General features: G+C 35.3%; 3 protein-coding genes across 4 annotated transcripts; 1 reads left to right on the top strand and 2 right to left on the bottom strand.

Annotated features, from left to right (window-relative positions):
* Positions 1 to 4,897: 4,897 nt before the first annotated feature.
* Positions 4,898 to 6,205, bottom strand: LOC126690294 (U4/U6 small nuclear ribonucleoprotein Prp31 homolog). Its single transcript, XM_050385408.1, has one exon. The coding sequence runs from the start codon at positions 6,203 to 6,205 to the stop codon at positions 4,994 to 4,996; it is 1,212 nt and encodes a 403-aa protein (XP_050241365.1). The 3' UTR covers positions 4,898 to 4,993.
* A 15,503-nt stretch (positions 6,206 to 21,708) lies between these two features.
* Positions 21,709 to 30,944, top strand: LOC126689148 (ISWI chromatin-remodeling complex ATPase CHR11). Its single transcript, XM_050384200.1, has 25 exons — positions 21,709 to 22,078; positions 22,602 to 22,733; positions 22,822 to 22,928; positions 23,897 to 24,009; positions 24,538 to 24,635; positions 24,836 to 25,015; positions 25,104 to 25,325; positions 26,013 to 26,147; positions 26,297 to 26,579; positions 26,671 to 26,744; positions 26,931 to 27,151; positions 27,267 to 27,354; positions 27,446 to 27,539; positions 27,642 to 27,830; positions 27,947 to 27,978; positions 28,106 to 28,182; positions 28,271 to 28,360; positions 28,462 to 28,531; positions 28,648 to 28,702; positions 28,803 to 28,861; positions 28,941 to 29,106; positions 29,720 to 29,898; positions 30,014 to 30,229; positions 30,432 to 30,530; positions 30,643 to 30,944. The coding sequence occupies exons 1-25, from the start codon at positions 21,854 to 21,856 to the stop codon at positions 30,658 to 30,660; spliced, it is 3,222 nt and encodes a 1,073-aa protein (XP_050240157.1). The 5' UTR covers positions 21,709 to 21,853; the 3' UTR covers positions 30,661 to 30,944.
* A 2,246-nt stretch (positions 30,945 to 33,190) lies between these two features.
* LOC126689149 (serine/threonine-protein kinase PBL27) lies at positions 33,191 to 42,271 on the bottom strand. Of its 2 annotated transcripts, none has more exons than XM_050384201.1 (5): positions 41,795 to 42,271; positions 40,636 to 40,835; positions 40,178 to 40,367; positions 34,483 to 34,874; positions 33,191 to 34,327 (listed from the first exon to the last, which is right to left on the bottom strand). In XM_050384201.1, exons 1-5 carry the CDS (start codon positions 41,919 to 41,921, stop codon positions 33,710 to 33,712), a joined length of 1,527 nt encoding a protein of 508 aa, XP_050240158.1. In that variant the 5' UTR covers positions 41,922 to 42,271; the 3' UTR covers positions 33,191 to 33,709. The 2 variants fall into 2 exon arrangements, with proteins under 2 accessions (XP_050240158.1, XP_050240159.1); XM_050384202.1 differs by lacking the exon at positions 41,795 to 42,271 and adding an exon at positions 40,926 to 41,697.
* Between the last annotated feature and the right edge of the window lie 18,937 nt (positions 42,272 to 61,208).

The raw sequence follows: 61,208 nt of genomic DNA, 5'->3' as shown, positions 1-61,208 counted from the left end.
CGGGGTGTTGTGTTACTTGTTGATACTTGATACTACTACGAAGAAGGTACACGTTGTAAATGTTGGTGGCTGTTGATATAATAGTCGTGGCGTGCTTAGAAGTTTAGATAGAAGAATGGAAGAAGAACAGTTGAGTTTGCGAATTTTATGAGCAATGCTTGTAAGTTGTAACATAAACAATCACCGAGCTTTTGCCACAATGAAATATGGCGAGTTGGAAGAGGTGAATAAAAATTTGTAAGTTTACATGGGTCTACACCTCAATTACTCATAACTCATTACGTGATGAATTGTAATAAAAATTGTGTGATTGTTTGTGTTCTCAGTTGAGTTTGTGTTATTTTATGAGCAATGCTTGTAACATAAACAATCACTAGCTTTTGCCACGATGATATACGGTGAGTTGTAAGAGTTGAATAAAAATTTGTAAGTTTATATGGGTCTACACTTCAATTACTCATAACTCATTACGTGATGAATTGTGATAAAAATTGTGTGATTGTTTGTGTTCTTAGCATATTTCTTATTTTATTACCGGATAGGAATGGTTTTAGTTGGGTTTGAGTTTGAGTTTGAGTTTGAGTTTGAATTAAAGTTGAATTACGTTTACAGTGCTTAATTCTATACTCTCTCTCTGCTCCATTTGTTTGGGAAGTCCGTGTTTTATTTTATTTTTATTTTTGGATGAGAGGACGTCGGTGTTTTTTGTTAATAAGTGAAATAAAAAGTACCTTACACAAGCTTGATTTGCTGTCAAATGCCAACTTTTAAGCCACTATTTTTTTATTATATCTTTAAAAAAAAAAAACTATATAAATAAGTTTTAAGAATAAAAACAATAGGACCTCTTAAGGAAAAGAGGGGCCATTTAATTTATATATATATATATATATTATAATATAATATAATATAATATTATAAGCAGGGACGAAGCCAAAACTTTAAGGCCTCGTTTGGGAGAAGGGAATGGAATGAAATGGAAAGGAATAAAAAGAATAATTTTATAATATTCTTCCCTTCCCCTTGTTTGAAAGTTTTAATGGAGGGAATGGAAAGTTCATTCCCTTGTTTGGAAGTTTAAGTAGAAGGGAATGGAATGAGTAGGAGGAAACACTCATTTCTCTCTATTCCCTTAAAACCTCAAATTTTCATTCCCCCCGAAATTGGGAGGAATGGGAGGGAATGAAATTAGATTTAATGATTTTTTTACTAAAACTCCCAAAATACCCCTGTATATTCAATTATTTATTTTAAAATAAGGGTCTAATAGTAATATTGTTATAAAATGAATCCATTCCATTCCCTCCATGTTGCTCCCAAACAAAATTACTTACATTCCATTCCTTTCCATTCTTTCATTTTAAAACATCCAATCAAGGTTACTTAATTTCATTCCATTCCATTCTTTTCCATTCCTTTCTCTTGCTTAAATACATTCCATTTCATTTCGTTCTTTTCCATTCCCTTATGATCATTTACTAGTGGCTGTATACAGCGGTTTCAACCTTGATTCTGCTACTTAGCTGCTGATATTTTTTTATTTTTTATTTTTTTGTGGATAAGAACAAAATTATTTTTGTTTAGAATTTTTTAAAAGGCAGGGTTATTTATTTTGGATAAAATTAGTTAATTTTTAGTTTTATTGGTAATATTTGTTGTTAAGCTATTTTTTTTTAGGCTTGTATATTTTGTTTTAGATTTTAGATCTATAATTTTTTTTTTTTTTATGGTCATTAAAATGAGGAAAATGCTAGAGTTACAAGATCTTTATAAATTACTGATGTGATAAGTAATTACTGGTAAGTAAAAAAATAATATGAGTGGTGTGCCTATATGCAAACCAATAAGAATTTACTACCATAACAGTTTGTAAAAATGTTATAAAAAAATTTGTGAGTATAATATTACTCTTAAAAGAATCAATGGTATTGCTAAAAGAAAACAAAATATAATTTTATAGAACAAAATTGCTAAAATTAGTACACACATATATATAATAATATTTTTTTAAAAAAATTTTGGGGGGCATTGCCCCCTGGTCCAAGTGTGGTTCCATCCCTGATTACAAGGTCTTAGAGTTTGGGTAAAAAAAAAATTTGAAATTTGGTCTTAACAACTTTAAATAAAATTGCTACTTGACCAGTTGCTATGATTCGTCCGTCATCCTCCCCCTTTTACCTTTTTTTTATTATATTTTTATGCTGAATATATGCCTCCCCCTTTTACCTAGCAAATTCTTAAAATGTTATGCATATTAATTTGTTTGGCTTTTATATTTTCATTTTTTAAAATATTAGAAAGACTATTTTTTTTAATCTTTTTAAAAATTTCAAATGACTGTTTATTTGACACTTTTGTTTTTTGTTGTTTAGTACCTCAAGTTTCTCAAAAAAGTTTGGAGTTATGAGATTTGGGTGTTGTCATGGTTTTGAAACCCAGAACTGTAAAATTTTGGTTCAAGATTTTTAATGTTAGATTATGAATCTCATTTGGAATCATCTTCAAAGATTCTTCTGCATATAACCTTGGTTAGCTCTTATGGGTGAAAAAAAATCACATGATTATCACTTGACTACATTAAGAAAATTCACCAACTGATTCGTGTTATTGGTCTCACAAGAATCACATGATTTTTATGTTCATAAGAACTAATGAAAGTTAATCATGTGATCCAATTAGTGGATATGAAACCTTAGTAATTTATTAGAAAGAACTGAAATCTGAGGAGATGTTTTTTACAATTGACCTAAATATCAAGGGTATAATTACAATTATAGAAAAGCTAACGGATGACTTAAGAATATTGGTTTAGAAACTATTTTTAGAAAATTTTTATGGAAAAATGATAAAGCAATTAAAAGTGAAATCTGACTAGATGTTTGCCTTAGTGCTATCTGCTATCCTTGTCCCTCTGGGGTGCTGATTTGGAAAAAATAATACCATTCAAGAGGCCATTAGATGCATTTCCCTTGAGGCTAGATAGAACTTCATCAATCCTAAAAAAGCATCATCATCTGCTTTCATGGTATATTTGGCAGGGCGCATTTTGGTCTGCATAGTTAGATTGCAAGATGTTTCTAAAAGCAAATACAGCCACATCTAATAATAAACTCTAAAGAGCACATTTCAAAATCAAAACAAAATGCCATGTTTTGGTTCTATTAAGCACTGTAACCAGGAAAATACTTGTGGATAGAAAACTATAATGTTACTAACATATAAATAATATGAGATGAGTTAAGGCAGCTAACGAACGATATTGGTAAAAGCCTTAAAGTAGAACTGTAAATAAGTTGAACCATAAAGAGATGGCAGCAATTCTATGATTTTACCCTTAGATGCAAATTGCATATGTTTTCAAAGCAATCCAAATGTAATCGGCATCAATTGGATATCCACATATGCTTGACTTGGTTGTTCTTGTGCTGCAAGTACCAAGATATCAAAGTCACCACACCACTTCTTGATCAAGTGAAAACATTGACAGATAGAACTACCATGCTCATCTTTGAGTTCAAAGAGCATATTAGTATAGCAGTTTTTTTTAATTCCTTTTCAAATTCAAAAAAAAACTAATAGTTGGAACAATTGTTTCGTTCTTTTTCAGATATGCAGTTGCTTAGCAAAAACATGCAGAGTTCAACATCTTAGGTGATAGCAAGAACTGACAATACATTACACAGTTTAACAAGACTTATCTCAACAACAATAAACAATAACTTATCATTATTGTTAGAATAATGGTTATGTGCTTAAATTCACCAGGTTTTTTTAATAGATTAAGCTTTTGGAACAAGTGGTAAATTATCAATTTTTATACCTAAACCCTCTTAACAGACTAGCAGGACAACTAGGAAAACAAGATTACAGCCTAAGATTTCCTTTAGGGAAAGGACAGAGTAAATGGAATACTATGAAGAGTAAGAGTATCTTGATATGAACAAAGTTCTCCACTCAGTTAGCATTTTTATCGCTTATAAGGCCAATGAAAAATAAGACAGCTACAACCACATAACATACAGCCTGATATTACATCCAAGACCACCTTAGTTCCATGCAACGCTCAAAATTATTTCCCGAAGAGAAAACCCCAACCAAAACATTACATCATCAACTAGTGTTTAAGTAAAAATTTGCAACAATTTATCAGTTAAAATCACCAAAACATGATGTCTTCATGATCATGGGAAACAAGTCTAAATTTATAAGTGAAGGCAATACACATCTTAAAAGATCATTAAAATTTTTTCATAATCATGTTATTAAGGAACTTTTGGTTCAGGAATTGGCTCCACATGAGCTTATGCATAAGAAGGAGACTACCAGGCTTATGGCATGAGTGTGGAAGTTCTCCATTATTTTTATAACTTGATAATCTCTCTATCTAGCACTAAATTATTGGAAACCAGTTCCAAAGTTCATAAATTGGAATTCACAAACATTATCAAAAGCATAAAATCAACTCACATGTCATCATCAAGATCAAGATGTAATATTTATCAAAGTTAACTAGCTGCAAATGGATTTGACTCTAATGAAGAAAATTGTCTTTCTTAAACGAAACCAAATCAAACACAACATTTATAACTAACTAACGAGGAGTACCATCTCTGCAAAATCCCAATGACACAACTATAAAAACATTAAAATTTACTCAAATCCAATATAGAAAAGTAGGTACTTCCAGTTCCAAAGCTCATAAGTTAGATTCACAAACATTATCAAAAACATTACATCAACTCACACATCATCATCATCAAGATCAATATGTAATATCAAACTTTACTAGCTTCAATGGATTTGATTCTAATATGAAGAAAATTGCCTTTCATTAAACAAAACCATCTCAAACACAATCCTTATAACTAATTAATTACAATCTCTGCCAAAATCCCAATGACACAAATATAAAAGAACTAAAATTTACTCAAATCCTATCTAAGAAAAGGTACTTCCAATTCCAACGCCAAGACGACTTGCATGAACCTATAAATTAACAAACCCAATTCCTTGCTGGAAGCTTTCTCTGAACCTTCAAACCAACCTGGCCAAGAATCCCATATCCCTTGCCATATCCAGCACCTAAATAACTCTCCTCAGGTACTCCAAACTGCACCCTATTAGCCAACTTTCTAGTCTCGGTTATCCCATAACGTTTCTTTGAATTTCTTTGTCGTTGGCCACCCCTTTTCTTCTTTTTAGAACTATAATCAAGAACAGGAACTGGGAGTGGTTTGGCTAGTCTTGCAGCAGGAGGAGGCTCTTGCAACTTCTCAATCGTCTCACGTATCGTATCCAACGTGTCCCTTCCCCACTTCCCCGTTGGATCTCCTTTAGTTAAATCCATACGAGCTGCTAATACAGCTTTATTAGGTAAAATTCCACCAATGCACCTCTTCAATGAAGGCCGCAAGCTCCTATAAATCTCAGTTTCCTCAAGATAACCTAACAGACATGTTTTCACATTTGAGAATCCTATGTTTGCTTTTTTAACAGCACCAACAAGCTTAACATTACAAGAAGGTGTAAATGCCAGTGATGAAAGACCACCAACAGCAACTATAAGCTTCGCCGCAACAGTGACACCAACAATGGCTGAAAGATTCGGTGCAATATATCTCATTCTAGCCTCTAACAAGTCCAACACTCTTTTTTTCGACGAATCAAGAGCAAGAACGTAATCACATGCATGTATTGTGTCTGCTAAATCTTGTTCCGAAAGTGGTTTTCCACTAGTTGTTGATGCTGTTATAGAAACTACCATTAGAATAGCTGGGGCTAAGTTTAAGCCATCGATTACAGTGATATCTATTTCGTTACCAATCTTTTTAACAACTTGAGCGTATTCGATAGGTTCTTGAATTACAGATTCGAGTTCTGGGAATTTCTTGCAATACTTGTCGCGAATAAGATTGTAGAGGTTAAAGACTTGGCTATCAATCTCGAGCAACAAGTTGTTAGAGGCCACTGTAAATCGGTATTGAGCATCTGGGTCATTATCCATTGTCAATTCTAATCCAAGAGAGAAGAGGTTTTCGACTTTGGATGTAATATCTTTGAACCCTTTTACGTAGAAATTGGAAAGAGTTAGAGATTCATCGACGTTATAGACGCAATTGTTGTTTGAGTTTTGTTGTTGTTGTTCATCATCATCAAGTTCATTGATATCTTCCAAATAAGCATCGCAGTCCTCAAGAATTACCATGACGAATCAGAATCAGGGTTTTCAAGGAAGCGACAGTGTTAGATAAGAAAAAGAAGGAAAACGAGAATTATTATAATAAGTTTGTGTTCGTCGACTCTTATTTTATAGTGTAAGCCTTACCGAATCCGTGTAGGACTAGGAAACCAAAACAAAATAAGAAAACGTTGGCGGTTACTTCGGGGTTAAGTCATACGCTTGTGTCAAACACAAGTGTTCGTAGAAGACTAGAAGTGTCATACGCTAATCAATCGATTCAATCCTATACTTCAGGTCGATGAGTTCAAATATTGATCAAATTATGAATGAAATGCGAATATACTTGAATAATTTAAAAGATTAAAGAAATTTGACAACTAATAATACATCATATTATTAAACGTAAAACTTATCTTCTAATTGGGATGAGTACATAATTTTTTTTTTAAATTTTTTAACAAGATAACACACGAAACCTTTGATATCTTTCGCTCCCCTGTTTTCTCATGGCTCAAACGCAGAGTCAGTGGTGGCTCCACTTGTATGTGAGGGTGGTCACAGGACCATCCTCACTTGCCAAAAAAAAAAGTTATACTTAGAAAAAAATATATATAAATAATTAGTTTAAATTAATCTGTTCAATGACCACCATGACTTGAAAAAAAATGTATATTTATACTTACAAAAAAAAATTATATATTAGATTAACTTATTTTGACCACCATAATAAAAATGTTAAACAATATGACCTGAGGATCACAAGAATTTGAATTCAACAAAAATAATAGTAATGTTATACATAAATCTTATGTGGTAAGCAGTTATTAATTATAATTTGGGCTCAATATTTACATGTTTTATCCACCAATAACAACTTGTTGCATAAAATTTGTTATGAAATTATTGTGATCACTTTATTATTCTCATATCAGTATTTTCAATTTCCACTTTATCTCTTATTAGTATTTTTTTTTTTTCCTCTTTGCTAGTACAAAAAATTGTAATATTTCATGTATTTGTGTGTGTGTGTGTGTGTGTGTTTTTTTTTTTTTTTTGGTGAACTTGATATATTCAAGTTGTCTCTTTATTAATTTTTTTATAATTTAAATTTCTTAGTGAACACCCTAAAAAAAACTCTTAGAGCCGTCACAGCAAAGCCTTCTTTATGAAACACAAAGATGTGAAAGCTATATACTTCACAAGTACAAAAACTACCATGAAATACATATGGATTTTTTTATCCAAAAATTTTATTGCTCCCACTCTTAGAGATATATTAGCCCATTAGCATATAGGTCCAAGCTTAATACTACTTTGTGTGCAAGCCAAGTCTCTTATTTGTACTAAAAATCTATTAATTTAGGGTTTAGTCTACTATATATACTCATGTTATGGTTCATTGTAACGCATGTTTTGTACTACATGCTTATATAATAAAGATGTATCCTTTAAAGGTTTTCTCCATGAACGTAGGCCATAAGGTTGAACCACGTAACTCTCATGTTCTTGTGTTCCTATTTTATGCTTTACTCTTCCACATCTATTCAAGCATATTCAACATGGAATATATATCATAACTAATATTTAACACACACAAACCCTAAATCTAAAATCGTTGTAACAACTTATTTCTCAAAACCTAGATGTATTCCTTCGCAACTTAAAAATAGACACACAATCACCACGTAGCTTTTCGATTTAGGAGTCCTTAATTTTTGATTTGAAACATTGTAGTTTTAGTATAAAACTAACTGTGTAATTCTTTTCGTGATTATCAAAGACTTTAGTCAAAACTCATCTTGGGAGGTTGGGGCTATCTCCAAAAAAAACACCCAATAAAAGACCCAATGATGGATGTAGGCAAGATCACCATTAAGCAATTGCTGCTGAAAAGCTGCCAGACTTTAATTGCTTTAATTGCACAAGTGTAGAATCAGCAATGAGAGTAAAAGCAAGAACAACATGAATAAAACTAGATTCTAGGTCTCTTTAATTTTTTAGTTGTTTTTAAAAAATTTACCAAAGTAGTCATTAGTGATATGATTGTGTATTTAGCATGATTGTTATTTTATAGTTATTATACTTAAATAATAGGTAATAGGTAATACTTTTAAAGTCTTCTTGTAATTGAATCAAAAGATTACTTGTTTACAATTGTCGGGGTAATTTTTGCGACAAAGGCCGAGATTGCAGAAATGAGCCCAAAAACTCCCCTTGGGTTCGTTATATTCGTCTGTTATTTGGAGAGCCAAACCCAAAATTCACAATGTGAGGTACACAAAGGCTAATGGTGCTTTATAGAAAAAGAAACCAACACAAAATGAAACACAAGAAAGCACAAAAACTATATATTCATAAGTCAGAAATTTTAGCCCGCAATCAACGAGAGGGAGAAATTAAGGGAGGTGCCGAGCAAGAGAGGGAGGATTCCCCTGTATCAATATTTTCACCTACAGACCTTCAAATCGTCCATACACTAGGTAGTTGATTGGGCTTTTATGTCAAAGTTTTGGGTTTTTTTTTAGGGAAACGTTGTTCCCCTCTTATGGGCTGATGATGAATATTTATATCAAGCTTTAGAAGATGCATGTGACAGTTTTTTAGTTGGGAGGAAAGCCTTGGACCTTTCAGATGCTATTTCTATGACTTGGTGTATTATGTTTTATGTTTAGGGAAATGTTTGATTGCTTTTTACATGATTTTGGAAATAAAGTTGTTTCCTCTTCATGGCTACTGTCTCTAGCCTTTGCAAGCCTTGGCAAACTACATTTGGGTAGCTGATTGGGCTAGGCTGTTCAGCCTTTTTCTTAGAGTCAGTTGTGCTTTGGTGTGGAAAATTAAGTTGGGCTGAAAAATTAGGGGTACAATCACCCAGAGCATGGAGCCAAATCTAGGGTAGAAATTTCTGACACTAGATCTCCTTCAAGGGCCCTAAGTGCCCCCAGTGTCCCTAGCTTACTTTGTGGCACATACAAACTAGGCCCATGTAAAGGGTCTAATAGGAACTAACCCTAACCCAAACCCACCAAATCATTCCTATTTAATTCCCCAACAGTTTGCATGGGCTTGGGCTATGCAACAAAGCAAAATATACTGATAAGATACATTAATCAGATCTGCTAAGCAATTGAGCTTAGCTATTCTATCAAACCATAAAAATTGTCGCGAAAATGACTATTAACATTAGTCCCCCTTGCACGAGTGGCGCTTGTGGCATGCGTGTGAGCTTCACAGAATTTTCGTAAGCTTCGAATACTTGATGAATCATAGTATAGGCCCACACCTGATGATATCATGGCCCATTAAATCTTCATACGTTGCACGGACTAGTACATTGCCTACGCATTTTTTTTCTTCTAAAATCCCTCTTCCTCATCTCATGTTGTTGCTGCCATCATTGTTATTGTCCTATACACATACATATATTTGTCTCACTCTCCTTTCCCTTTTTTTTTTCTTCCTTTTTTTTTTTTCGGTCCATGCCTTTTCTTTTGTTTCCTTGGTCTTCATTTTTTTTCTTTACTTCAAGTAATAGGTGTGTCAAAGTCGGACTCCTTTATGACTTTTGTCTTATATATGTGTGTATGTAATATTTGTCTAGCCGTTTCTTCTCTTCTTTTGTTTTTGGTCCACACCTTTACCTTGGGTAAAAGGCGTGTCAAGGTTAGGCCCACATAAAAGAGTGGCCTCCCACACCACTTGTTTGCACCCACCAACATTAGGTTCAACTTAGAAAGAGGGATACAAATTTCTCAATTTTTTCCACCGAATGGGTCTCCACTTTGCTGTGTTGGGCACTTTGTCACTCCATTCTACTATCACCGTGACTAACCAGTGAGGCAAGAAGAAGGTCAAGAAAGAAAGAGTACAAGGGTGAGAGTGAAGAGATCAGCTCTTCCCATGGTTTGATTTTTATCTTCCTAGTCTTGCCTTATCATCCTATCATATGATCAAAGCCGAATTGTTTCAAAACAGTCGCGCTCCAAGGGTGGTAGCAAGAATTCGAAGAGGTCATAGACCAAAGATAGTTGTGGTTCTTCGCCATCGTCTGGTGGGTCAGTGGTTAATGACTCGCCGCTAAGACCGCTTTACAATCCATGGGTCACGACAACTTCATCTTTCCCCTTTCCTTTGCCGCTCGATCCCATGACTCCAAATGAGGAAAAAATGGAGATTAGGTCTAACATTGTGGATTCTAATGAGTTTAATCTTCCATCACCAAATGGCATAACATAACTCTGACTTTGTCGCCAAAAGGTACTTCCTTCCTATCATTTTTAGTATGGAATGTGGCCACTTTGTTGATTTTGACCATTAGGTTGATAGGGAATTGCAAGATATTGAGTTTGTGAATTTATTGAAGCGGTCTCAAATCTATGGTAGTGTATTGGTGTCCCATGATCTGAACATGAAAAAAGACATTGCCGAGTTGCGACGTTTGGTTCGTAGGTGGAACTCAGCAACCCACATGTTCTTTTTTGCTTGGGGTGAGGCTACTGTAACTTTAGAGGATGTAGAGAAAATTTTATTGTTGTCGTTGGTGGGTTGTAAGCAGCCTTGGCCGATTGTGTTAGTCGAAGGGAGTAAGGGTATCATTGAACAATTGTACACAGGTTATGGTGGTCGTGATGCTCCACCATGTAATAAGCACTCTCGATTTGCTACATGAGTTCAGTGTTTTGAAAAGTTTGAGGGAACCCTTATTTGTCATGCTGCTTTCGTGGTTTATTGGCTGAGTCACTTTGTGTTAACCGAGTCCCCCTTTGATTACATAAAAGCATACTTGTTTCCTCTGGCTTATTGCTGGTTCATGGCAAATCTCTCGCTGTGAGCGCCATGTGCTTAAGTAACTTGTATAATCATTTGGATACTCTTCACACTTCCGAAATGGAGGTATCACTGTATTATGCTATGGTAACTCATTTGATCTTGGCATTACTGCAAGTTTGGGCGTGGGAACGTGCTCTTTCTCTCGTAGCATACGCTCATTCCATCACAGCTGTTCGCAAGCGCTATCCACCAAGTCTTAAGAACAACCAACTTAATTTTTTATAAAAATTCTACGAATCTCCTCCCATACTTCTTAAGTGGATAGGAATTAAGTCTCTCTCACTATCTTGGGTCGAGTTGATAGATAGGGAGGCTGACTTTATCTGGCGTCCATATGTTAGCATTGCTGATGGTTTTTTGTCAATGTTATTGGATGAAGATGTTGAATCTGATATGAGTGCATATAGTTCTTTGTTAGCTTGTACTCCGCTTTGATTATTTCCTTATGGGCCTTCGGGTTCTTGGGTACGATACAACCCACACAGAGCTAGGCATCAGTTTGGGTATGATCAGGGTGTGCCGAGTGAGAACCCAGTGGTCCTTGACCATAAGCATTATGTGGCTCCATTCGTTCTGCAAACCAGGTGTTCTCGTTTGAATAAGGCACCTCTGCTAGCATTGCTTCCTGAAAATCCGAGAGTTGGGGTTCTTACTCGGAGGGCTTGTTGATATTGGAATGAGATAGCTGTTAGATTCAATGATTACACAACGGCTGGTAGGAATAAATGCACTTTTCATCCCCCTCCTTTGGCACCAATTAATAGGTCGCACCACATAAAATTTAGTCATGGGTTGATCACATGTTTTACAAAAGAGAAAATAGGTTTTGTTGCTTAACATGATGAGGTAAAGGCTTAGGTGGCATACGCAGGCGAAGTTCCTAAACCTTGGAAAAAATATGAATCCATGGCTAAAGCTCGCGTATCTGTTCCTTTGGCGCGTGGTGAGGCCTTGAATGCCAAGCCCCCAACCAAGAGGGAAAGACCAGAAACTTATGTCGACACCTTTGCCCTTCCTCCTCTCCTACCTAAAAAGTCCGCTCCTCAGTAGCTATGGGCTCAAGGGTTTTACCCTGCACAGTGTTGATGCTTCGTGCCATGAAAGATAATGCTCTTGCACCCTTGAATTGCACTGTCACAATGCGTCCTCTACTTGGGCCTGAGGTTTCTGACAACTTTTTTTTTTTTAGAGTCAGGTTTCTGACAACCTGGTACGTCCACTTCCTTCCCTTTTCCTCATTATTTCATTTATTTATATATTTTATTATTATTATTATTTTGGTTATTTTATCATTCATATATATATTATCTATCACTCTACAGGACTACCATCACTCCCCCCTTTTTTCTCTCTCACTTTTTTTTCTTTTTTTAGGTTCCTTCTTCTCCTGTGGTCTCTAAAGGAAAAGTGGACATCCTAGATTCATTTAAAGATGACTTGTTGGGTGATTGTGAGAATGTTGTAGTACCTATTACTGCTGCCTCCCCCTTTATCGCCGTAGAACAAAGGTCTTCAATGGGCGCCGGTAATGAGATGACCTTGGTAAGTCAATTCCTCTAGTTTTTTCTAATCCACCCCTTGTTCCTCCTTCTCTCTCACTCTATCTCTCTATCTCTCTCTCTTGTTTTTTACTAAAGGGGATCACCACCATCTCATTCAGGATATTCCACTTACTGAAGAAAGCTATGATGGGACAAGTGAAAGTTTAACTAGAACCACAGTAAGCCTTATGACAAAACTTTCTTTCTCGCCCCTTCCTTTCTTTTTTCTTTTTTTTTCTTTTTTTTTAAAAAATAACTTTATGCCTCTACTCATACCATGTGACTTTCTGTGCGTAGGGGACTTTGGATGTGAGCAAGGGAGTCGATGCTATTGAGGAGGCGACCAACATGAAGCTTGTGATCGCGAAAGCCTCAGTGAGTATTTTAAAGCTTCCTGGGGTGCGCACGTTCCTATATATGTGTGTGTATATATGTATATATGTATATGCATATAGGTCTTTCACTTTTTTCTTTTTCTTTTTTTAGTTCACACATACATTTTGACTGGTCTTTATGCCACTTACCTACAGGTTCAGGTTACCCTCGGGATGGGCGTTGAGGCACCCGTCGATTCCACCATCGTACCAGATTCTCAAATTGAACCCATGTCCATATGTCTTGATTCCCTAACTCTCATTTCTAATGGGGAGCACATCGAAGCATTCTTGGGTAGGTTCAAACAAGACAAAAATAATGAGCATGAGGCTTCCCATTTCTACAACTTCGTAGGCCCAAGCACACCTATCCATCGATTCTCAGTCCCTTTAAAGAGTGTTCCATTGTTGGAACATCTACGAACCAAGCACAATGATTTCATCGAGTAGTTAACAGTCGGTTTAGTTGTCATGAATCCTTTATTGAGGATCTTGGCTGCGTCTCTTGGTTCCATTTTAATTTTATTGTAGCCGCTAAAGCCATCCATAAAGGAGAACATCTCATGACCTGCGGCTAGGTCAAAAAGCAGGTCCATATTAAGGAGAGGAAACTCGTCCTTTTTGCAGACTTTCTTCAGGTCTCAAAAGTCAACACAACATCTTATCTTTCCGTTCTTTTTCTTCATGGGAACTATGTTTGAGAGCCACTGTAGGTGTTCAATAAGCTTGATAAATCTTGCTGCTAACAACTTCTTAACCTCTTGAACAATTTGAGCTTCAATGTCGAGATGGAAAATCCTCCTTGGCTGCACCACTAGTTTAGCCCCCAGTTCAATATTAAGAGTATGAGCCACCATTTCGGGATCTAGACCCAGCATTTCTTCGTACTGCCATGCGAACACATCGCAATACTCTTTAAGCAAAGACACTAATTCCTTTTTCTCTGGTGGCGTGAGTAAGGGATTGATGGAGATAGGAAGCTCCATATTATGATCATCGCCCAAATTGACTATTTCGAGTTCCTCATTGATTGACGACAGCTTAGGCAGGGTCAACACTTATTGCGATACCGCTTCTTTTTTAGTTGGATCAAATGTTTCTTCTAACAGACAACAGGAGGAAGGACAACCCCCTATGTCAGTTCGGGGCCTTCTTGCTTGGCACATTCAGGCCCTGCATGCCTTCACAAGCAATAACTAGTGCGCCCATCAGGCAGTTGAATCTTCTCACATCTTGGGGCATCATGGGTCGTCTCCCTTCACTCTTTGCATTTCTTCCTCCTTTTAAGGAGATCTTGCAAGTCCACTTCAGACCCTCCTTTAATATCCTCCCAACTAGGCAAAGGGGTGCTTAAGGGCTTCGCAATTGCGTCCTCTTCACTTATGGTCAATTGATTATAAAAGGCCGCTTCTAGATAATGAGCCTCTGATTGGTCAAAAAGAGTAAAACTGGCTGGGATATGAATCGATTTTCCGTTTAAGCGTCCCTTTACTCATTGATGATAGGTAGACGATATAAGCTCGTGCTTGTGCAGCCATGACCTTCCTAATGACACATGGTAGGACACAGAAGAACAAGAGCATGGAACCTGGTGAGCCCCATGAGTGGTTCGACCTTTAGTACTAACTGAATGTGTCCAATGGTATGTTCGCATCCTCTTCCGAATCCAATAATCTCCATTGGCAATCCTTGTATTTTTCTCCGGGAAATGACTGCTGCAACAAGAGTACTTAATGGAGTAACATTGAGGGATGAGTCGATGTTCACGAGGGCTCTCCTCACATGAACTTCATTTATCATTGCTGAGACATATAATGGCCTCTTGTGATCGATGTATTGGACTTCCATGTCTTCATCAGTAAAGGTGATCGCGTTGGTCATCTCTAGAAAGGCTTGAATCGCGTAAACTTCTGCTGTAAAACAATGGGATTCAGATGAGGATGCAATGCCAACTATGGCTTCTGTCGCTACTGTTCTATCCTCGGGGGTTAATCCCAATTGGTTGAACAATGAATGAAACGCGGGACTTCTTTGCAATGTCTTATTAGCGACTGGAGTAAGTGTGGCAGATATCATGGGATTCTCTTCTTCGTCGCCAGCATGTCTGACCACAACGATCATCCCCTTTCCCCTATCTTGCTGAGGCAAAGGATTTCTTTGTACACCTTGAGTGCTACGGCCTACTTCGAGAGTGCCGTCTGCCAATTTCTCATGAAACAACCTTCGTATGTAGTGACATTCCATAGTTGGGTGATGAACATATCTATGGTAGGGACAAAACGTGAATGTTTCTTGTCTTCCTTGGTTGGCTCTTTATCAATCTTGTACAGTTTTATCACTTTGTCCATGATCCACCGATCAAGGATGACACTCAACTCCTTTGACATGCAAGATATGGGCAGATATTCTTCAATTGCCTTGCCTTTCTCGCGCTTCTTCTTGCTAGCGGGCTCATTGGTAGCCACCAAAAGCGCTTGGGGAGCATTCCCCTTATCAGTCTTTGACCACTCACTTGTTTTCCATGCTCTCTCGTTTGTCTTCCAAGATGTTATGGTTTTGCAGGCCTTTCGGAGTAGCGAAGCAAATTGCTTGATCTTAAAATTCTCAAGGTGAATTTTGTACTCAGAAAACATATTATCAATGCAAATTTCAACCAATTCATGCTCCTCGTACTTCACATGGCATTTGAGGGCTATATCTCGGAATTGCCGTATGTAATCAAGTAAATCTTCGTCGGTCCTTTGCTTAGTGTTGTGCAACCCAATCAATGTAACATCCTCTTGCTCTTGGTAATACTTCCCACAGAAGCATTCCACCATGTCCTCCCACAACTTGATCGATCCGGTTGGGATCGTGATGTACCATAAATAAGCCTTGTCAGAAAGCGACTTGAAAAATTCGCAAAGGCATAACTCTGAATCACTAGTGTATGGGCCCATAGTATCTATGAACTTGCTTACATGCTCAAGAGCATTTCCTCGTCGTCCATCATAGAGTGAGAATGTGGGAACGTCATAATTTTGAGGATATGGTTTGCGCAATAGCTCAGACGGGTAAGGAGGTTGGCGAACAAATTGCTTTGACACTTTGGAGATTTTCGCTTGTTCCCTCTCAATGAGCTTTGCTATGTTGGCAAGTGTGACATATTGAGAATCATTATTAGCACCAAGAGCATCATTGGCTTTGTCCTACCTAGTTTTTTTTGCTATTATTCGCCACCTTTTCATTTTGACCTTTTTCGAGTGTGAGCTCCTCTCGCCGTGGATTTTCCTTATCGCGAGCCTTGTTTGATTCTTCAATGCACTAGATAGCCTGAGTAAGGTTGTCCTGGTTCCATTACATGCCTTGCATCATTTCAAATAATTCCTTCATTTGCCGAGGGGCTTGTTCAACCTCCTCATCAAGACGTACTTCCCTCAAAGAGGAAGCATCAGCGGCTGCCCTTTAAGATGGAGCGATGGTGTGGGACATATGTTGGTTTTTTGACTTGGGAGGCATGGTTTCTCCTTCCTTAGCTGCTTGACTCCCCAGCAGAGGCACCAAAATGTCTAGGTAATTTTCACGACAAAGGCCGAGATTGCAGAAATGAGCCCAAAAACTCCCCTTGGGTTCGTTAAATTCATCTGTTATTTGGAAAGCCAAGGAAAGGTTTGGTTGCTTTTTGCATGATTTTGGAAATAAAGTTGTTTCCTCTTCATGGCTACTGTCTCTGGTCTTTGTAGGCCTTGGAAAACTACATTTGGGTGGTTGAGTGGGTTAGGCTGCTCAGCCTTTTTCTTAGAGTTAGCTGTGCTTTGGTGTGGAAAATGGAGCTGGGCTGAAAATTAGGGGCATAGTCACCTAGAGCATGGAGCCAAATCTGGGGTAGAAATTTTTGACACTGGACCTCCTTCATGGGCCCTAAGTCCCTCCAGCGTCCCTAGCCCACTTTGTGACACATATGGACTGGGCCCATGTAAAAGGTCTAATAGGAACTAACCCAAACCCACCAAATCATTCCTACTTAATTCCCCAACCATTTGCATGGGCTTAGGCCATGCAACAAAGCAAAATACACTGATAAGATACATTAGTCAGATCTGCTAAGCAATTAAGCTTAGTCGTTCTATCAAACCATAAAAATTGTCGCGAAAATGACTATTAACAACAATCAATATGGTTTTGAACATAGACAAAATTTTTGCAACTGATTTCTATTATATATATATATATATTTTTTTTAATATTTTTTTTTATAAATATAAATGTGATGTTAATGGTGGACTCATATTAGAACTAATAAGAATTTGTCACATCAGTAGTTTGTAAAAATGTTGTCAAATAGTTTGTACTTGTAGCATTACTTTTTTTTATAAGAGTTTTAACTTATGGTGTTCGCTCTTGATAATAGTTTTAACTCTTTATCATCAAACTAAGACACTAATCGATTTTTAATATAGGTAAGGATTGAACTCCATATCTCTTATTCAACTATCAGAAATTTTACCAGTTAAGCTAACTAAAATTTACTTTTTTTTAAATTTTTTTTATATAAGATTTGACAATGTACTATTGTGTTTATTGTCCGTGTAATTTTTTTAGCTAAACGTGTTAGCTGAGTTATATACTCTTGATCCAAAAAAAAATATTATATACTCTTTTTGTCACAAGACTAATACATACTATTAACTGTTGTGTTTATGGTTCCTCCAAAAAAAAAATTATTGTGTTTATGATCCATGTTTTTAACTGAATTTTTAAAAATTTATTTACCTCAACATGTAACTGATTTTTATAATAACTAAAGGATTTTTTTTTTTGAGAAACAACTAAAGGAATTAGAAGAATGGTAAAGGAAAAGTCATTTTAAATTTAAAAATCACTTGAGATATCATATTTTTGTTGATTAGAATTAATGGCCTACAGCTTACCAACATTTTGAACAACACAAACAAAACCGTGGAAAGGAGTATACTGTCATATTGAGTGTAATTATTTCATATTATATATTTGAAGTGGTTTCCTGACATTAGAGATGAGGAAAAATGTATAAGAGCCTCCCTTTTATCGCTTCATAATATAGAATGTAGGAGAAACCTTATCAGGGCTCTTATAAAATAGCAAATATTTTTATTTCGTTGTTGTTTCACTCAGAACAAAGATAATCCTTTTAGTTCTTATCATTGAAAAGTAAAATTGTCTTGTGACTTTGTCTTATGCCCCATCCCCACTCCACTACTTTGCGGGGCGAGGAAAACCAGCGCAGGGTAGAGCGAGATGGCGCAGGTTAAGGAGTGACTGGAAAAGGTTGTCGTCCCTAGCTGGTACTGGCCGAAATTTTGATTCAGATAGAATATATGATTTAGTGCACAAATTTATGTACCAAAACGGAATGGAATTCAAAATATAGGATATATCCTATACAATTACAAAACCGAATCTACCGATGCTTAGTAAGTGATGACTGTGACCTTTTTGTATAAGTGAGAGTTATGAAGCTTACCTTACAATCGCGGGAAAACGAAATGAGGATTTTTCAACTTGGTGACTATGATTGGTAGCTGAATTCAATGTTCATGACCCTATGAATAAAAAAATATTTGGAATGCTTTAGGTAAGTACATTTGTGGGAGCATGAGGCAACAATTCATGGTATTGATTAACAAAAAACATCTTCACTGCGCCCTACTAAACCCACCAAAAATTTAGAAATAGCTCCATTGGAGACATCTTTATTTGACGAGGATGCTTTATTGTTCTACTCTTCATAAAATGACATTGGGATTGTTCGACTTGCCAAACAGTTTTGTTGCTGTTGTTGATCGTTTAATTAATTAGACTAAAAGGAATATGAGAATTAGCACTAAGAGCAACCGCATCGGTAAGTGTAAAAATTTCCTTCTATTCTACACTAAAAGTCTAATTTTTCTATTTTACATACTCATTTTTACAAAACACCCACATTAGTTTGTCTATTTTACCATCTATTTTATTTAAATAATTATTTTTCTCACTTTTTTATATATATATATATATATTTATCTCAAACTCTCTCTCTCCACTCACGAGACTCTCTCTATTCCCATCTGAAACTCAAATCCAAGCATGGCGAGAAACTCTTCTCTCTGAAACTCCAATCCAAGCACTGATACTTGCTAATCCAAGCACCGATATTCGCCAATCATAAGCGCCGATACTCGCCGATCCACAAGCGTTGATCCACTCTCTCTGTCTCTGTTGGTTTGTTCATGTGTGGGTGTGTTTGGTTTTGTAGTGTCTGTGGTTGATTTTTGATTTTTGTGGTTGGTTTTGTGGTTGATTTTTGATTTTGTGTTTGTGGGAGTGTGTTTATTAGAGGAAGAAGAAGATGATGAGGGAGAGAAGATGCGTTGGTTTTGCAAATGGAGAGGAGAGAGAAAAAAAAAGGGAGCGAAATTAGAAATTATTAAAATAATGTATAGAAGAGTTACAATAATTGTACATATATGCACGGTTATTGTAGCACTTTTTGCATTTATGCGCAATTTTACACCCACTGATGTGGGTGTTTTTTTGGTCAAAATGTGTAAAATGTGCTATTTTTTATATTTTGCAAGATTTTTCATTGACTGATGCGGTTGCTCTAAGTATCTTTGTTTCAAAGAGAGAACTATATGATTATTATTAATTTTTTTAAAGGTTATATAATTTCTAATCAATATTACTTAGCAACACAATTATGATGCATATTAAGACCCCAATTATTAATATATTTTAAAAGTTCACTAAAACAAGCATTAATGATATACACACAAGGAGTTTTAATTAATGATTTAATAACTTTAATCTCCTTTTACAACAAGATCAGACAGTGACGGTGGTTTTGATTATATTATATAATATAAGGCTTATTTTGTCTCTTACAGTTTATTGCTTGGCTGGGTTTTTTTTTTTTTTTTTTTTTTTAGAGGTTCTGTTGTTTAGTGTTCCATCCAAAAAAAAAAAAAGATTCTGTTGTTTAGTCTTTAGTGTGTTCGCATTGTGCCTACTCTGTTTCTGCAGTTAGCTTGACTTTCTATTTTACACTGTAACGTTTGAACGCAGTGTCGGTTCCATATATAAAGCAACTAATGCGGTTACCTAAGGTTCCAAATTAAAAAAAGCTCTTAAATTTTAATTTATAGGGTTTTTAAAAAATATTAAAATAGTACTAATTAAGTCTAAATATTAGCCAATGAATAAAATAATATTTTTTTATCAAATGAAAAACAAAAAAAAATTTATATCCATAAAATTTTTCATAACACTTTCAAAATAAATTCTAAGAGATAGATTGTTATAGGGTATTATTGATGATAAAAAATTAATTTCAATGATGAGTTCAAATTAGAACCAGTAACAAATTAACATCTAAGGTTTGTTATGAAAAATATTATGAATATAACACTTCTAAAAAAAAGAGCAATACAAAAAAAAAAAAATCACAACATTTTTCACAAGTTGAGTTGACAAACTTTTATTAGTTTTTATTTAAGTCCACCACTAACATCACTTTTTTACTTACTACTATCAAATTATCAATCTACCACGTCAATAGCTTAAAGACCTCGTCATTGCCCGCAACAGTCTCTCTCTCTCTCTCTCTTTTCTCTTTTTCGTCCAATCAGGTTCGTCCACGTCTTCATCCATGGATGATGTTGATGTTGTTGTTTGCAAATTGCAGTGTACCCGGCGACAAGCATAACGGATTTGTCAGCGGTGGACGCAGCATTGAAGGGGATGGAGCTTCAGCTTCACTCTATCAAGGACTGCTTGCGCGACGAAACCCTCGCCATTCCTAAAGCCAAAGTACCTCTCTCTCTCTCTCTCTCTCTCTTTCTCTCTTTGCGTTTCAATTTTTCTATGGCCGGTTGCCGAATTAGGGTTTTGCTCATAAAATTGGGGATTTTTCTCTTAAAAAAGTATCAAAATTTTGAAATGGTCAATTAGGGTTTGTTTGGTAGCTGAAAAAAAAAATTGGAGGAAAATGGTTTTTTAAAAATTTCAATTTATTCTTATATTTTGAAGAAAAAGGGTACAGATGCTTTTAAGTTTTTAAGGGAGTTAATTTAAAAAAAAAAATATTTATTTTGCTCTGAAATTAAATTTAATATATGTATAGTTTTAGATTTGCTCTCTGTTTTTTATTTAGGTTTAATATATGTTCCTCCTTAAGTATTGGTAATGAGCACATTATCTCCTGCATTTAGAATTTCCATCAAATTTGAAGAAAAAGTCAAATTTTATTTCGAGAAAACGTCTTTAATAGCAATTTGAATTTTCGGTTAAATGTGATGGAAATCTCAACAACAAGGGATAAAGTGTTCATTACTAAATAGTTAAGAAGATTAGTGAAATATTGCAACTGTACTATTTTGTTACACACTTCCATGCACTATTTTGAAAACACAATTTAACAATTTTAATTGAAATCATATTTTTCAATTGACATGGTATTGTGTATCTATCACTACTTAATAATAATAATAAATAAATAAATAAATAAATAGAACCAGCCAAGCAAGCGTCGCACTCGCACCACAACATTTGGGTTCGAGCCCACTTGGTTAGGTTTTTTTTGAGAAGAAGCCCACATGGTTAGTGGTCACACAAACTCGGCGGGAAATCACATTGCACCCCAACGTTGGCGGGAAATTCTCAATTCTATTTTGCCCCAAAGCCCAAACCTGCTTCGCTAAATTCGAACCGCACATCTCACTTTCTCAAATCAAACGGCTATAAATACCCCCTCACTTATCCCACCCATTTCTCAAATTTTATTTCAAAATATTAAAAAAAAAAAATCGGTCTCTCTTTAGCCCTCCTGCTCTCTCTCTCTCTCACACGCACATACACCAAATAGTCTCACACACACGCACTTATACGAAACCCTCGATCTGAGAAACCGAGGGAGAGAGAGAAAAAAAGCCATGGCGAAGCTCTCGAAGCCACAGGCCTCGTCCGATGAAGCCCTGTCCAACGCCTCGAATTCAACGTCGGAGTCGGAGGAAGAGGAGCAGCAGCAGCAAGTCAACGAGCAGATCAACGACGAAGAAGACGAGGAGGAGATCGAAGCCGTGGCTCGCTCCGCCGCCTCCGACGAAGATAACTCTCCAAACTCCGACGACGAAGCCGCCGGCGACGACGAGGACGAGGTAAAAATTTTACGATTGTGTCCTCGGTGGCGAACTGTGTGTGTGTGTGTGTTTGATTGGTTGGATCTGAAAGCTGTGTGGTTAGGGTTTCTAGTGGAATTTGTTGCTCTAGGGTTTGATTGTTCTGGGGCTAACTTAACCTAATGTTTAGGAAAAAAAGGAAACGAAAAATTAGGGTTGAGTCTATTGTTTCATTCCGCGTTTTTTGCGTTTTGATTACTTAGATTAAGCTGAAACTGGAGTATTGTGCTAACTTGAGCTTACGTGCTTATCGGTTTTCAAATTGTTTCATTGTGATTTTTTTTTTTGCAATTTTATGAATTATACTGAGCGAAAAGTAGTGTATCATGTTAATTTGAGTTTAGGCAATGTTGCATTGGGTTGTAACTGATGAAAAAAGTTAAAAACCTAAGAGTTTAGGCATTGTTTTGATTAGTTGTTCTCAATTGGACATTTTCAGTTGTTGTATAATGTTTGGTGTGTAACTTTATCTTCGTGGTGTATTTGTGGCATTACTTTACAGGATGGAAATGATGTGTCCAATGCTGAAATTAGCAGGCGTGAAAAGGCTAGGCTTAAAGAGATGCAGAAAGTTAAGAGGCAAAAGGTTCAGGAAATATTGGATGCGCAAAATGCTTCGATTGAGGCTGATATGGTGCGTTGCAGGACTTGTAGCTGTTTTGGTTATTCATAGCCTATTGGGTATGATGGGCAGGTTTTATTGATGTTTGTTTTATTTGTAGAACAATAAGGGGAAGGGACGGTTGAAGTATCTCCTGCAGCAAACGGAGTTGTTTGCTCATTTTGCCAAAGGTGATCAATCTGCAGCTCAAAAGAAGGCAAAGGGAAGGTATAATCCATGGTCTCCTTAGAAGCAGAATGTATACTGCTTTGTCCGAATGTTCTTAGAGAAGTCTTTTACTTCTCTCACTTAATTACTTCTAATTTGTGATTCCCATCTCTATTGTTTGAGAATAAGCTCTTTTTGCCATGCAAGTCTTCTCATATTTAGTGTTGTTTTAGCTCTGTATGTTGGCTATATGGCCTTTTGGATGATAAAGTTAAATTTTGATTTTGGACGTCTAAAAACTTTCTCTAAGCACAACCATGTGTGGATACAACCCAACTTTTGTTATAATATTGTATTTCAAGTAGAATTAATCTTGCGCAAGTTTTGAGTTTACTAAAATGGTTTTTTTGGGGGGTTTGTGTTGGGGGGGGGGGGGATAGTTTTTGGTGAGAATATGGCACGGACACCAAATTAGACCAATTAATTCTAATTGACTTTGTTGAACATGATTGATTGTGATTGATGCTATTAGGCGATGATTTCTAGGTTTTTGTTTATTTATTTTATTTTCATTGCTATGTGGTGATCCTAGCAAACTGTAGGTGGTGATTCTTAAGTCTCATCTGTTGGTTCTTTTTTTGTTTTCATGAACACCAAGTCTCCTTTTGAGAGTTCATTGTCTGTCTTATCAAGAAGAAAAGAAAATAAAGAGTTCATTGTCTTGCATTGCATCAGATTATAGCATTCTACTCGAGTGTGTTATTTCTATATGAATTTATATTAAGATACTTGTTATTCCAATATCTTGATTTCTTTAAGCTGTTGTAGCCTGTTGTTTTACAAAAAATATGACCTAAAATTTTGGGGAAGAGTATCCCTCTCAAGTGTAGGAGACAGGTTGCCATCAATATGGAAACAAAAGGGATCTTGCTTGTTACTTGAGATGAAACTAATACTTTTGAGTTTGGAGGAATAATTTAATTTAGTAGACATGCACAATAAGATGAACTCATATATTTATACTGTAGGGGTCGCCATGCGTCAAAGATAACTGAAGAGGAAGAGGATGAAGAATGTCTCAAGGAGGAAGAGGATGGCTTATCTGGGACAGGAACCACACGGCTGGTGACTCAACCCTCTTGTATGCGTTCTCTCTTGTGCTTTCTGTTTATCTTTGTGCTAGAATTATCCTTGTTACGGTTGTCTTTAAGTTGTGATTGTACATTGTATTCTTCTTTTTTTGTTTTTGTGTGCATATTTTATAAAATTTTGTTACTAATGTGTGAATTAACTATTCTTAATGCAAAACATTTTTCTTTTGCTTTTTCCCAATCCATTTCTTTACCTAAATTTCTGCTTTTGGCAGATTGTTTTCTTTTGTTCTTGTCCAATTCCTTCATTTTAAACAAGTACTAGATATAAATGATCTGGTGCTTTTGACAAAAGTGAGTTCTTGCTGACGAATTCTATCTTTTTTGTATCCTTTTTTTCTCCTGTGCTACCACCATGTGCTGGTTGGAGAGGTTTTTTCCCCCCTCTTGATTTTGTTTTTTTTAGATATATTCATCTGTTGTAAGGACTTCTACTGCCTATGATTATTATTTTTCAAGTGCCAGTGTAGTTCAAATTTAGTGCTAATTTTTCTTTATCTACTTATTCTTTTCTTCAGGTATTCAAGGGAAGATGAGGGACTACCAACTTGCTGGGTTAAACTGGCTTATACGACTGTATGAGAATGGTATAAATGGAATCCTTGCGGATGAAATGGTATGCATTTAATTGTATATTTTAGAATCTATCCTTATTTGACATGATGCCATTATTGGCTAATATCCTTTTTGAGTCTTGGTCTTCCAAGCTGTGTTATCACAAATGATCTTGTATGACCATGTTCTGGTGTATAATTGACCCAAAGGATGGCTTTTTTATGATATACATAGTGATTAGTTGTTGATTTTTCCGTCTAGGGGCTCGGTAAAACATTGCAAACCATCTCCTTATTGGGCTATTTGCACGAGTTCAGGGGAATTACTGGCCCTCATATGGTAGTTGCTCCAAAATCTACTCTTGGAAACTGGATGAATGAGATTCGACGTTTCTGCCCAACTTTGCGGGCTGTAAAATTTCTTGGAAATCCTGATGAAAGGGTGAGTCATTTTATCCCTACTTGAACGAGTGAACTGTAGTTACCGGATCATCTTTTTGCTTAGTAATTTGTCTTTATTTTTTTGGCAGAAACACATACGAGAAGATTTACTGGTTGCTGGCAAGTTTGATGTCTGTGTCACAAGTTTTGAAATGGCAATCAAAGAGAAGTCCTCCTTACGTCGCTTTAGCTGGCGCTATATCATCATTGATGAAGCCCATCGGATCAAGAATGAGAATTCCCTCCTTTCAAAAACAATGAGGCTTTATAATACCAACTATCGCCTTCTCATCACGGGCACACCGCTTCAGGTAAAAATTGTAATTTCATTGGCATGTTGTGGATTGTTGAAAACTTGACATGTTAGAAATTGCGGATCCATGCATGTTGAACTTGTGGGTAAATCTTGAAAATAGGCAGGGTTGTGTTGTTGGTGATGATGCAGATTTAAGGCAAATTGTCACTCTATAAATGTATGCGATATCTTCTATGGGAAACTATGCTGAAGGTTAACATTACATTTAGTATATAATTAACATGGAAGTGTTCAGGTTCTGCAACCATGGCATTTCATAGTCTTTAACTTTCACAATTACAAAATTTTAGGTTATAGAGAATATTAATACAAATTTTCCATGAGAATTTTTGGAGGTCAATGTGATGGAAGGAAAAGATCCAATGAACGTTGCTCTATTTTGTCATGAGTATCTTTTGTGATTGTCTCTTAAGTCTAGATTCTTATTGATTGTGATTATGGATTTTTTTATTGTAAAATGTATCTTTTGTGTTGGGCTTTATTTTTGTTAATTCATCCTGCTCCATATATGCCTTAACTTGGTCCTGTGAGTGTCATGGTTATTTTATGCACCGAATTTTAGTTGCTTTCAATATCTTTTGGGAGTTAGTGTTCTGTTTCTTTTCTGAGTGATCATTTGTTGTTATCTGCTGGGACACTAATTTCTCTAATCTAAATGCAATGTTGTTTTCTTGTTGTGTAGAACAACCTCCATGAACTCTGGTCCCTTCTCAACTTTCTTCTGCCTGAGATATTTAGTTCTGCTGAAACTTTTGACGAATGGTTCCAAATTTCTGGTGAAAATGATCAGCAAGAAGTTGTCCAGCAGCTTCATAAGGTAGGTTAAAAACTTCTGATTAGGGAGTGTGTTTTATGTTATCTTTTCTATCCCCCCCCTCTCTCTCTCTCTCTCTCTCTCTCTCTCTCTGCCCCTCAAGCATGTCTTTCAAGCTGATGACATAGCCTTTTGTTTTCTTCATTTAAAAGGTCCTCCGCCCTTTTCTCCTCCGAAGGTTGAAGTCAGATGTGGAGAAAGGTTTACCTCCAAAGAAGGAAACAATTCTCAAAGTCGGCATGTCACAAATGCAGAAACACTTTTATAGGGCTTTACTGCAGAAAGATCTCGAAGTTGTTAATGCTGGTGGAGAACGTAAGCGTCTTCTGAATATAGCAATGCAGCTGCGTAAATGCTGTAATCATCCATATCTTTTTCAAGGTGCTGAACCTGGCCCTCCATACTCTACCGGAGATCATCTTATTACAAATGCTGGTATGCTATATGTTCCACTTGATTTTGGGTTTCTAGGGTTTTTACATTGACAAATGATCAAACCTAATGGACAATCAATTTTCATTTTCAGGTAAAATGGTTCTATTGGATAAGTTGCTTCCAAAGCTGAAAGAGCGTGATTCTAGGGTCCTGATATTTTCACAGGTAATTTTTCTTTAAAATTATTCTAATAATTATGTCGTTGGTGACTATGGTTGGCTTAATGATTTTATTTGCAACAGATTCCTGTTTGGTAATGGATACATGCTGATATGCAGTGTTATTTTTATGTATTGTATTTTTTATTCTTCCTGTCTGATTTTGTGGTTGGTATTTGTTTTTATAATTCAGATGACGAGGCTGCTGGACATTCTTGAAGATTATTTAATGTTTCGTGGATACCTATATTGCCGGATTGATGGGAATACTGGTGGAGAAGATCGTGATGCTTCCATTGATTCTTTTAATAAGCCAGGGAGTGAGAAATTTGTTTTCTTATTATCAACTAGAGCTGGAGGCCTTGGTATTAATCTTGCTACAGCAGATGTTGTCATTCTTTATGATAGTGACTGGTGAGCATCTATCTTTATTTTTTTGCAGAAGTTACTGTGGTGTGTATGCGCATTCTTTCTCTCTCTCTTGTTTTGCTGTTTTTGGTAGTTTTGTTGATGTTTGTGGTTTTCTCAGGAATCCCCAAGTTGATCTGCAAGCACAGGACCGTGCTCATAGGATTGGTCAAAAGAAAGAAGTTCAAGTTTTCCGGTTCTGCACAGAGGTTTGGATTTGTGTTTTTCTAATTAACATATTAGAAGCTAGATGTAATAATTCTCAATCATCTTTGTGATTGTAAATGATTTATGGAACAGTATACTATTGAGGAAAAAGTTATTGAGAGGGCTTATAAAAAGCTAGCACTAGATGCTTTGGTGATCCAGCAAGGACGATTAGCAGAGCAGAAGAGTAAGCATTTTTCACGTTAAAAGATTTTCCTTCATGTCCTTTTTTTTGGGGATAAATTTTTGTATTAAAAATTATACACTCATGCATTTATATTCCTTGCAGCTGTTAATAAAGATGAACTACTACAGATGGTGAGGTTTGGTGCTGAAATGGTTTTCAGTTCCAAGGATAGTACAATTACAGATGAGGACATTGATAGAATAATTGCAAAAGGAGAAGAGGCGACTGCTGAGCTTGATGCCAAGATGAAGAAATTTACAGAAGATGCAATCAAATTTAAAATGGATGACAGTATGTATATTTGTTTTCAAGAGTTTTTGCCTATAAATATATACTTGTATATTTTTTGCTTTGCAATGATATAATTTTAAAATATCTAGTGCTGATATTGGTGTGGTTTTGTGCAGCTGCTGAATTGTATGACTTTGATGATGAGAAGGTAAAGGCAATTCTGTCATGTTTTGTTCATCAACCAATATAGGTTCTTCAATTTGTACTTTGCTTGGTGTTGCTTTAAGGCTCACTTTCATAACTTACTGCTGTCCATGCCTTTTGTTGTGGTGAAGGACGAGAACAAGGTCGATTTCAAGAAACTTGTTAGTGATAACTGGATTGAACCGCCAAAGAGAGAGCGGAAACGAAAGTAATAGCATTTTTTTGTTTTTTATCTTTGTTTTTAATGCATTTTAATGATTTTCAATCATTATATGAAATGATTTTCCCCCTTGTAGTTACTCAGAATCTGAATACTTTAAGCAAACAATGCGCCAAGGTGGCCCGGCAAAACCAAAAGAGCCTCGGATTCCTCGGATGCCTCAATTGTAAGCACCTATTGAAACTCGTGTCAAAACTGCTGCTGTGTTCTCACCTGCTAGGAAACCTATTTATTTGTTTATTTATCCTTTTCTTCTGTTGCTGGCAGGCATGATTTCCAGTTCTTTAACACTCAAAGGCTGAGTGAGCTGTATGAAAAGGAAGTGCGCTATCTGATGGTGGGTATCATTGGGCTCCAGCATATATGTTTTCTGCTTTGATAAAAGCCTAGTACATAATTGTTTGAAAGTTTAGTGTTTACGCATGATTTATTTACTATTTGACAATATTTCAGCAAACACATCAAAAGAATCAGCTGAAAGACACAATAGATGTAGATGAACCTGAAGGTATTTGGGTATCTTCCATATGAATTGCATCTACCTGACTCTTTATAATCTTATTCCTTTTGCATTAAATCCTTCTCTAACTGGGTGTTAAAACATTTAGATGTAGGAGACCCATTGACTGCTGAAGAGCTCGAAGAAAAGGAGCGGCTATTAGAAGATGTGAGCGAGTGGATTATATTTTACAGAAAAGATTTATGTTGGCCACCTTTTTCTAAGCTTGGCTATTGGTGCATTTCAGGGATTTTCTTCATGGAGTAGAAGAGATTTCAATACTTTCATCAGGGCTTGTGAGAAGTATGGCCGAAATGACATAAAAAGTATTGCTTCTGAAATGGAAGGGAAAACGGAGGAGGAAGTTGAAAGATACGCAAAGGTCTTTAAAGAAAGATACAAAGAGTTAAATGGTGAGTAATATTCAATTTTACACCATTGTTACTTTAAGTTAAAATAAATTCTAATGGGAAGCAAATGTAAACTTCAATTATTGAGATATGTACATAAAGTTCTCGTATTGGGTTTTGGTAACATCTGTTGGCATGAACTTCAACCTCTTTGACCTTCGATCCCATGGCATTAGTTGCTGTTCTCCAGTCCCCTAGTACATGCAAAAATAACCCATAAATGTGTGTTTTTGTTTGGTTTTGTATTTTGTTTTTGTTTTCTTCTGTTTGGCTAAGGGGAAGAGATTGTCTTAACTGGTTTAACTGGGTTGTTGAGCCATCTGTTATTGAAAGAGATGAGCCACATTAGTGCCTGGTTTTGAGCTAAACTGCAGGACTGCTTGGTTGGTTCAGCTTCTTGAGTTGGTCTTCATTGGTTTTTTTTTTTTTTTTTTTGGTTATAGGAAAACATAATATTTGTGGTTGAACCTGATACAGATTGCAGTTGTTTCTGTACTTTGGTTAAGCTCTGTGAAAAGTGGTTGATATGGTAGAACTATTTACTGTCGATTTCATGATCTCATTAAAACTTTGGTAGCATTGGATCTAATTGTTGTCTCTAAAATGATTCCTCCAGATTATGATAGGATCATTAAGAATATCGAAAGGGGGGAGGCTAGAATTTCGCGAAAGGACGAGATCATGAAAGCTATTGGGAAGAAATTGGACCGGTACAAGAATCCATGGCTGGAACTCAAGATTCAGTATGGTCAGAATAAAGGGAAGTTGTACAATGAAGAATGTGATCGTTTCATGGTGTGCTTTCTTTGCAGAGTCTCTTCTTCCTCCACTCCCTTCCCTGTGTGAACTTTGGTGTATAGGTTCGATGTTCAATTATTTAAACACATTTTTTGCCTGCCACAATATGCAGATATGCATGGTTCACAAACTTGGGTATGGGAACTGGGATGAGTTAAAGGCTGCATTTCGCACATCACCCTTGTTTCGTTTTGATTGGTTTGTGAAGTCTCGCACAACTCAAGAACTTGCAAGGAGGTGTGATACACTAATTCGGTTGGTGGAGAAGGAAAACCAAGAGTACGACGAGAGGGAGAGACAAGCTCGTAAAGAGAAGAAGCTTGCCAAGGTTCGATTTGTTCCTGCCCAAACTTCTTAGAACACCATTATGCACATTCTTCTTAACTGGTTTCTGTCACACATTGGCTTCACCCACCTCACTGACATGCATCCCTTCATATAAATCTTCCATTTATTTGATCAAGCCAATCTTCATCCATCCCAATTTTTACATTTCACTACATCTCATACTTTAATAATGTATGTTTCAGAATTTGACACCATCAAAGCGAGCCCTGGCTAGGCAGACTGAGAGTCCCTCTTCCTTAAAGAAGCGGAAGCAATTGACCATGGATGACTATGTTACTTCAGTATGTTACTGTCTTTGCATGATTACTAAATATGTCATGATTTTGCTTTCTATTCATGTGGTAGTTACCAGCCATGGATTTACTGAAGCTAATTTTGTTCTTTTTGTTGCAGGGAAAGCGTAGGAAATGATATTGAAATATAAAATTAAGAAATTTTTTTGGGGGATGAACCCCCCTTTAAATTACGGTGTAGCAGTAGTGTGGGCAAGTAGTGGCTCTAGTTTGCGCACTAGTTTGTTATATCCCCTTGTTTTTGGATCAGGGTTCAGAATTCATCGTTTCACTGATGGAATTGGTAATATATTAGATCTGAAGAGTTTTGGAATTTGTATAAATGAAACTACTCCAGTATTTTGTACCTTGTAGTTGATTTTAGCTGGTCATCTAATGAAATATACTGTATTAGCTGCTTAAGGCTATCCCCCCAATTTTTCTATTTGAATGTAAATATTTCTTTTTGTTTGTTTCTATTCGGTTGGTCGAGGGTCCCAAATTGCAGCCCTTGTCTCCTGAAAAGTTTACAAGCACCCAAAGTCAAATCCAACTCCTGGAACCAACCAGCAATAAAGTGCCTACTCTCAACTGCTTTCCAGGAATTTGACCAATCTATCAAATTAGAAAAGTTTCAATCAGAGGAGAAAAAACACTGCTGCAAGTTCCAGGCACAGTCGCCATGTCTAAACTAGGAATACCACCAATGGCACATGCAACCGCATCTAAATTTTTGATTAAAATGGTTTTTAAAATAAAATTATTGAAGTACGTCATCTATATTCTCATCATCAGGGAGCTCATTATTTCACGTTAGTAACAGGATCTCTTCTTACACACTGTTTGTTTAGTTGGAAAATTTTATGTAAAGATAGTTTTCTACATTTTCCAATGTTTGGTAGTATAAAAAAAAATTGGTCAATGGAAAACTATCTTTAGTCAACGAAAAATCCTGATAAAAATAAGGTTTATTTTTTATAGGTTGTTTTTCCAAAAAAGTATTTGGAAAACAATCTCTCTTTCACGCATTTGCATCTATTATAAATATTATCTTCGTCTGTAGCCATAGAAAACATATTTTTTTGGTGTCTTCTCTCATGGTAAGCTTTTTCACTTATTCTCTCTTCCCTTTACTTTTTCTCTCTTCACACTCTCATTGTTATTAACTTTGATCTCTCCTCTTCTCATAGATCTCTCTCTCTAACTGTCTCTCTTCTCTTTTTTCTTCATGTTTCTCTTCTCCTTTGTAACACAATTCTCTGATTAGATTTTTTTTTCTTTCACTGATTGGTTAATAGCTCCGGCTTGCAAAGGAGAACAAATTTACAGCGGTAATTATTTCATTCCTCTTTACCAAAATCTCAATTCTTTACTTTGAATTTTAAGCTTGATTTTCTTTTTTTCTCTAAGAAATTTTCGGTTTGATGGATTCCAAGCAAAAGTTACTTCTTTTTCGTACATAAAGTGCAAAAAAATAAAATAAAAGAAGAAGAAGAAAGAATGAATCAAGTAAAAGATGAAAATTTTAAATATAGTACCTATATTGCTCTAAATTGCTTTTTCATGGGACAATCTCTACCGTGGACTGATAATATTGTTATATAATGAATGATAATTATTAAGGGGAATAGCATTTGCTGGCATATACTTTATGCAGTGATCATATATTATGCAGATACATTATGTAAATACATAATTTAGAGTAATATTGAAGACTTGTGGTTGACCATAGTAGACAATTAGTATACCAACAAAAAGAGTAGACAATTAAAGGTTATTGTTATTTATATTTATTGAAAATGTATTTTCCTATCAAATATATATATATATATATATATAGTCAAATGGTTGATATATATATGTGTGTGTGTACACATACGTACATACATTACTGTCCATATATATGAACAAGATGAGTGGTAGAGATCATGAAAATTTGACAACTAATTAATTTTGATTGTATTTATTGTCAAAATTTTAGTATGAAAACCAAATTTATTCTTGGTTTTTTATTTATAATGATTACATTAGTTGGTTTACATAATACACATGTTTTAAATTATACAAGAAATATTTTTTAAAAATTACATACCAAACACCAAAAAACATTCTCAAGCTCATTTTTAAGGTTATTAAACATTGGAAAATAAGATAGTTTTCTAGAAAATACTTTTTGAAAAATAAACTATTTTCCAGAAAGCGTTAATGCTGAAACAAACAGAGCGTTAAGCTATTCCTATCCGTGTGGTACAACAAAATCTTATCATTTCATATGATCTACCATATTTTGAGATCTACCATAGTTCAGAACAAAGGTAACGTTATGAGATTTTGTTGTGAGCCTTTCAGTCTATAGGTTGCATCACTCCTACGATACGAGGTTGCTGCATTCTATTTTCCAGGTTTCAGTATTGGGCCGGATAAGTAAGGTGATCTAAAGACGACCTCTTCAGTTCTAATTGTCAAAAGAGGATTCCAATTGAATTCCATGACATTCCTTAATATAACATGGCAGCTCGACTGGTTCTCTGAAATGTTTGGTATTCAACAAAGTCGACAGGTTACAGAACCGCGTATCAGCTTTGAACTGCGTTCTCAACAATGGCATTTTCACTATTTTAAAATTTTAATTCCATTCGAGAGAGAGAGATCATTACATGAGAGCAATATGATCAAACCTTTCTGTATAAGCCGAAAACATAACTCAAATCCATATACCTATGAAAGTACAAGATGTAACTGACACCCACACCAAACCCACTAAGTTTCCCCACGTACAGACAATATTATATGGGGGCAAAAATTAGACTTCATGGCTCTCTGTAACAGACTCCTGAAATTCCTAGATACATAGATGAACATGTGTTGCAGACAACATTATGCTGAGGGATTACATCTAAATGCCCCATATCACAACAGCAACCCTCTCCCCTGTTCCATCTAACTGTGATTCCTTCCATTACCACATAATTACGCATTGTTCAGTTTCTGTACTCAACAACAAGAATGATATAAGACAAGCAACAGTCAAGGTTGGATACAAGACCCCCTTTATTTCCTGGGTGTACATGGACTCCAAGAAATTAAAGGATGATTCATCTTGCACATTCTCTTTCTTTATGATTACTCCCAATGCAACATTTCCTCCCTAGAAGACTCATGTAAAATGACTTGGAGCTTTAATGTATTTACTCATATGTACCATCGAAGCTACCCATCGCGTTTGCCCGCTTCTTCTCTCTCCAATTCTCACCCCATACTTTTGCCTCTGCCACAGCACGTTCTCTATCTAAATCACGATTCCTTGGTGTTTCCCTTGCTCTCCCAGTACCTACGGGGCTATCTCTCTGAGATTCATGTCGCTCTAACTCATCCAAACCCAATTTTCTCCCAGAACCACCACCAGTTTCAATCCTGGCTAATGCTGTGCCAGTACTCGATTCCCTTGCATCTCTCTTTCTGAAATCAGGTGAATTTTTATGAGTAGAAGGGGAACCAAGCCGCCCACGCTCATCTGGGCTATCCAACCCATCTGCCATGCCCCTCCTTTCATCCCTGCTCCTAGGAGTAGATGGACCAACTCTGTTATTTGCTGCAGCAGCTGCAATTGGGTCATATGTTTGGGAGGCTAAATATGTGAGAGCAGTGACAACATCCCCTATTAGAGGCCTAGTAGCAGCTTGTTCCTGCAAACACATGGCTGCAACTGCAAGAGCTTGGTAGAGTCCTCGCATCGGATAACGACCTTTCAGTAGTGGATCAGCCATTTTGGGAAATTTTCTACGATCCTTGAAAAGTGGTCGTGCCTACAAATACCACATACCACATGATTTTTTAATTTTTCAAAGGAAAGAAAAGAAAGAGAGAGAACTTAATTTTATTCAATTCAATGAATCATTAAAAAACCATTATTCATCGATGTTATCTTAAAAGTCTTTCAAATTGACAAAAAAGTACTTACCCAAGCAACAAGATTATGCTCTCCAGGAGCTCGTGTATTATCAATTGCCTTGCGCCCTGTTATAAGTTCAAGAAAGACAACTCCAAAACTATAGACATCAGACTTTAGAGTGAGTTGACCTGTCATAGCATATTCTGGAGCACAATACCCATATGTCCCCATGACACGTGTGGACACATGAGTCTTATCACCAACAGGACCTAGTTTCGCAAGTCCAAAATCCGATAGCTTAGGGTGAAATCCCTCATCAAGAAGGATGTTGGATGATTTCAAGTCTCTGTATATGACAGGAGGATTTGCTTTATCATGCAAATATTCCAACCCCTTAGCTGCACCTGCTGCAATCTTCATCCTTGTATTCCAGTCCAGGGGCTCCTTGTCCGGTGGAAGATCTAAAAATCAAATTCGAAAAAAAATATAAATATAATAAGTGTAGTTTGCAGAAATTTTAGATATGTAATTTGAATTTGAGCCTGGTATATAAGTATTGAAGGAAAGTAGAAGTGAACAATAGTCACTGACTCACTGAAGAAAAAAGCACAGTTTGTGCAGCTCTTGTGGAACTCTAAAGCATTCAAGTGTTAGTCATGAAATGATGTATCATTCAACATTAGTGGTATAAGTTTTGATTCTAAAAAACTAGACTATCATGAGTGGAAAGAAATCATTACAACTTAGCCTACAGGTATTTAAAAGTATCTCAATTACATACTATTCCCCCACCCTCTTTTGTCAAAACTATTGCAGTGTCAGAGACATGGGTGGAATTGTTAGATTTCATTATCTAAAAAACAAAGAAGCAAAGACATAAGAGTGGATTTGTACTTGTCTCATATTCGATCGTTTCATTTGTTCACTCAACAGGATCATCAGGAAATACACTTCCCCAATAGCTGATCCTGGAATATATCAAAATAAGAGTGACCCGATTCATCAATGAAGTGCTTAACATGCAAGGTTGTGTTTGTATGTGAACATACGTATGTGTGCTTAACAGCATGGAATTATCTCCTTTGCTGCAGAATTGATCTAAGATATTTATTGGGATAAAAAGTTTTTTTTTATAAGATATTTAAAGAATAGAATTCAAAATGTGTAAGGTGGACAAGTGGAAATACAAGAAATGATAGGATTCGAAATGAGGAAATTAGCTTAAAGATATAAGTGGCCCCTATTGATGAAAAGATGTGGAAGAGTCGCTTAAGATGGTTTGGTCGCGTGCAGAGGTGAGTGATTAAAGCAATAGTGAGGAAGAGTTAGTTGATTCAAGTCAAGAGAATGAAAAAAAAAAATATATATATATATATATATATATATAACAAAATAAAATAAAACAAAAGGTAAAGGAAGACCCAAAATAACATTAAAAATAGTAGAAAAAGGACATGCCAGTTAAGGAGATAATAGAGAGTCTGACTTTGGATATATGATAGAATGGTGGAAAATAACGCATGTAGCCGATCCTAATTAGTTTGTTGAGGATCCATAGCTGCTTTAAAAAATTTGGGACTAAGGCTTCTTGTTGTATATTTAAAAGAATCATCATCTCATTTATGACAAACACCAGTAATTATCAGTGAAAGAAGCTTTATTTCTTGTGTACTTACATACATATACATATATATTGTTAGCTTCTAAAAAATGTGCTCAGGCAGTGTTTTGAAAATTTGAACCCAGATCTCTCACCAAATAATTCATATTTCCAGAGATGAGTGAAAATTAATTTAAAGCGTAACAAAGCTATAAAATAACTATTTCATCCCCTTTTCGCTTTGTTAGGCAAGTGTAAACATAAGTTTTAAGGTTGACATAAACCCTAGTCAGAAAGCTTTAACTACAGCCATTTATAAAAATAAAATAAAAAAATCCTTGGCAAGCATGTCTTCTCAATTGCCTCTTATCCTTTTTTTAGGCTAGTTCTTGTCCTTTGACACCCTTCAACTTATATGCTTTTTTTTCCCACTCTAAACCCCTGATATCTCCCTGCACATGGTAGCACAGCATTTGACAAATCTCCTAATCTTATCCCAGATATGCGCTGCATTAGAACTTCTTACAAATGCATGCACTTCTAATTCTGCATTTCCCCTTTCCCTAGATTTTTACTCATTCATTTTATTATCTTCATTTTGGCTACAGTTATTTCTGGATGATTACTCACTAGCCAATATTTCAGACCATAACAAATAACTGTCAATGTAGCACTAAATTCCAAGTAAAAGATTCCCTCTTTTTTTTTTTTAATCACGTGGTGGCTAGATTAACAGTCTCCTCTCAAACTAGAATTAATGATCGATATACAAGGAGACAGTCTCTTTTACACTACAATAGCCGATTGATATTCAGGTCAAAGAACAAAAGAGGTCATGTAACTTCGTACTGAAATCACATATATGGTTTTCAAAAAAACACCATCAGAACTCTGGTTTTATAACACAAATATTTGGAAAAGAAGTTCAAAAAAGTCAGTTTCTAAAATAGATATTTTGTAATCCCAAGACAGCAGGGAGAAAAGAAAGTTTGTTTACAGAGGAATAAATGATTAGATAAATATTCCATGTTACCCAAAGTGAGAACTAGAAGACCAGTTTTACTTGAGAGAAAGGAAAAAAGGGGGCAACAGAAGCACAAGTACAGGCCATAATGATCATTTGAGGTGACAAAATGCAAAAAATCAGCACCCACATTCAAGCAGTTGTTACAAACAGGAGAACATATGTTCTTTATGAAAATATGCAGCTAAATGCAAGTGGTTATTTAGAAGAAAAATATATGGTATGTACAAAGATATGTTCCATAACAACCATAAAATCAAACCCCACAGGCTCACAATATCTAACCAAAGTTTCCATGTGGCATCCCCATGAACTTGACATTACCAGCACCTCCTAAGGTGTAAACTAGTTGAACGCTTTTACAAGAACAACCAAGTAAGCCACTTTTGCCCCCCCATAAATGGTATCAACAATGATCTTGAACATTGCTTACCAATGAGCAGTGGCTCAAATGGGACTTCTTCCTCTCTTAAAACAATCAACTCTTTAAATCATTTCAAGTTGTCACCATAAACAATAAGTAATTAAAATCCACATAAGTTGTATTTAGAACCTATTTGGACATCACAAATCCTTTCACAAATTGTATTTTGGTGCGCACACACATACACACCAAAAAACAAAACTTTCAAATTAACTTTAAAATTCCTAATTGACAACTATAGTTTTTTTTAATAGGTAAGAAAATATTTTATTGAAAATGGAATAGCATGAAAAATACACAAGGTTCACGATAGTGAACAAAGAGAAAAAAGAGATAAAAATAAGCAAACAGACACTAAGCTATTCTAAGAGACAAAGGAAAATCCATAAATGTAGAACAATCCGAGAGACCCCAACACCGAGACCAATCAAAGAGGGTCCATTGGCATAAATCTAACAACTGAGCCAATGATTTTCTAGTATCCTCAAAAGAACGCCGAATCCGTTCAGTCCAAATATTCCACATTAAACAGCCCGAAACCAGATTCCAAATATCGGAATTATGTTTCCCAAGCCAATGATACCAACAAAAAAATAAGTCTGCAACGGAACTTGGCATGACCCAATCAATCCCAAACAACCGAAACATATAAAATCGACAACTATAGTTTAAAGAACATGTGATCATTTTGTCATTTTTTTGGCAATAAAATACCACCTAGTGTTCATGTCACTGGTCTTTTGGTGCCCAATAAGTCCTAGGTGCAATTTACTTGGTTTTTTGGTACTTTTAGTTAATAGTGATTTTCTAAGGAGGTGAAATGAAACAATTTAAAAAAAAAAAAAAATCAAGGTTTTAATTGAAAATTTTAAAAATCTATGGTTTAATTTGAAACCTCTTCAAAGTTCAAACTACATGGGAAAGGTCAACCAGACATTTACCATTAACTTAAGACTCTTTCAACAAGATCTGTATTTCTTCTGGTTTATAAAATAAACATGCTTTTAGTTAATTGATTTGACATCAACAACATTTTTCTTTTTCTTTTTCCCAGGAAAAAACTCTGTGCATGCTTTCAATCCACCAATTACCGCTATTATGCTGCCAAATTCAACCCACATTCACTAGTGCTATTATTAATTGTCATAATATGCCAGCCGAAGACCACTATAAGTCAAAATCAACTACCAATGCTGTTTTCAGGTTTATAATTCTATGGCAATTCAAGTACAATTAGTTTTCAATCAAAAAATTATATTCCACCAGTCTCAACAGCTCTATCATTTCCATAGTCAACCTTCTTTCCCTTCATGGCCTTTTTTTTTTTTTTAGGTAAATAGGGAGAGGGGGCTGGTGGAGTTCTAACCCCAGTGCCCAAGCACCACAAGAGTTGCCGGAACCACTAGATATCCCTTGAACCTATGCCTCAAAGAAACACCTTGAGTGTTCAAAGCGCTTGCCACTTTGTTTTTCTGTCAAAAGAATGTCTTTTGAAACTCTTCACAGGGTTCTCTCCAAACTATACTGATCAATTATATATTAACCAATGGAGGGGGTTCGACCTGTGGTCTACAAAAGGGCAGCTGAATCTTTGAAATCCCCCTTCTCGGTGAGGGTGGGATTTCCCTTCTTTTTTATCTGTTCATTCTCAATTGAATCTACCATTTCCAAAAGAAAGGTATATGCCTCACACAACATTCCCCAAAAGAAGAAATCTATTGCTTAAGTATAGGCCACTAATTATGGCAGAAAATCTTCCCTTTTTCAATGAATTAGTTATGCACACACCCAATGGATCTGAACCCACAACCTCACCCTCCACCTAGAGTAAAGATACTAGTTTGAGCTATAGCTCATTGGCAAAAACATCCTCCCCCTCTTCCCTCTCTCATGTAGAGTTGAGATGAGGAAAAACTATCATTAAGGGAAGGGAAATCACCAATAAAAAAAGGAAAGAAAATACTTTTAGTGTGACTGATATGATGCACACAGAATTCTAAAGTAGTTCAGTCCCATGCTACAGGCACAATATTGTAGATTTTTATTTTTTGACATGTCACACTATTGTAGATGTTTATGGGTTTGAATTGTAACAATAAAAAAACATAGGCAGTTTGAATTGTAGCCATGTATTCTACCAGGTACCACTACCATCATTGACCTTCTGATTCATTGGTATACTACTATAATACTGCTATCATTGACCCACCAGAAAATGCAACCAATGAAACAAAAACACTGCCAATTTTGTTAATTACTACTATAATACTGCTGTCCTACAACTAATATGGCAATTAATTTATGATTAATTGTCTCACCATAACATCATAGATTTATTTATTTGAAGAGCAATCTAACCCCTTTGCACTGTCAAAGTCACCTATACAAACATGCAATACATAGTCACAGGACATACATATATGGTGCAGATACTTTAAAATGACAACAATACGGAGGTTTTCACTTCCAAGTCTTGTACATACCAATCATCAAACAAACCACTGTTTAATATATGCTCTAAATCTCTAATCTAATGAAGATTCCTACTATAATAAGAACCTCTAAAGATAATAGCAAGAGTATATAATCATGTTTCAACCCAGAAGAAGCTAAAAACAAGTAGTTGTATAAAGTGACACGCTATAGGCCTATATCTGAATTAGGTGCAAAAGGTTCCTCAAGTTGTATTATAGACATTAAAGGAAGGAAATCTAACCATGTAAATGATCCTCCAAGGACCCCAATGGCATAAACTCATAAACAAGGAGGCGTTGGTCTCCATCAGCACAATAACCGATCAAGTTGACAAGGTTTGGGTGGTGTAAGAGGCTAAGCATGAGAACCTCCACTAAAAACTCTCGATTTCCTTGAAGACCATTTCTGTCAAGCTGTTTCACAGCAACTACCTGCAAAAATAATTTAACATCAAAGACCTGACAAGCCAGATTGAAGCAATTTAGCTTTCAAGGAATGAATTTGGTTTTTCTGAAATCAGCGATTAATGCTCTTTGGCAATATCATACCACAGATGAAGCTTAAAGGGCAAAAATAGAACAATGTAGAAGTATCTATGTCAAATGAGATCCAAAATCTAACACATAGTGTAGATTATTTTAGGCCATACATTGAATACGTTAATAGATGTGGCATCCTTTATAACCGACCACAAATTACCTGTCCAGTGCTCTCCAACCGACCTTTATAAACATGTCCAAAACCTCCTTCACCCAGTAAACTTTCTGGCCTAAAGTTCTTTGTTGCTACTGCAAGTTCCCGAAATGTAAATGTTTGTGCAGCAATATGTGCTGTTGGTCCATCTTTTGGAATAGATGGTTCCTTCTTAGGATCTGAACCACTTCGAGATTTTGATTTGTCTGTAGAAATAAGTGAATTACATACAATCCAGTGAGTAGGAAAAACACATGTAAAGCCATATTTAAGCTAGAAAAGAAAATTAAAAATACCTTGAGGACATGTTGGTAAAGTTGTGTAACATTATCCAGTAACCTAAGGGCATGGATTCTTGAAAATAACAGCTGGAGGAAAATTCTTGAAAATAATAGCTGGAGGAACCTATAAGTTTCTACATTGCAGTTTACTAGCAAACACTTCAAGAAATTACTAATATCACTCATGAATGCCAGGTTCTACAGCAGAAAACACCATTTTCGGATATTCTATTGATACTGAGTAATCCACACTAGTACCGTGCCAAAGAAAATTGGTTATAAATATAGCGTTTTCAATAAATTTTCCAAATTGAAGCTTAACATTCTATTTACTATTGCACCATAGATTCTTTGCAGTTTGCAGTCAAAGTTTTCACCTTTTTTAGTTTTTTTGCCAGACAATTAAAAACTCTCACTCAAAATTCACTAACTAGCATCTGTATATGTCCTACATTTGAAGCTTATGAACCAGTAGAAACTGATAACAATTTTTTTTATTTTTTTTAAAGCAAGCAAGCAGGAAAAATGTTTGAAATTTTAAGAACTGAGACCAGATCTCCAAAATTGTTCTCGATGCAACTCCATAAATATAAAATTCAGACAATAAATACAAGCAGCAAATCATCATTTAACTGTAACAGTCAAACCATAAGAGCACCAAATTTGGCAAACCATACTTAACAACCACAGATGCATCGGATCAAAGTGGCAACAAATTCTGACACCAACCCATCATCAAAACATATAACCATTACCAAAAACAAAAGACAAGAATTCAACAGAAACCAAAAAAAAAAAAAAAAAGCTTACCCAGTTATCAAAACTAACCAAACAACCCAAAAAAGAAAAAAGAAAACAAAAAGAATTCAAGACAACAAATTTACCTGAACTAACCCTGCTCACATGGTGAGATTGAGTTGAGCCATCTTTTATTGAATCTTTCTTGGTCACTTCCTTTACATCACTTCCCTCACTGTTGGATGATCCAAAACAAGGAAAACACCCACCCATATCAAATCCAAACACAAATCAAGGCCACACCCACAAGACCCAGTAAAGTATAGCTCACATAACACATAAACACACTCAAAATTCTCCAACTTTATCACTCTTCATCTTTCTCACACCAAACCCCATCACAGAAATTCAACTCAAGACTCAGTCTTTCTCTCTCTCTCTCTCTCACTCACTCACTGAGACACTCTCTCTCTCTCTCTTGGATTTTTAGTGGCCATTAAAGGGAAAGATCGAGACCAACATGTCCAAAAAGCAGATCAACAAATCGAAGAAACTGATGATGTGGTGGAAGAGAAGGTAAAGAAAGAGAAAAAAAAAAAACACCAAAACCAAAAAAATTAAAAAGGAAATTTTTTTAAGTAAATAACATTATTTTAAGGAAATATAAAAGAGGCTGACTAAAGGGGCTTCATTAAAAGTGAAATTAAATTATAAATTAATTATTTGATAAACGATTAGATAACAAGGAATAAGTGAAAAATACTGAGTAAGATACCCACTACAACTTTTGTTTATGTGTTTTTTTTTTTTTTTTTTTTTTTTGCTTTTTAACTTTTAACCCTTTGAAATGCGAGAAAATTACGGTAATAATTATCATGGTCGGAGTATGGGTCCCACCTTATAGATGGTCCACACTTGTAATAGAAGAGAATGAGCTATGCACAAAAAAAATATTCACTAATTTCTATAAAAAATAAAAATCACTAATATTTTTATAAATAAGTTTGTCTCGAATCACCATTGTTTTTTTAACTATAAATAATATACTATAACAACAATTATGAAGTCTATTATCAAAATTTTTGTGTAGACTTCCTCCAAAAAGTATACCACAATTAAATCCTATAATATTTTCACAACAAATTTATTTTAAGTCATTGGTGTGTTATCTTATTTTAGTTTATTTTGACAATAGTGAAGTTGCACTTCAACTTGCTATAAAAATGTTAGTGGAATTTTTTGTTGTGATAATAAAAGAAATTATAAGTTATAAGTGACTTATCTTGTAAAGAGAATTGTTATGTGCATAATATTTTCACAAAAAATTATAGATGATAAGTTGTTTTTTTTAGAATCATAAACGATAAGTTATTACTGATTATAATTTGATCCCACTACTTAAATTACTTTTTTAGCCACCAATAACAGTCTGTAACAACTTATTATTTAAAATTTGTTATGGAAATATTATAAATATAACATTTATCTATCAATCTGTAAATTATGAACAACAATTTTTTTTTTCAAGTGAAAAAATAAAACAATAAAAGTTTGGCACAACAAATTTACATCATTAAGAGAATATGTAGTAGTCAATATATATTAACAATAACGAGAACCACACACCCTTGTCACAATTATTTACTGCAAATTGCGACAAATAAGTTACAACTAAGGTGTGGTCCTAGAATTACTTATAAATGGTAACGTAAAACTTGTTTAGTAAGAGATTTTTAGTAACATTATTCATATTTTTAAAAAATACATGTGAGGGAAAAATTATATAAAAATACATATAATATTATTTAAATACTAAAAACTATTGTTTAAATAATAATAACAAGCGCCCGTAGTATTTCTTCATAAGTTTGTGAAAGGAAAGTTGTGAAAGTTTATAAGCTTGATAAGGGTAAAGATTGTGTGTGGTTAGCAGTGATTTAGTATGGGTAGTATCTGGCTTTGGAGGCGTTGGATTGGAATGGTGATGGTTCTGTTAGGTGTCACGTCACGGTGCTCGATCCAACGTCTTTGAGACCTGAAGGCTCCAGTGGAATTTGAATTTTTCAAATTGTTGTTGAAAAAGTTCGTTCCTCCTTTCCTTTTTCTTAGAGCACCCACACTAGATGTGGGATATGTGCCAAATGCTAAATATTTGGCACATATCTCACACCAAACCCAATTTTAGCCCATTTAGTAGATGTGGTAAATATTTTTTTTTTTGCAACATTGAACAGTACCGTGTCAAATTTGCCACGGTACGGAAGAGATGTGGTATATTGTTTGTTATTTGTTTATTGTGTTGATGTGTAGTAAATATTATTTTAATGTGTAGTAAATATTATTTTAATGTATAGAATTGAATTATAAAACATCTGATAAATGAGATGTTGTAAAATAATGTGGTAAAATAATAAAGTAGGCATTTGATGTGGTAAAATGGCATAATTTTTGGAACATCTGCTACGGATGCTCTTAGTAAGTAATTTTTTTTATAAGAATAAAATATTTATATATAAATCCATGCATGCCCCAGTGCACTGGGCTTTTTCAGTGAATTTGTCAAGCTCAATTACCAACTTATTTTACCATGATAAATAAATGTAAAATTTTTTTTTTTTTTTTTTCAAGTTTCTTTTCTTTTTAGATCCAAGGTGGCTGTATTTTGGTGAATAGTTTGAATCTGAGTTTGATTTCAAGGTTCTTTCCAGCACTTCTAATTCAAAGTTCAAACAAAAGAAAAAAATTGATAAAAATTTCAAATGCCCAAAATTTGGTAATAATTCCTAGTTATATCATATAGGAGTATATGGGAAAGTAAACCTTTAAATGCGGCTATTTATTGTTGGATGTGAAACTTCTATTTGCAAGTCATGCATATTATTTTGCTTCCACATTGAAATGAAAACCCTGGTAAAAAAATCTCCAACAATAATGCATCTTTATCTATACAAGAGGCTCTTAAACCAGATTCTCCTCCTTATCAAGAAACCCAAACAAATGATATTATAATCTTGTGTTTGACTAGCTTTACATGTAAATTAACATATCTAAACTAAAAAAAAAAATTTAAAATTTATTAAATTGAAATCCTTCTCTCTCTTTATAGTTACATTAAACTGGGCGGAGAATCAAACCGTAGACCTCATGATCACATTTATTTCAATCGTAATGTACATATATAGGAAATTATAAGCTAATTTATCTTTATTAATAAAGATTATGCCTCAATGCATTTAGGTAGGTACCATTGTACCAAAGCATCTAATATTCTGTATGAAGTAAATGGCAAGTAACACATAAAAAAAGAAAAAAGAAAAAAAAAAAGGCATGTAACCTGTGAAATATTACAATCCACTGTTTTATTTTTTACATGTTAATAAAAGTTGGGACTTGGGAGTGGAATATATATATATATATATATATATATTCTCTGCACTCACTCACTAATAAGGCTGCTCCAATAGACAAAAGCCATTAGATGCTATCTCATCTACTTAGAATTCTCAACCATGGGTTCAATGGACCTAAAGGTTTTGAATCTAAAAATTTGATTCCATTGCCACTATCTACGCTTGAGATTGAAGTGAGACCTTGCAGACAAAACAGCAAACACACACAAAGGCATGTGCCTGTGTCCTGTAATAAAAGAAAGAAAATGCGATGGGCACACGGTTGGGTCAGCATTTTTCCATTGTCAAACCACCACGTGATAGCATCCAACCCAAATAGTCCACATAATGTCAATTGGACCCCTTTTTATATATATACATATAAAAATTGAGATTTGTATAGAACATAATGTGTGGAGGAAATTATGGATTTTAGCCGGTCTATATTGCAATGGATCAGATAAGTTGTCACCACCCTCTAGCTATAGCTATTGGTACATATAGTTTCTGAAGTGGTACATTGCTTCCGTAGTGTCAGTTCAAAATGTACTCAAGCACCCACTTCAATCAATCATTGTGATTGAGGAAGAAGAAGTTTTTATTTTTTATTTTATATATATATATATATATATATATGTACCATAAAATTTCTGTTTACTCAATAATAATTTTTTTGATTGTCATATTAAGATATTAATTGCTTTTTTTATGTATGCAAGATTCAAATTTTAGATCTTTTATTTGAGAATAAGAGATTTTACTAATTAAATTAACTATAACCTACAAGACAAATTATTTTATATATATGATATATGTATCATTTGTTCCTCTTGTAATAATACATATCCCATATAGTTATGAGGTTTACATAATTATAAGTCTCACATACATAAGAGATATAATATTATAATGCATATTTGAATTTCCCATAAATATATTATACATGAGATAATTATTATTAATAAATGAAATAGGAAAATGGTGTGAATATTGTTTACTTTGTATGTGTTGCTTAAAAAGGAAAAAAGAAAATTATTGCTCTCAAAGTTAAATTAGTTTTGTTTGTTTTAGCTTAGATGTCAATTTATTTTCACATTTGGTTTATGAATAATAATAATAAAAAAAACTATATCATTACACTACCTAGACAAAATAAGTTAATTAAAATAAACTCATCCAAGGAATTTTTTTAATATTTCATTGCTTGTGGTTTTCAATTATTAATTTATTATATAGTCTATTTATATAGTAATTGATGTTAATTAGTATATAAATTATTTACTTTTTTGCCAAAAGTAGCATCCTCTCACATATTCCTTGATATGATCGTTTTACTGTTGATCGACTTGAAATGATAAACAATCTCCTTTGTTTATTATTTTAAAAACTCATTCGACCTTAGTGTGCCTTTGACTAAATTTCCAATGTCATTTTTCATTTTTCTTTTTTAAATCACATTAAACTTTTTGTTATTTTAAACGATGGGTCCAAAGCAGAACAACACCTACAATTTTATAGCTTCCTAATTATCCCATAATATATGTAAAAATGTACCATCAATTGCCATGGAAACAATTGAAACTTATTGCATTTTGGATTAATTTGTGATGATCAAAGAGAAAACTCATGGTAAACAATTAAAAGTATATGCATATATATTAGTATTTATTTAAGAAAAGGTAATTCATCAATGAAACAAATGGGTAAAGCAATCAAATAGGCTCAGACCCCAATGAATCAGCATTCCATAAAAAGAAGCAAATGTGAGAAGTAAAAAAAGCCAACTGATGGCTATTTAATATTATTTTCTGAGTGTATCTGATTGTTGTTTTATTTTAATTTATTTACTAAATGAGTGTGTCTGATCATTATGTCTATATACATATATATATATATATATATATTTCATATTTCATGCTTCTAGTCTTTCAAGCATGAATGCCGAAAGAAATTTCTCACATGATTCATGTGGCACTAAAGCTTAAAGATGGTAAAGTACAATAATATAATAACAAATTGGACAAAGCAAATTCAAGGACCAGTGTCGGTCCTCAACTCCTCAGTGACAATATTTACAGTGTCCAATCTTGTCTGTCGGATAGTCTCAAACATTTTACCTAACATGATCATCAATTTTCTAAACTTTGTCTTTCCAAATTCCCAATTAACAAAAACTAAAAAAATTGCATACATATTGATAAAAATATATAAAGTGGGTTTTCCAAGCTTTTTTCAAAGTTCATTAAAAAACGTACCACCATGTCTGCTTGGATCTGGCGGGACTTGTCATTCTTCAGATTGTAATTTTGATAAGTCTGGCTTAATTTCCTCCTTGAAGTTTGTGATAGTGTATGAGCACCAATATGCTTTTCAATTATTGGTACTCCTCGTACAAACTTCTACTATAAACCTTTAACATGTTTCTCAAAAAAAAAAAAACCTTTAACATGTTTAAAATGCAACATTAGAAATGCATTGGAATCTTTAAAATGGTCGGTCACTCTATATATTGATGCCTGTTCTCTCTCTTTTCTTTTCTTTTTTTTTTTTTTTTCTTTTTTTTTGGGTTAAAAGGAACCATGTCATTATCAAACCAAAACAACAGAAGTATTTGCAGAGCGCCTTAGATTGTACAGACCTTGTGCATCAGAACTTAGAATATTACATAGTTCAACAGAGTCAGGATTTTCTAATATAACAAAATCAAAAGGGGAAGAACAGCCTTCCTTAACTAGCTTGTCTGCCACTCTGTTAGCTTCTCTGAAGACATGGTTGACCTTGAAGTGCTGGAGACGACTAAGGAGGAACCTGCAGTCATTTAAGAGGGGGGAATAAGCTTTATTAGAGTTTCTATTTGAAAGTACAAGCTGCACAATAACCTTAGCATCAAGCTCCACAGCAAGATGGGTTATTCCTAGTTGGTCTGCTAAAATGAGACCATCTCTGAAAGCCCAAAATTCAGCTATGATGCTTGTTGCAACCCCAACTCTTCTTTTATAACCTTTAACCTAGTTGTCATTACAGTTGCGAATTACACCACCCCCTCCCACTTTGCCCGAGTTCCCTAAGGATGCTCCATCTGAATTTAACTTAAACCATCCCTCCTCTGGTTTATTCCAACGTATTAGGTTGGTGGAGCAAGGCTTGAGAATGCGTACTTTGCTCACACAGAAGTGATACTTCATGGCCTGTTGAATGCAGGATTTGTGGAGGCAAAAATTCAGAGGGGTGTTTTCAAAAACCACCCGATTTTTGTGTTTCCAAAGGCCCCAAATGGCAAAAAGAAATTGTGTGCTCCATGGCAGTCCATTAGCCTTCAACTGGTTGCTGTCAAGGCAATTCTTTTTTAACCATTCTGCCAAGTTCAGATGGCTTAAATTAAGAAGAGAGAGAGGAGTTTTGATTGCTTGCCAAAAGGAGATAGCAAAGGGGCAATCTCTCAAAAGATGCAGTATAGTTTCCTCTTGGTTATTACATAAAGGACAAGTAGTATCACAATTAATACCACGTGCAGCAACCACTTGCCTTACTGGAACACTATTGTGGTGACATAACCAAAGGAAAGAGCTGATTTTTGGCCATATGTCTAACTTCCAAACCCAGTTGCCCATAAAAACTTGGGGGTTATTTTCTGCAGTAAAGTTAGATGCATATGCCGATGTCATATTAAACTCACCATCATGGGAAGACTTCCACAACAAAGAATCCTTCCTCTCACCATATATTTGCATAGGTGTGGCATAAATCTTGTCTTTTACCTCATTCGGTAGATCAAAAGATATAAAATCCCATCTCCAATTCCCATCTTGGAGCATATCATCTATAGTCAATTTAGCTTCACCTTGGGTGAGGGGGCCTTCAACCAAGCTTCTTAGTGAGTTGCCTTTAATCCATTTATCCCCCCAAAAATTTAGCTTAGAATTTTTACTTGCACTCCAACACACTCCCTTTTCAAAAATGGGAAAGCCTTTTTTAATTGCAGACCAGCAAGGAGAGCATGGTAACTTGTATGGGTCTTTTGAGTTTCTTCTTGAGCTTGAACAATATTTTTGCAAAATGACCCTTGCCCATAATGATTCTTTTTCCTGATATAGCCACCAATTTAGTTTTGCTAGTAAGGCAATGTTCTTTGCCTTTGCCTCTTGGATCCCCAAACCACCCTCCTCCTTTGATTTGATGATCTTGTTCCAACCAACCAAATGTAGCTTCCTCTTCTCTGGAGATGAGCCCCAAAGAAAATCCTTATTAATTTTATCTAGTTTGTCACAGAGATGTGTTGGAAGAGCAGCCCCTTGCATAACATAATTGGGGATGGCCGTCATGACTGATTTTACTAATATGGTTATGCCCGCAAAAGACAAAAATTTGGCTTTCCATCCAGCCAGTTTAGAGATTACCCGCTTTGCCACAAAATTAAACTGTCTCCTGGTTGCCCCTTTGTGTCTCAAGGGAAAACCCAAGTACCTCCCAATATTGGTGGTTTCATGAATCTCCAGATATTCACAAGCTTTGTCCTTAATATTGGATTGAACATTTGGCGAAAAATAAATCCGGGATTTTTCTAAACTAATCTTCTGCCCAGATTCTACACAAAACACATCTAGTACATCTTTAATGGCCTCACACCCTTCTTTACTCACCATAGCAAACAACATTAAGTCATCCGCGAAGAAAAGGTGTGAGATGGCAACATTGTCCCTAAAAGCTTTTATCGGAATCCACCTTTTGGCAACGCATTCCTTCTTAATGAGGGCCCCAAGGTATTCCATACAAAGGATGAACAAGTAGGGAGAGAGAGGATCCCCTTGCCTAATTCCTCTAGATGGCTTAAAGGAGTTCAACTTACTTCCATTGAAAAGAATTGAAATGCTAGTGGTGGTCACACAACTCATAATCAATTCAATCAAATTTTGGGGGAAGTGGAATGCTTTAAGAACTTTATGGATGAAGCTCCATTCAATTCGGTCATAAGCTTTGGCCAAATCCACTTTGATTGCCATGAACCCACCCTTTCCTTTTTTCTTGTCCAAGGAGTGAATTAATTCTTGTGCTATGATGATATTATTTAGACCCCTTATTCCCGGGACGAAGGCTGCTTGAACTGGGGAAATAAGTTTGTCCAAAAGTGGTCTGATTCGGCCTACTATAATTTTGGTGATCACTTTGCAGATTGTATTACATAGACTGATGGGCCTATATTTGTTGAGGCTCTCCGGGCTTTGAGTTTTTGGAATTAGAGAGATCAGGGTCTCATTTAAATATTCAGGAACAGTCTTAGCTTCAAAACTATTACATACCTCCCTACACATTGAAGCCTTAACATCAGCCTAAAAATATTGGAAGAACCCAGCGTGAAGCCCATTAGCTCCTGGGGCTTTAAAAGGCTTCAAAGACCATAGCCCAAGCTTTATTTCCTCCTCTGACACCGGTGTACAGAGGGAAACCCGATCACCTTCCGAGAGAAAGCAACAGGAAAAATTTTCAATATTAAAGAGGCGATTGGATGATGAAAAGCTTGTCTGGAAAAGATCTATATACCCCATTAAGATAACATTTTTAACCTCCTCCTCTTCGGTTACCCATTCACCTAGGGAGTTTTTAATGCTCTTAATCCTGTTTCGATGTCTCCTAACCAGCGTGGACACATGAAAAAAGGACGTATTACGATCCCCATAGGCAGCCCAGTTAATGCAAGATTTAAGAGCCCAGTATTCCTCCTTTTGAAGCCTTATGTCAGCATATTCCTTAATCAGATCCTGTTCTAATTGTACCAGGAATTGGTTTGGCCCATTTGAAAGTGCTTTTTGGGTTCCATTGATCCTGGCAAGTAGCCTCCTCTCCCTAGCAAACAAGTTACCAAACACTGTTTTATTCCAATTGGTGACTCTATTTGTGAATAACTTAATAGCAGAAGGAAGAATTGATTCCTGTTCCCAGGCACCTCTAACTACATCATGAAAGTCAGGGTGATGCAGTCACATAGTTTGAAAGCAAAAAGGTCTGTTAATGGAAGCAAGAGGGGGCTTGGAGAGCTCTAAAAGAACGGGGCAATGATCCGAAAAAACCCTGGGGAGATGAGTAACAGAGGCCTCAGGGTAAAGGAGTCTCCAAGACGGATTAGCGAAACATCTATCAATATGTTCCAGGATTAAGTCCGAAACCTGTCTGAGATTGGACCATGTAAATTTAGGTCCTGAAAATCCTAAATCCAGGAGGCTACAAGTATCCAGACACTCTTTAAAATCTAAAGCTCTATTAAGATTTATACTCCTACCATCGAATTTATCTTCACTGCCGAGAACTTCATTAAAATCCCCCAGTAACAACCAGGGCATATTGTGCAACTGAGCAACTTGGGTTAAATTTTCCTATAGAATTTTCCTTTCAGCTATTTTAGGACTAGCATAAATAGGAGAAATAAGCCAAGTAAGGTCAGAATTACGTACCTTAACAGTGGCATGAATCTCCTGTTCGGTTGAGGACAGCACAAAGACATCCACTTCCTCTTTTTTCCACAGCAACCATAATCCTCCTGCATATCCAATGGTCTCCATTACAAAGAAACCATCAAAAGGGAGATCCTCACAGATTCTAGCAGCCCTATCACCTCCAACCCTGGTCTCAGTAATGATCATGATGGATGGAAAGTGGTTAACAGCCATTTCAAAAACTCTTCTCTTAAAATCCGAATTAAGAGCACCTCTACAGTTCCACAATAGAACATTCATTTGGGAGCAATTGTTATTTGGAATCTCCATTAGGTTAGTTCCCATCATTGATGTTGCTATCATGCTCCATCCTATCCTCCGGAGAAGGTCTTTGGAAGCTGTCCAATCTGGTTTCCATACTGTTAGGTAGTTCAGTATCCCCTTCACTTCCTCTCTGCAGTAAACCAGGAGATCATAACTCATTACCGTTTTGAGCACTTGGAACAGTTTCAACGTGGGAAAATTCCCTAGGTGCGCTGTTGTTGAACCCCTGAAATCTATTACTTTTCTCTCCTATATCAGCCAACCCGATTCGTCCAAGTGGGGTGGCACTAATGGCTGCCTGAGCTTGTTCAACGCCTCTGCTTCTACTTCTGAGATCAATGGCATGTCTGTGAGAAATTTCCACCAAGGATTTGGTGTTGTTCCCCACGCTAAGTGATCAAATGCTAGATTCCCTGTTCTCATGCTCTTTGGAGTGATTGGAAATATGTGTTTCCATGCTGTGCAAAGATTCTCCTCGGTTCCGCCTATTGTGATCGTGGGAGCTGACCGAATCTGAGCAATTACTTCGTCTGGAATAACTACTGCTTTGTTCTTGTGCCACATTGCCCAGCCCGAGGAGGGGAAAGGTGGTGGCCTTCTGTTGGAGCGATCCATGGAGGGAGCTGGAGGAAGAAGTTAAGGTTGAAGGAGTGGACTTGGATGATTTCATGCTTGGCTCAGGACTGGAGCGTTTTAAGGACTTGGTTCTCTGGTATTGGAACTTTTTTTAACTTGGGGTGACCTTGAGTTTTTGGCTTTACTCTTAACCGTCCCATCTGTCTGGCTTAAATGGCAGCCCAATTCATTCCCTGAGATCAGCCCATCACTTCCTATATCACCTACCCGAATCTCTACCCGGTCTTTGGGCATATTACGCATGCTATCTACACGTGTCTTCCTTCCATTGTCACCAGTTGAGGCATAGTCACGTGAAGTCCCAGCCTTGAAAAGGAATGTCTTATTAGCATTAAAGGTGGTCAGGCTAGTTTTTGGGATTCCGAAAATACCCTTAGTTCCTTTTGCATCTAACAAACTACTCTGGTTCGTTTGATTGGGTGTATTTACACGTTCATTCTTGACTGGCCGTTTCTTTCTAGTTACCAACATCCACTCCCCAAATTTTTGGTTTGGCTTTTGAGGAGTCTTCTTCTCTGATTGCATAGATGGTGATTTAGGTGAAGAGGTGTTTTCCTCGGGTTGTACACGATACCCACAGGCTTCTTGTTTATGTCCAACTCTACCACAGCAGAAGCATAGAGCTGATAATCCTTTATACATCACTTTCTGGTATAACCGTCCCACTTTAATGGTATTTATTAGTGGTTTCTTAAGATCAATTTGTATGCACAAACGAGCATAACTGCCTCTTGAACCAGAAGCTGTATAGGAATCAATTCTAAGGTCTGGCCCAATGGCTTTGCCTATTTCCATAAGGACTGACTTGTCATAAAACTCAATAGGCAGCTCTGGAAATCTAACCCAGGCAGCCACTGATGAGAAACTAAACTCTGAGTGCCCGTTTGGTTTTAGCTGAAACCTGCGTTCACGTTTTGCGTTTTACTTTTGTTTTTTTGTTTTTTTTTTCCTACACCGTTTTTGCTTTAGGGGGACAAGAGTACTGTTCACACACTGTTGATTACTGTTCATACACTGTTTGGCACTGTTCACGGGTTAAAAAATATTAAAATTGGGTCTCACGATACTATTTACACATTTAAAAATAATTTTGCTATAGTGTTTTTAGTTTTCAGTTTTTAGTTTCAACAACAATAAGTTCAATCCAAACGGACCCTGAAGCTATGAAATATGTCTCCCAAGGTTTGATTGCTAGAAAATGTCCGCCAATAAACCATGGACCACCACGTAAAACTTTGTCATAGTCCCCATTGTCATAGAATTTTATTAGGAAGAAGTCTTTGCCTAAATCTACACAATCCATTCTAGCAGTGAGTTTCCACATGGCATTGATCTTGAAAGTGAGATAGTTGTATCCAATAGTTCTACCAAATACTTTCACTATCAAAGCTTTGGCCCATGGTGCCCTGATACGGTTCTTAGTTTCTTTTGTAAGTTTAACTTCTACCAGACCTTCTGTAATTTCTTCTAACTCAGAGTCAGACTCTGCTTCAAGAGCCTCTTCATTCTCAAAGCTAAAAGCTTGAGCATAGGCTCCTGGGATATCACCAATAAGACTATCTTTGTAACTAACCTGGCCACGAGTTGGAATGAAAGGATTATCTCCGCTACTGTCTTTGAACTTCTTTGTGCTTCTGTCAAGCTCTTCCTCTTCTTCTTTGGAGCGTGGGGTTGCGTGTTGAAACTCAGGTTCCATCTCACTTTTTTTCTTGCTAGTTTGTGTAGCCACTTAGCTGTCACCTCTGTTTTGAGATATTTTTTCTATTGATGCCTGTTCTGTTTGTTAAGGTGCTTTGCTTCCACATTTTTGTTTTTGTTTTTTTGGTCTTTATGGTGGTAAAGTGCTTCCAATGATATCAATTTTAATGTAAGTAAAAGGATATAAATAAATATTTGTAAACTATGGAGAAAGTTGAGTTATTAGCTATTAACAATTAATTTTGTTTCTAAAAAAAAAAAAAAAACAATTAATATTGGGTAGGTTTTAGTTAACTTAACTGGTAAAGTCTCTGATGATTGAATAAGAGATCTGAGGTTCAATCCCTATCTACACAAAAAATTAATTGGTGTCTTGGTCTGATGATAAAGAATTATCATCAGGAGCAGACGCTATAGGTTAAAACTCTCTCAAAAAAAAAAAAAAATAATATTGGGCTATTGCATACTGGCCGAAAGAGGAAGAATGAGTTGATATATATTCTCTGAAATTAAATCACAATAATTAATAGTTGGAGAAGAAAAGTACTTTCTTCCGTACAGAGCATATTTATATGGTGTTGCCTCCATCACTCTATTAGTCTGCCTTCCTCTAAAAGGACAATACACAAATTTTCACCCAAGTCACCATCCTTGTTCGTTTGAAATCTCATGTAGCATGCCAATAATCATATGGTCTATTATTGGCATTTCATCCACAAATCTGTGAAGTTAGATCTGCAAGTCAAAAATTCTCAATTTTCACTTACTCCTCAAAAGAGAGAGAAAGAGAAATCGAATATAACACACCCAAACAACCTTTGAAAGAAAATTACATTCCACCCAAAAATTGTAGCAACGCATCCAAATAAATTAGTTGGTTTTACTCTTGATTGGGAGAATAGATTTCAAGATACATATAAAGAGTCAATTAAAGGACATCGGTGCAGTGTCCACCAATGTGCCAATACTTTAAGCTTGTTACTTGATATTTGAATGAGAAATCGATATGATTTTTAGATAAGTTTTATCACATACCTTTTTCCCCTACTCACTCTTTGCTTTTAAAGTTGTTTTCTTGAAATTAATTGTGAAAAATGGTTTTCCTTAATTCTTGCTATTGTGAGTTAAAAGAAATAATGGTTGGTAACAACTAGCGTTGATTTCAAAGTATTCGGTTCATGCATTTATTAGTTTCTTATGTTGAGGTTATTAGGTGTCGATTTAGGATCATTTGATGGGTTAGCTTTACAATGGCCGAGTCAAGTAGATGACATGAATTTCAAAACGACTGAATTGAGTAGGTACATTCATGCCTCACACTTATTTCCTTTCTTCGATCTAATGCAAGTTGTTCAATGGTATCAAGTATCAAACATCAAGTTTGCAACTTAAATCAATAAAAAATTATATTAACGATGATGATGGTGGGGAGTACATGCATCTTAATGAATGAGACCGTATGGGATAATTATCTACCACCCCATCCCATCCCACTTTTGCCAAATTCTAGGCTACCTTGTTATAAAGCAAAATTTGCGTGGTAAGTTAGAGGTGTTCATGACCACCGTCCATCCAGTTCTTAACAGACACGTGGCGATGTGATAAAGGTTAATGATCTATTTTTTTGGATAAGTAGAGGTCAATGATCTTTGACGAAATCATTGAGTATTAATCTTTCTAGAAAATAAAGAATATACTAATCATGCCGTCCTTGGAAGATGAATAGGTTTGGACCAACATTGAGATTATCGTCACCTTAATAATAATCAAAAAAATCATTCACAGAATACGAAGTAGAAATTTCTGTTCTGAGCAGCTGACACGTGGATCGTTTTGTGCAAATTAAGATCAATTAATACCACTTGATTGGTTATTTAATTTAAGTAAATGTCACATTAAATAAATATATAATTATAATAAAGTAGAAATAAAAAACAAAAAGAAAAAAAGTGTGACGACCTTATCGAAGGTGATGGCTAGATTAGCTATGCAGGTTGTTGGAGTCTCTTGTCTTGAGAGAATTTATCAGGACATGGTAACTCAGGCCCCATTTTTTTTCATTTGCCAAATTATATATCAAACCCTGCTTTGGGTGGTTTTAAGTTAAAAATTAAACTTTCAAAAGTTTAAGATTGAATAGTGCTATAATCAAATTATTTTTCATAACAATTTTACAACAAAATTGAGGTAATAAATTGAATAGGTTAAAACTCTCTCAAAAAAAATAAAAAAAATTGAGGTAATAATTTGTTATTAATTCTCATATAAGTCTCCATTTATATAATTTTTTTTTTACCCATTATTAACATCATGCTACCTAAACTTTGTTGTGAAAATTTTTTGCCCTATGCTTTATTCCGAGGTTAACTAAGGCTTCAATTTGACTTTGAGTTGAGCTTGACTTCGAGTTGAAGCTTAGAATTTGATAATAACTTAACAAAGAGGACTTGAACCAATACAAGATGACAGATGACATAAACATGATTAAAAAGTAACTAAAGTAATTTTAACTAAGTGCAAAGTTCAAATCTAGGCTAGACTAATTATTTTGAGGCTAAATGGAGACAATAAACTACTTAATGACGTACATAAAAAGTAAATTTGATGATAAAGATGTTTTTTTGGGGTAGTTTGATCAAGCTAAGGGCAGTGCTAGTATAGATTTCCAGAGAGAGAAAAGAAGAAGAAGAAGAAGAAGAAGAAATATTATGGGTTATGAGCTTACCTAATTTAGCAAAAGAATTATGGGCTGTGAGCTCAATTTGTGACGTAGAAAAAATATGGTTTGTAAGCCCAATTTGTGAAGTGAAGAATTTGTGGACAAAGAGCCCAACCCGCCTGATTGGTAATTTCTAAAAGGAAACTTTGGGCTTTTAAGCAGATTCGGCCCAATAATACACGCTAGCTAAAGTCCAGGACAAAGTATATGTTGGATCAAGAAGGCAATCTTGGATGAATGAGCTAATAAAGCCCATATCAAATCTCTAACATTAATTTGGTAATTTTGGGCCGATGACTCGATATAGAGAGGAGATATGGAGTTTTATTCTGATATATATCTTACCAGAGACAAAGCTATATTAATCACTCGTAAAATGTTAATGTTTTTCATGTGACTAAATTATTAAAAAAAAAAAGAAAAAGAAAAAAAAAGCATATGAGATTATGGAAGGGTAGTAATGACTTTCTCTGTTATAAGATAAAGTAGAATCAATTCCATCACATTATAGACAAAGTGAATATTTACCTATCTAGCTTTTTGGCAATGGAAGAATACAAGAGTGACACCAAAAGTTGAAGTATCACTCTCACCTTCCTTTTCTATATTTTTCGTTCCTTTTCTTGTGCTAGCTCTCTTTTTGTCTTTCACTGGCATCTCAGGTTGGCCACATAATATCCATAAGCAACACTTGAAGATTGCAAAAATGCTAGTGTGTGATTGTTGTGTACCTATCGAAGAACAGTCAAATATATATATATCTTCTAGGCCAGTGATTAAAGCGATATATATATATATATATATATATTTTTTTTTTTGAGAAAGAAAGCAATATCTTTTAATTTTTTGTGTGTAAATAACAAAAGGAATACAGAAAAAACTATGTTCTAAATGATGAAATCTCAGTATTTCTCAGTATTTAGTGTTACGGTATGTTTTTATGTATAAATGTTTAAAACAATTGACCTATGAGGCCTGAATCTAGGATTAATTGATTTGCCTTGATTCAAGCAACAATCAGGGTTAATACTAAAAGCTTTTATTTTTTGTAGGAATGCCATAAATATAAACTATTGGGCTATATAGAGTTTATTTTTTTGTTCGATTCGGTTTGTGTTGCAACCCGACTTGGAATTTTTACATTTTAAATAGGTTTTTTTTTTTTTTTTTTGATAAGGCTTAGTTCATGAAGTAGAGGCTTGGGCTTAGAACTTTTTGGCCCATTTTTGAACCCATTGTTTGGGGTATATATATGTTGTTCAGAATTAGGGTTTGCTGTATCATTGTACTGCATTGTCGCCTATATATTATTCTTTATGACATATTGAAAATCTTTATAATTCCGTGAACGTAGCGATAAATATTATTTTCTATGACATATTGAAAATCGTTATAACATCGTGGACGTAGGAGTATCGCTAAACCACGTAATTTTTATGTCTTGTGATTGTTCTTTGCATGTTATTCTTTATTTTTTATTTACTAATCACAAATTCTAGGAATTAGGTCAAATTCCTAACTTAAACATATGCAAATATACTAACATACTTGTGCTTCATTCCCTGTTCTAGATAGGAGATGAAAAGGGAAAAAAAGTGATGAATCTCTAATTAATTAAGGCCAGGACAATTTAGCATATTGAACAGGAAATATGAATCCTTTCATTATTAACATTTTATCTTTTGGATTTAATAGACACTGAATAATCTTTAGATTTGTAATATTTATTGAACAATGAAAGGGTATGTTACTGATGTAGCATTTACCATAATACAACAAACAAATCCAAAAGAGACATAATGAAACTTAAAAATTAACTGCTGTCCAGTCCAGTGGTCCTGTTATGGATGTGGCTGCTTTTTCTAATGCAAAAGGCACTCCACAGATTTTCAGAAGAGTCCTGATTACCATATAGTTGTATTTTTGAATACACAAAATGAGAACCTAAATATTCTATGGGCTTTACGGCTGAGGTAAGCATGCATATGGGGGTGTAAGGAGGGCTTGATTGTCTCAGCATTTGTTATAGTATCCATTCCATTATCAATGTTGCTTTTGTGGATGTATACCCCAAAAGTCGAATTCTCAAAGTGGTGGCTGAAACTCTTCTTCTTTTACATTCTCAAATCAATTTCATTCGTGAAAGAGACAGATCTTTCGGTGAAGTGTGATACTACGTGCGGGTCTATCTAATAAGCTTATTCTCAGGATGAATACTACTTGAATTTTCTCCAAGTACACTTGAGAATTCCCTTAAAAGCAGCTTTAAATACTTGAGTGATTAACTCCGTCAAGTAATGAGAGTCAATTAGCATCTGTCCAACATCTAGGTTTCATGCATTTTGTTGTCCTATTAAATACTACTTGAGAAATTCCACTCATAATGTGCAGGAGTTAAACACAAAACTTCAAAATATAAATCTATATTAAATCTTTTTTGTAGCTTCTAGGGATAAATAATTTCTCCATTTATAATAATTTAATTTTTCAGATTACTAATAATTTATTATATTATTATAGTAGAAGATAGGCTATCTCAAAAAAAAAAAGTAAAAAGAGAGAATTAGATCTAGAAGTATGCTAAATTACAAATTACACCATTTAACTTTGACATATATGTTTTTAATTTGGTCCTTTAAGGTTTTTTTCCCTTCATTCCAGACCTTTGATTTTAATGTGTTTTTAATTTAGTCATTTCATTTACTTCCGATCAATTTGTTTGAACTTTCCAATTGAAGTCATTTGGTGAATTTAATATTTGATGAAAAACCATAATAGTATTGTAAACAAATGGAAGTTAAAGAAGTAAATTGAAAAAATAAACTTATGCATGAGAGGAGTGAGAGAAGCTACATATATATACAGGGTATTGTAATAAATTTTTTTTGAGAAGAAGACCCCAAAAGTGTCGAATATTATTCAATCAACTGGATATTGCAAAAAATAAACTTTTCTTCTGCTAAAGATAATAAAATGTCCAACCAATAATATATATATTTCCTTCTCCTAACTATCAAATTATTTTTTTAATTAAAAAAAATACAATTTGCTTGGAGGGTAGCAGACACTTATTTCAAATAAGTAAACTTTGAGACCACATGCATATGGCCTACTAAAATAATTTGGATGGTTCAATAGAGCTATAGTAAGGTTTCCAAGGCTTTGGACAAAGAATGATGAACTGTTTAGAACAAAAACTCCATTAAGATATAGGGCCATGCGAATTTCTTGCCGCAAATGCTATGGGCAAGCACTTTATCCATAAAGAAAAGATAGATTATTAAACAAAGATAATCCCTCCACAAATGCAAGGAATCCCTTTGTTTAGTGACAATATGGCCGCGCAATCAACCTACTTAATTAAAAGTGAGATGGTGGAACATAAGGAGCTTTATCATATTGCAACTTGCTTTTAACTCCCAAATATTCTCAAGATAGAGCAACACCTCTAGAATACCAAAACAAGGGGCACCATGGTGCTATTGGAAATTTGGAATATGGGAACAGAAATCTGTGACACCATCCTGATGACAAACACACCCCCCCCCCCCCCCCCCAAGCATCTTAAAACCTTCCTTGATGTTACAACACTAATAAGAATATATTTGCTTAAAATGTGATCCACTTTTATATAACTATCAAAGAATATATCCATTTTTTATCGAAATGATATTATCAAATTGTTAGAAATACTGGAAGATTGTATTGTATTTCTTAATGAGAGAATATACATCAGAGCCTTATATAGGAGGCGTAAGTGTGCGGTACAAGTAAAGTGTAGTACAAGTACAAGTGTGGTATACAAGAAAGGTAATTGGGCCTAAAGCCCATAATATAATATAATATACATTAACAGCCCCCCTCAAACTCAAGGTGGATGTGAGACCAACTTGAGGTTGTCAACTAAATCACGAGTGCGTCTCTTAGGAAGTGACTTGGTGAAGATATCTGCAAGTTGATCTTTGGAGGAGACGGAGAAGAGCTTAAGAGCACCATGGACAAGATGATAACGGATAAAATGACAATCAATCTCGATGTGTTTAGTCCGTTCATGAAAGACATCATTGTGAGCAATATGAATGGCACTCTGGTTGTCACAATAAAGGGGAGTAGCAGAGGAGGTGGACACACCCAAATCCTTAAGAAGCCAGCGTAGCCAAAGGAGCTCAGATGTGGTATCAGCAAGGGCACGATATTCTGCTTCAGTACTAGAGCGGGCCACAAAAGTTTGTTTCTTACTTCGCCAAGAAATCAAAGAAGAACCAAGGAGAAAGCAATAACCTGTAGTGGACCTGCGATCAGTGGGATCCCCTGCCCAATCAGCATCAGAAAATGCACGAAGTACAAGAGGAGACTGAGCTGAGTA

This window comes from Quercus robur, chromosome 6 (genome assembly GCF_932294415.1).
Source record: "Quercus robur chromosome 6, dhQueRobu3.1, whole genome shotgun sequence".
NCBI classification, from domain to species: domain Eukaryota; kingdom Viridiplantae; phylum Streptophyta; class Magnoliopsida; order Fagales; family Fagaceae; genus Quercus; species Quercus robur.
The sequence above is the reverse complement of the archived record's forward strand: the minus strand, read 5'-3'. Positions and strand labels throughout refer to the sequence as shown.

Bases quoted from the DNA above. Each gene is read 5' to 3' on its own strand.
- LOC126690294 (XM_050385408.1), bottom strand. From the start codon at position 6,205: ATGGTAATTCTTGAGGACTGCGATGCTTATTTGGAAGATATCAATGAA.
- LOC126689148 (XM_050384200.1), top strand. From the start codon at position 21,854: ATGGCGAAGCTCTCGAAGCCACAGGCCTCGTCCGATGAAGCCCTGTCC. The intron at 26,745-26,930 runs GTAATTTTTCTT...TTTATAATTCAG, and splicing joins GGGTCCTGATATTTTCACAG to ATGACGAGGCTGCTGGACAT. The intron at 27,979-28,105 runs GTAAAGGCAATT...GTTGTGGTGAAG, and splicing joins ATGACTTTGATGATGAGAAG to GACGAGAACAAGGTCGATTT.
- LOC126689149 (XM_050384201.1), bottom strand. From the start codon at position 41,921: ATGGGTGGGTGTTTTCCTTGTTTTGGATCATCCAACAGTGAGGGAAGT. The intron at 40,368-40,635 runs GTAATTTGTGGT...TTATTTTTGCAG, and splicing joins GGTTGGAGAGCACTGGACAG to GTAGTTGCTGTGAAACAGCT. The intron at 34,875-40,177 runs GTTAGATTTCCT...TTTGATTTTTAG, and splicing joins CTTGGAGGATCATTTACATG to ATCTTCCACCGGACAAGGAG.